Source organism: Quercus lobata, chromosome 2 (genome assembly GCF_001633185.2).
Source record: "Quercus lobata isolate SW786 chromosome 2, ValleyOak3.0 Primary Assembly, whole genome shotgun sequence".
Lineage (NCBI taxonomy): Eukaryota > Viridiplantae > Streptophyta > Magnoliopsida > Fagales > Fagaceae > Quercus > Quercus lobata.
Genome location: NC_044905.1, coordinates 95,291,654 through 95,359,695, shown reverse-complemented (window position 1 = coordinate 95,359,695; position 68,042 = coordinate 95,291,654). Strand labels below are relative to the sequence as shown.

General features: G+C 34.1%; 5 protein-coding genes and 1 long non-coding RNA gene across 6 annotated transcripts; all 6 read left to right on the top strand.

The window, feature by feature from the left end:
• The first annotated feature begins 2,496 nt into the window (after nucleotides 1-2,496).
• On the top strand, nucleotides 2,497-3,285 carry LOC115960148 (glycine-rich protein 5-like). Its single transcript, XM_031078892.1, has one exon. It carries the CDS (start codon nucleotides 2,634-2,636, stop codon nucleotides 3,102-3,104), a length of 471 nt encoding a protein of 156 aa, XP_030934752.1. The 5' UTR covers nucleotides 2,497-2,633; the 3' UTR covers nucleotides 3,105-3,285.
• A 12,521-nt stretch (nucleotides 3,286-15,806) lies between these two features.
• On the top strand, nucleotides 15,807-17,344 carry LOC115960142. Its single transcript, XR_004085098.1, has 2 exons — nucleotides 15,807-16,632; nucleotides 17,058-17,344. It is a non-coding gene; the product is annotated as an uncharacterized LOC115960142 (long non-coding RNA).
• Nucleotides 17,345-29,367: 12,023 nt separating this feature from the next.
• Nucleotides 29,368-31,248, top strand: LOC115977339 (UDP-glucuronate 4-epimerase 1). The gene has a single exon (XM_031099154.1). It carries the CDS (start codon nucleotides 29,650-29,652, stop codon nucleotides 30,943-30,945), a length of 1,296 nt encoding a protein of 431 aa, XP_030955014.1. The 5' UTR covers nucleotides 29,368-29,649; the 3' UTR covers nucleotides 30,946-31,248.
• A 10,171-nt stretch (nucleotides 31,249-41,419) lies between these two features.
• On the top strand, nucleotides 41,420-41,782 carry LOC115973924 (protein DOWN-REGULATED IN DIF1 11-like). The gene has a single exon (XM_031094166.1). The coding sequence runs from the start codon at nucleotides 41,420-41,422 to the stop codon at nucleotides 41,780-41,782; it is 363 nt and encodes a 120-aa protein (XP_030950026.1).
• Nucleotides 41,783-42,869: 1,087 nt separating this feature from the next.
• Nucleotides 42,870-44,323, top strand: LOC115960127. Its single transcript, XM_031078845.1, has 2 exons — nucleotides 42,870-43,388; nucleotides 43,479-44,323. Exons 1-2 carry the CDS (start codon nucleotides 43,304-43,306, stop codon nucleotides 44,297-44,299), a joined length of 906 nt encoding a protein of 301 aa, XP_030934705.1. The 5' UTR covers nucleotides 42,870-43,303; the 3' UTR covers nucleotides 44,300-44,323.
• A 20,192-nt stretch (nucleotides 44,324-64,515) lies between these two features.
• Nucleotides 64,516-65,010, top strand: LOC115973923 (protein DOWN-REGULATED IN DIF1 11-like). Its single transcript, XM_031094165.1, has one exon. It carries the CDS (start codon nucleotides 64,516-64,518, stop codon nucleotides 65,008-65,010), a length of 495 nt encoding a protein of 164 aa, XP_030950025.1.
• The last annotated feature ends 3,032 nt before the right edge of the window (nucleotides 65,011-68,042 follow it).

The following is a 68,042-nucleotide window of genomic DNA, read 5'->3' as shown; positions in this document are numbered from 1 at the left end:
TAATTTGCTCAAAAAAGTCCAAATATATATGTCTTGAAGTTGAAGAATAACCACCCCTAGTTCATAAGGCCACTAGCTAGCTCGTCTATGGCCAACTGGTGACCACCATTCTATAAGGCCTCAACTCAAGTGGTGCTATTGAGTATCATAACTACCGCAAGGACTCTCGGATCTCACTTGTACCAAATTATGTTTGCTATGATCCTCTAAAAATCAATGTTTGGATTTTTTTTTTTTTTTTAAATCATTTTTTAAATTTATTTTCAGAATAAAATAATTTCTTAACTTTTTTTAAGAAGAAATATAATTTTTTAACTTGGAAGTATAATCGGTTTTTTAATTAAAATAATACTGGACATATCATAGAATAATGTTAAGTTTAAGTAGTTTCGAAAATAGAAAATTGGGCATAAAAATTCGTCTTAGTTTTTGTGTCTGTTGTTTTATCTGTGTTTAGGTATTTTGTTAATTTTTTAACTTGACAACACCAATTGGTTTTCTAGTTTTTTTTTTTTTTTTTGGGAGAAAGAATTGGTTTTCTAGTTAGCAGAATATTAAACATAAATCAAAATAATAAATATCACTTTTTATTTGATCCCTAAAAAAAGTGCAAATAATACTGCTAATTACTGCTCTTTATAATTATGGTCCTTACACACTTGTAAGGTGAAAATTGTATAATTATTGACTATTGTTGCGCGCAAATATATATATAAAGAGAGAGAGAGAGAGAGAGAGGGAATTATCCATATGCATATTGCAGTCAAAAGTACTTTTTAGTGGAAAAGCTTGATATCAATGCAGTAGGTAAGTTATAATCATGCCATATGATATGAGATCACGTCGAAGATGTTTGAAGAATGAAACTATGAAGTGAGATTGTGGTATATACAATTTGTTTCATATACTTTGAATGCACATGCTTGCACAAGAGTTGAATCTGTTAATGTAAATGAATGGAATAAAAAACTAATTTTCAAGGATAATTCATCTATTTTCATCTTTGAAATTAGCTTAGTAGGAAAAAGGGAATGATTATGAGGGATTGAGGAACTTCCCATTCTATTTCATTCCCTCGATTGTATTCCTTTATCTTAAACTTAGGAGGATCCACATTCCTTTAATTATAGTAAAATTATATTTTCCCCCTTTTGTTCCTTCTTTTATAAACTTCCAAACACACACATATATAATTATATTATTTTCATTTTATCTCATCCCGTTCAATTCTTTAATGATCTACGCATTCAATTCATTGCATTATTTAATAAACTTCCTATTGGAGCTTGGGGTTAGAGGAGAAGTATTCATTCAAAATTTTAAAATAAAACGACTACACAATACAATAATATTTAATGTGGTATGGACAACAACAACAAAAATCTACTTTAAATATTATAAATTAAAATTTCTCTCAATCAAATCTCATATACCAAACTTACAAACTCTCACCCAAAAAAAAATCTCAATACTTGCAAATACAAACATAAGCAAAAGAGTCAAAGAAGCAGTAATAATTGCAAGAATGATATAGCATGGGATATAGATCACATTATTATGCTCCACTGCACTGATTACAATATACAATGTGCCTTATTTATTTTATTTTTGTACTTTAGTTACTTAATAAGGGGGAAAACAGATATATGGCAGGTTACGGCTAATGGAGTATAGAGTGAACTATATCCAAGTTAGAAAAAAACAACAATAATGTCGCTGACTATCTTGCTAAATGGGCATTTAAATGTAATTTTCTTGGAGGTTTTAACTCTTAAGAACAACTTAGGGCAACACTATAGAATTCCTAAAATCATGTGGCAAACTTTTTAACTGATTAAACCTAAGTCGTCATTAATGCTTTGAAGAGTTGGAGTAAAAATGGAATCAATGGATCATGCAAAGTCCATTTTCATAGGTACAGCTTTCTGAAAGAAAGAAAAGAAAAATGTTGGAAACAAAATCAAAGAGATGCTTTCTAGAGAAGCTAGGTAGAGTTGATGTTAAAATCCTTTTCTTGGTGTATGTCTTGAATTTTCTAGTATCTTCTAGCTATAGGGTTTTCCTAATATTGTAGTACTCTTGCATCTCTAACACGTATTATATTTTGATATAGTTTATAGTAGCCACGCCCAGACTCCACTATGGTTTGTGGGGATAAAAACATATCCATATGGGTCGGCAACTCTCCTAATAATTCTGTGCCCACCCAGGCGCACCAATACAAATTAAACATGCACGATTGTAATCATAATAAGGTTTCCAACCACAGATCCTCGAAAGAAATTCCCACTTGAAAACTCTCAGCCTTTATCATCCACAAACTTAGTTCAACCCACATTCCAAAAGAATGTCCCACATCACAATCCCAAATGATAAGGCAAAGACACATGTACTTCCACTTCTTCTTGCCTCGTCTACGTGATTTCCCACTTCACAATCACATGGTCCACCTCCAGTCTCACTATCTCCGACTACAACTACAAATAGCTGCGTTTCTCAGCGTCCCTCTCCCACACAATCACATAAGCACTAGAAGCTATAATTAGTATACACACACACGCTGTTTATTGCTTTGTGTTCCAAAACCTCGTTTGATATTCTTGGTTCTTTGGGCAAGCTAGTTGGGTTCTATAATGGGTAGTTTGAAGTGCTTTGGTCTTGCTGCTTTGCTTATTTCAACCTTTGTTATGGTTTCAGAAAGCCGAGTGGCAAGAAAGGACCTAGGGTTGGACCTTGGTGGCATTGGAGTTGGTATTGGCGCAGGAATAGGGATTGGTCTAGGAGGTGGAAGTGGTGCAGGCTCTGGTGCTGGTTCAGGATCAGGTTCTGGGTCTGGGTCTGGTTCAGGGTCAGGTTCAGCTTCTGCCTCAGGATCAGGTTCTGGGTCAGGCTCATCTGGTGCAGGGTCAGAAGCAGGTTCATATGCTGGGTCTAGAGCCGGGTCAGGATCAGGAGGCAACCGAGGAGGTGGATCAGGCTCTGGTGAGGGTTACGGTGAGGGTCGTGGTGAGGGTTCTGGTAGAGGAAGTGGCTCTGGTCAAGGTTCTGGTTATGGTGAAGGCCATGGCTATGGCTCTGGGTCTGGAAGTGGTCATGGAAAATGAAGTCACGTAGTTTTCTTTAAGACTGAAAAGAAAGAGGAATATTTAAATTATAAAGCTTTTGACCTTTTTGAATATTAATAAATAAGTATGGTGATTGTGAGTCCTATGTAATCTAAATTCCCTTGGATTAATGCTGTTTTACCTCCTTCAGTTCAATAAATTTATATATCTTTGTTGTCTCTGGCATGGAGTTTCAGCACACTTGGTATCATTACATGTCGAAAGAAATGCTACTGTAATTTAGAGTTGTAAACAAGATGAGTTGGTTATAAAAAATGAGTGATTATTCATCTAATTTTATTTATTTATTTATTTATTTTTTGATAAATCATCTAATTTTATTTTAAATATGAACCGAACTCAAATTTATTATCAAATTAGATTGTGTTCAAGTTAATTTGGTTCATTTTCTTATTCACGAATTTTTTGATTAATTTATTCTTCTCCTATATAAAATAAATATCACAACTGAAAAAATTTATCCCTTCATACAATTCTATTCCAATACTAGTAACTAAATTGGCATTGAAATTACGTACAGCTTGGTTTATTGATAGCCGAAACTATACTAATGTTAAGGTCACGCGTTCATTTTATTTTATTTATTAGGAACCCGTAAGAAGAGTTCATTTTATTGGGAGCTTCTTTTGGTATGTGAGGTGAAATTATAAGTGAACAGTGCTTCATTATTGTTTAAAAAGTCTATGTAAACATCTAAAAAATATTATTAAAATCTGAATAGAAATCCTATCTTATATTTAGTGTCTCACTTAGGGATGGCAATTTTTCCCCGCTCCGCTTAACCTGCCCCTCCCCGCTTCGCCCCGCGCGGGTTTTTCCCGCCCCGCAAAGGCAGTGGGGCAGGAATGGAGCAAGATTTTAGCCCCGCACCATGGGGGCGGGGCAGTGATGGGTTTAGGATTTTTAGACCCTCCCCGTCCCCGCCCCGCCCCGCGTTACTAAAGGTTATAATTGTAAATTTTTCATACCCTAAAACCCTACTATTTAAACAAACATATTAATATTAGCATATTTTATTCTACCAAATGTAATTCTCTGCCTTTATTTTGTTATGTATTATATTATGAGATTTTTATTTATTTATTTATTTTTAATGATTGTCTTGTTAAAAACTTGGATATATTATTCAATTTTTTCTAAAAATTGATTTGATTTGATGGGATAAATTTAGTTGTAATTTCAAGTATATTTTTATTAATGAAATAAGTTTCATTAAAAAAAATTGTACTAGTTGTAGGGCAAATTAACAAAAAGTAGAGTTATACAGGGTGTGACGGGACTTTTAAGAAAAGAAAATTGAATGTGTGACAAGTTATGTCATTGATGGAGTATAAAATGAAATACTCAAAATGTGATGGATGATTTTTAATTTCAAGTGACATGGGAAGACTTTGAGTGTAGTCCCACATCGATAAGAGAAGCGCCTCACCCATGCCTTATAAGTAGTAGTGGTGCACTCATGCCTTGGGCTCAAGCTTATAAGGCATTGGTGGGGCGCTTCTCTTGTCGATGTGGGACTGCACTCAAAGTCTTTCCATGTCACTTGAGAACAAAATCGTGCGGGCTTGTCCCAAAGCGGACAAACTGCTTGTGCGAGCCGGGAACAAAAATCCTCCCCACACCGTTTATTAAAAAAAAAAAAATCAAACATGCCAAAATTTATATTTTTCCCCAAAATAATCATAGTCCAACCAATGAATATTTTTTAAAAGGTACAAAATTATGATCTCACCATTAGTTTCTTGCATAGCATTTCGCTCAACTGGCATATTTTGCACCAAGTTATGGATATGTGTAAGGCAACAACTTGGTGTAGCCTCGCGATTAGGTGGTATTAGTGATACACATGATGATGTTGAATTAGAATGCACAACGTCTTCATTTAAATTTGCTGGACTTCCCACTAAAGTAATATCACCACCCAAAGTTTGTTGTCTTCATCTTGTATTATTGGCACGACGTCTTGCCAATTGAATTTGTCTACTTTCATTGTCTTCTATTTGTCTACTACGTCAATCATAATATCTCTGTAGTTCTCGACGACGTTCTAAGTCATCCGTATGAGTTATAGGTGTATTTTCCAAACTCATTTCTACATTAAAATAGACAAAAAAATAATTGTGTTAGTTGCACATATATACATATTTAGCACAATAATTATTCTCTAGTCCAAATAGGGTGTATTTAAACCTGTAAACATTGGAATAAATTATAAATGCAAGACACTTGCCGCAAGTTAGATAGGTATTTTTATCAGACTATCCTTTAGTTTTGTCACTACTTATACTTAAGTGTGTGGGGGGTATTTTGAAATAAAAAAAATTTAGTCTAAATAAAGAAAACCCCACAAATAATAGTATAAATATAGATGGTAGTTATTCAGCTCCCACAACCTTTGCGCATGCAGTCATAAGCCTGACTTCACAGCAAATAGTGACAACTACAAGTTACGAAAAGTTATAGCTCGCCTACAATATATGAGTCACTTCATTAATCATAACCCATGCACTGTGGTACTTTTTGGATTAGTTGAGCATTGTCGTGGTCGTCCTATTTTTACTTTGAGTGCAATACAAGATTCCATCATCCATGGTGGGCCGGGGTGGCACTGCCTTCACCACAATTTTTTTCGGTGCCAACATCCCAAACTACCTCGTTTCGCTTTAGATGATCTATTGTAATTTGAACAGTCCACAACAAAAATGTCAAAGATTTTAATCCTCCACCTCTAATTCGGGATGGTAATTTTGTTTCACTCCGCTTAACTCGCCCTTCCCCACTTTGCTCCACATGGGTTTTTTCCACTCCACAAAGGTGGTGGGGCGGGGATGAGGTAAGATTTTAGTCCCGCACCATAGGGCGGGACGGGGATGAGTTTAGACTTTTTAGACCCGTCCCGTCTCGCCCCGCACCGCCCCGCCCTGCGTTGCTAAAGATTATAATTGTAAATTTTTCATACTTTAAAACCCTACTATTTAAACAAATATATCAATATTAACTTATTTTATTCTACCCAATGTAGTTCTCTGCCTTTATTTTGTTACGTGTTATACTATGAGATTTTTTTTGTGATTATCTTGTTAAACGCTTGGATATATTATTCAATTTTTTTCTAAAAATTGATTTGATTTAATGGGATAAATTTAGTTGTAATTTCAAGTATATTTTTATTAATGAAATAGGTTTCATTAAAAAAATGTACTAGTTGTAAAGCAAATTAACAAAAAGTAGAGTTTTACAAGATGGGGAGAGACTTCATGGGGCCCTAATGGGAGGGGATGAGGTTAGAAATTTTTTCTCGTCATGTGAGGCAAGCAAGAATGGGATAAGACAAAACCATGCGGGGCGGGGACAAAGACCCCATCTTTCGACCCCGCCCCATTGCCATCCCTACCTCTAATTATTAGAAACCATTCCTTATTTTCTTATGAGTAGTTTAAGCGAATGGTTTTTATATTTGGAGCATGCTATAAATGAGTAATTTTTAAGTACTCTTTGAGTATCAAGAATGATATTTCTTCCTCTCACATTTATAATAGGGTTCATTCATTAAATTCATGGCGGAGTCTATCGTGAATGTAAAAGAATAGAGCAATATTTCTCCGTACTCTGAAAATATCTAAGAATTTTTCCCCCTATAAATAACTTAATGTACCTTATGTCCTATATCTAGGATTCTCCTTTTAAAATTTGGCTAAGTTAAATACATAATTATTTAACTAAATCAGTAAACCACGTTATTAAAACACCTTCTATTTTCCTCTTTAGAAAGCCCATTTCCTTTCACTTTCACTTGTGTTGAACTCGAGAGTTCAAAGTACTCGTGAATATCCTATTGAATTAGACAAACCACAACATATACCAGAAATCCAAATGTATGTCCTTTATGAATATAATAGCGTAAAAATACAACCTTAACTTCAATTCATTTTTTTAACTTAAATTTATCTTTCAAGTTAACTAAATTTTATCCTTAAATTACGAAAATATATGTCAATTTCATCCTTCTGTCTAGTACCATTAAATATAATTGTCGTTAACCTCCCTATATGTCAATGTGATCCTCATGAGGTTATTTTGTTTCAAAACAATTTTCAATGCTAAGAGAAGTTACCAAAATTTTCTTTTAAATAAAATATTAAATTTGTTATTTTTAAATAATTTCTTCTCTCTCTATTTTTATCTCTTCTCACAGCTCTTTTCTCTCACGCTTCTTCCCTCTCTCTCATCTTGGGTGTGGATTGGTCTTAAAGTCTTAAGTCTTAAATGCTTTCATGCCCTGAAACGTGGGCTTACAAGTTTGTTTCTAGCATGATTGGGCTCAGATTGTGGGTAGCCAGTGGTTTGCTATGTACTCAATGAGGATGATTGGGCTAGGCTCTATTTTGGGCTGGGACGGCAATACCTCGACCTGGTTGGCTCTACAACCATGTTTTTTAGGTATTTTATGTATAATTTTTATCAAAATCTTGTCTACAAAATTCTGAAATTAGTCCAATCTAGCCAAGCCTATATATAGTGCCAAAGAACTGTCTATCTAAAAGATGCCAACAGGCAATTAGAGTTTCATTGATAAGCAACAAAATGAAATTATTGCAACATTAGTTAGTTCATCAAGATTCAAAGAATTTATTTGAACCGAAGAACTCAAAAGCAATTAAAAAAAATGAGGGTCTCAAGTTTCTAAAAGAGATATCTGTTAGAGTAAAAGTTCAAGAGCCAAAAAATCACTTGTATTGTCTAGGGTTAATGTTCTAGCACCACAGTACTAAATACTGCATGTTATACTATAGTACACCAAGTTCTTAGGCTTATATAGTAATGCTAGGATACATCCACATCGATACTCTATTTGCATGTCAACTCTTAATTGAATTTCAACATCTTTAAATACATGTGGTGGACTCATGTGAAAGTGTTAAAATCTAATCAAAAGTTAACACATAAATAAAATGAATTTTGGTGTGAGAAAAAGTGTCTCTAGCATTACTCAAAAGGCCTCCTACATACATTTTAGATATATAAAAGGATTACGACCATTCAATCTTTTTATGATATCAAAGCCTTAGTTTTGAGAACCATCCTCCACCTTTTAGGTGTCCCCTTCTAGCGATCGATGCTGCCCAGTTCAAGTCAGCAGCCACACCATTTGAAATATGAGTACATGAAACAAATGCCATCAGAACTACCCAAAAAAAACTCCATAGCACACGCCGCACTGGCGAGAAGTTATGTTCGCTTCGCCACCCACCACTCATGCCATTGGCAAAGTTCAAGCACTTTCACATGCCTGGCACTGCCCACACACCAATCATCGTTTTTCCATACACACAAGCTACATTTGCCCTAGCCATGTCATATGATGCGTTAGAAGATAACAACAGCACACCACAATATCACCTCATGCCACATCGCATGTTGTCTGGTAGTAGTTAACTTTTGACTAGTAGGCCTTCCCTATTGTAGTTTTTCATACTGATTTAAAAAATTTCATCTAATTTTGACGTTTCTAAAGGCGCAAAATGATGTCACTCACTCCATTCAAGTGGAGGAATTTATATATATATAGACTTAGAAAATTTCATTGTCGAATATTATGACACAATTTAACAAAATGAAAAAACTATACTGTCAAGAAAAGTATTAAAATTAAGTCAAGTTGAAGTATATTTATACAAACATAAAAAAAGAAACATTTAATAGATTTAATTATATAAAAAAATGCATATTTTTCAAAGTATTTTTGTTTCGTACGGTAAACGAGAGTTTTTTTTTTTTTTTTGGGTAAATTATGAATATACATATAATATGCATATTTTGTTATGGATTTAAGATAAGAAATAAATTAAATTGTCCGAAGCTTTAAAAATCACTTCTAAAATTGGGCCAATTAAAGTAAATGTTTGGCGTAAATTAATAGCGAAGTTTGATTCCAGTAAATTGGTAACATTGTCAAGGCACTAGCTTTCTACACATGAATATTAAGAAATTTGCAATTGATAATCACTACAAGAAAAACAAGCAGTTGCGGCGCACCTATTGCGGCGGGTGCGAAAACCGCCGCTATATGTCTCCTATTGCGGCGCATTTTTGGCCCGCCGCTATATATGAGATTTATTGCGGCGCTTTTTGTGACCGCCGCTATAGGTAGGGTTTTTTGCGGCGCCCAACAGCGGCGGGACATAAAAACGCCGCAATAGACTTGTTTTAGCGGCGCTAACAGAGCTATAGCGGCGCTCCAAAACCCCGCCGCAATAGGGGTCCTTTTTGCAGCGGGTTGGACCGCCGCAACAGACCTTTAAATTTCCAACCCCAAAATTTGTCTCCTTTTTTTCGCCTTCCTACTTAAAGATCAAATGGTAAATTACATCCGATTGACATGAAAATTGGCATGCATGTTAAAAACATATAGAAAATGTGATCCAACGGTTGGATTTTCAAAATATGAATTCAAAAATAAGTTATTGGTTGGTGTAACATTTTTTAGAATTAAATCAAGTGTAACTTGAACCTAACCCTATATTTCTTAATTCAATGTGAATTTTGACAAATCTACCATTAGATTACATTATCTTCATATATTTTTCATACTTACAAAATTTTAAGGTGATCAAAGATTAATAGTCTTTAAATTCAAGTTCTTGCAGTTTAAAATAACGCATAAAAGATGAGTTTAAAGATCAAATGGTAAATTACATCCGATTGGCATGAAAATTGGCATGCATGTTAAGAACATATAGAAAATGTGATCCAACGGTTGGATTTTCAAAATATGAATTCAACAATAAGTTATTGGTTAGTGTAACATTTTTTAGAGTTACATCAAGTGTAACTTAAACCCAACCCCACATTTCTTAATTCGATTTGAATTTTGACAAATCTACCGTTAGATTACATTATGTTCATATATTTTTCATACTTAAAAAATTTCAAGGTGATCAAAGATTAATAGTCATGACATTAATCAATTGTTTAAATTCAAGTTTTTGTAGTTTAAAAAAACGCATAAAAGATGAGTTTAAAGATCAAATGGTAAATTACATTTGATTGGCATGAAAATTGGCATTCTCTCAACAACATATAGAAAATGTGATCCAAGGTTGGATTTTCAAAATACGAATTCAACAATAAGTTATTGGTTGGTGTAACATTTTTTAGAGTTAAATCACATGTAACTTGAACCCAACACTATATTTCTTAATTCGATGTGAATTTTGACAAATCTACCGTTAGATTACATTATCTTCATATATTTTTTATGTTTACAAAATTTCAAGGTGATCAAAGATTAAAAGTCATGTTATCAATCAATTGTTTAAATTCAAGTTCTTGTAATTTAAAATAACGCATAAAAGATGAATTTAAAGATCAAATGGTAAATTACATCCGATTGGCATGAAAATTGGCATGCATGTTAAAAAAATATAGAAAATGTAATCCAACGGTTGGCTTTCAAAATATGAATTCAACAATAAGTTATTGATTAGTGTAACATTTTTTAGAGTTACATCAAGTGTAACTTGAACTCAACTACACATTTTTTAATTCGATGTGAATTTTGACAAATCTACCGTTAGATTACATTATCTTCATATATTTTTCATTCTTAAAAAATTTCAAGGTGATCAAAAATTAATAACCATGTCATCAATCAATTGTTTAAATTCAAGTTTTTGTAGTTTAAAATAACGCATAAAATATGAGTTTAAAGATCCAATGGTAAATTACATACGATTGGCATGAAAATTGGCATGCATGTTAAGAATATATAGAAAATGTGATCCAACGGTTGGATTTTTAAAATATGAATTCAACAATAAGTTATTGGTTGGTGTAACATTTTTTAGAGTTATATCACGTGTAACTTGAACCCAACTCTATATTTCTTAATTCGATGTGAATTTTGAAAAATCTACCATTAGATTACATTATATTCATATATTTTTCATGTTTACAAAATTTCAAGGTGATCAAAGATTAATAGTCATGTCATCAATCAATTGTTTAAATTCAAGTTCTTGTAGTTTAAAATAATGCATAAAAGATGAATTTAAAGATCAAATGACAAATTATATCCAATTGGCATGAAAATTGGCATGCGCGTTAAGAACATATAGGAAATGTGATCTAACGGTTGGATTTTTAAAATATGAATTCAACAATAAGTTATTGGTTGATGTAACAGTTTTTAGAATTACATCACGTGTAACTTGAACCCAGCCCTATATTTCTTAGTTCGTTGTGAATTTTGACAAATCTACCATTAGATTACATTATCTTCATATATTTTTCATGCTTAAAAAATTTCAAGATGATCAAAGATTAATAGCCATGTTATCAATCAATTGTTTAAATTCAAATTTTTGTAGTTTAAAATAACGCATAAAAGTTGAGTTTAAAGATTATATGGTAAATTACATCCGATTGGCATGAAAATTGGCATGCATGTTAAGAACATATAAAAAATGTGATCCAATGGTTGGATTTTCAAAATATGAATTCAACAATAAGTTATTGGTTAGTGTAACATTTTTTAGACTTACATTAAATGTAACTTGAACCCAACCCCACATTTCTTAATTCGATGTGAATTTTGACAAATTTACCGTTAGATTACATTATCTTCATATATTTTTCATGCTTAAAAAATTTCAAGGTGATCAAAAATTAATAGTCATGTCATCAATCAATTGTTTAAATTCAAGTTTTTGTAGTTTAAAATAACGCATAAAATATGAGTTTAAAGAGAAAATGGCAAATTACATCCGATTGGCATGCATGTTAAGAATATATAGAAAATGTGATCCAACGGTTGGATTTTTAATATATGAATTCAACAATAAGTTATTGGTTGGTGTAACATTTTTTAGAGTTATATCACGTATAACTTGAACCCAACCCTATATTTCTTAATTCAATGTGAATTTTGATAATTCTACCGTTAGATTACATTATCTTCATATATTTTTCATACATACAAAATTTCAAGGTGATAAAAGATTAATAATCATGTCATCAATCAATTGTTTAAATTCATGTTTTTGTAGTTTAAAATAGCACATAAAAGATGAGTTAAAGATCAAGTGGTAAATCACATCTGATTGGCATGAAAATTGGTATGCATGTTAAGAACATACAAACATGTAATCCAACGGTTAGATATTTAAAATATGAATTCAATTATAAGTTATTGTTTAGTGTAACATTTTTTAGAGTTACATTTAGTGTAACTTGAACCCAACCCTATACTTCTTAATTCGATGTGAATTTTGACAAATCTACTGTTAGATTACATTATCTTCATATATTTTTCATGCTTAAAAATTTTTAAGGTGATCAAAGATTAATAGGCATGTCATCAATCAATTGTTTAAATTCAAGTTTTTGTAGTTTAAAATAACGCATAAAAGATGAGTTTAAAGATTAAGTGGTAAATTACATCTGATTGGCATGAAAATTGGTATGCATGTTAAGAACATATAGAACATGTAATCCAACGGTTGGATATTTAAAATATGAATTCAATTATAAGTTATTGTTTAGTGTAACATTTTTTAGAGTTACTTCTAGTATAACTTGAACCCAACCCTAGACTTCTTAATTCGATGTGAATTTTGATAAATCTACCGTTAGATTACATTATTTTCATATATTTTTTATGCTTAAAAAATTTTAAGGTGATCAAAGATTAATAGGCATGTCATCAATCAATTGTTTAAATTCAAGTTTTTGTAATTTAAAATAACGCATAAAAGATAAGTTTAAAGATCAAGTGGTAAATTACATCTAATTGGTATGAAAATTGGTATGCATGTTAAGAACATATAGAACATATAATCCAATGATTGGATTTTCAAAATATGAATAATATAATAAATTATTAGTTCGTGAAACATTTTTTAGAGTTAGATCAAGTGTAACTTGAACCCAACTCTATATTTCTTAATTCAATGTGAATTTTGACAATTCTACCGTTAGATTACATTATCTTCATATATTTTTTTCATGCTTACAAAATTTCAAGGTGATCAAAGATTAATAGCTATGTCATAAATCAATTGTTTAAATTTAAGTTTTTGTAGTTTAAAATAACGCATAAAAGATAAGTTTAAAGATCAAGTGGTAAATTACATCTAATTGGCATGAAAATTGGTATGCATGTTAAGAACATATAGAACATGTAATCCAATGATTGGATTTTCAAAATATGAATAATATAATAAGTTATTGGTTCGTGAAACATTTTTTAGAGTTAGATCAAGTGTAACTTGAACCCAACTCTCTATTTCTTAATTCAATGTGAATTTTGACAATTCTACCGTTAGATTACATTATCTTCATATATTTTTTTCATGCTTACAAAATTTCAAGGTGATCAAAGATTAATAGCTATGTCATAAATCAATTGTTTAAATTTAAGTTTTTGTAGTTTAAAATAACGCATAAAAGATAAGTTTAAAGATCAAGTGGTAAATTACATCTAATTGGCATGAAAATTGGTATGCATGTTAAGAACATATAGAACATGTAATCCAATGATTGGATTTTCAAAATATGAATAATATAATAAGTTATTGGTTCGTGAAACATTTTTTAGAGTTAGATCAAGTGTAACTTGAACCCAACTCTATATTTCTTAATTCAATGTGAATTTTGACAATTCTACCGTTAGATTACATTATCTTCATATATTTTTTTCATGCTTACAAAATTTCAAGGTGATCAAAGATTAATAGCTATGTCATAAATCAATTGTTTAAATTTAAGTTTTTGTAGTTTAAAATAACGCATAAAAGATAAGTTTAAAGATCAAGTGGTAAATTACATCTAATTGGCATGAAAATTGGTATGCATGTTAAGAACATATAGAACATGTAATCCAATGATTGGATTTTCAAAATATGAATAATATAATAAGTTATTGGTTCGTGAAACATTTTTTAGAGTTAGATCAAGTGTAACTTGAACCCAACTCTATATTTCTTAATTCAATGTGAATTTTGACAATTCTACCGTTAGATTACATTATCTTCATATATTTTTTTCATGCTTACAAAATTTCAAGATGATCAAAGATTAATAGCTATGTCATAAATCAATTGTTTAAATTTAAGTTTTTGTAGTTTAAAATAACTCATAAAAGATGAGTTTGATGATCAAATGGTAAATTACATCCGATTGACATGAAAATTTGCATGCATGTTAAGAACTTATAGAAAATGTGATCCAACGGTTGGATTTTAAAAATATGAACTCAACAATAAGTTATTGGTTGGTGTAACATTTTTTAAAGTTATATCAATTGTAACTTGAACCCAACCCTATATTTCTTAATTCAATGTGAATTTTGACAAATATGCCGTTATATTACATTATCTTCATATATTTTTCATGCTTACAAGAATGAACCTTTCATTATACTCTTCAAATCCATCGGCTAGATTTCAAATCTAAGAATGGCACGTGATGGGCATGTGTTGTGTACTTATATGGCTATATATATTCACTCAGTCTGACCATCCAATTAGTCATATTATTTTTTGTTTAAAAGTAATCGTAGTTTTTTTTTTTGGAAAAGTAAACGTAGTTAGTCACATATTAAAATTCTTATATAAATTTAATATATAATATCTATGATCATTTTTTTTTTAATTTTTAATAAGATAAAACGTTTGATAATTTTTGTTGTGTGGTTTTTTTTTTTTTTTTTTTTTTGAGAACATTGTGTGGTGATTTTTATTGAGTATATGTGATTGTTTTTTGTTTTTAAATTTTATTTCATATCTCATTAATATTAGATTTTTAATATTTTCCGCTCATTAACTCAGTTAGATATATAGATGTGTTTGATTATTGTACAATTACAAAATGCATGACAAAATGGTAATTGCTAGTCAAAAATGGTAATTGATTTACTATAATAATTTATATATTTATTATTAAATTTTATATAAAATAAAAAATATATAATTTATATAAATTATTATAATATATATCATTTATATAATAATTATTATATATATTTAAAATTTTAAAAAATATATATATATATATATTTTTTTTTTTATGTAACATTTGCGTATACTCGCATCACTAGCTTAGTGGTGTGCAGCACGTGTTTTGCCCAAATGGTCTCTAGTTCGAGACTTGACTTTGCTTATAATTTTTTTTAAAATTTTAAAACTCTTATTTCAGATTTTAAAACCCTAGCAATAGCATCATATAAATACGTCTTTTCTTTTCTCCCAGCCGCCCCCTTCCCCAAATTCTTCTCTTCCTCCAGACCCGTCGCCCTCCCCAAATTTTTTTTCTCTCTTCAAGAGACGCCAATAAGTTTGGCCCCCTTTTGCAATCTAATCCTTTTGTTTTTCTTTTCTTTGTCTTTATCTTGCAATCTAATTTTTTTTTAAAAGAAAAAAGAAAAAAAAAGAGAGAAAGATTTAAAGATGGTGGAATAATCGACCTCGATTCGATTTCGCTGCTCGGCGGCTTGTTGATGTCTCTTCCTGTCGATTGAGAGAGAGGCTGAATAAGATTATGGCTTCGAACTATTTCACTACCTCGCCGGAAATGAAGGCTCCGGGGGAAGTTGCAGCTGGAAATTACGCCTCTTTCCAGGTACCGATCACAGGGCCAACACAAGTGGAAGGTTCAGTTGCTCAGATCCAGCATCAGGTATAACTTTTTAATGATTTCGGTTTTGTTTTCTGCTTTTTGGATTTTGATATCGATAAATTTGCCTTTTTGTTATGGCTGCATTGTGTTTGGTCTTGTATTACTCGTTATGATATAGATTTGCGCATTGCTTTATTCGATGACTTGCATTGTAGTCTTAATATGAGAAACTTTGTTGAGGAATTGGTGGAATAATGTATTTTAGTGGTTGGCGTTTTACTCTGTAAATGTGAACAATATTTGATTTTTCTAGAAGCTTAAGATGATTTGATTGGGTTACACTAAAGTGATAATAGTAATGTGACTGCGCGTATCTTTTTATGTGCTTAAGATGTGTTGGGAGTTGATAATTAGCACTCACATTGCTAGAATCTACTGACAGTGAAAAAAGAAATTTTGGTAGCTAGTTCCCATTTGTGCAGTAACCTATGGATTGTAGAAACAGTGAATGGGTTTTTTTTTTTTTACTTATTATATATGAATGTGTAATGGAGTGTATTAATTTTTGGTAATATATGAAACACAAAGGCCTTGAAATAACTATAAGCTGGTCAATATAAACCTTTCTCATTTCTGTATTATATAAATAGGTTTCTAGTTCCTACATTGAATACTGGGAGATGGGCATTAAAGTTTACCATTACATTACATGCATAGACATGTGATTTTGTGAAGCTGTTATGTTAAAGCCCATAGATTTTCAATCTTAAAAAAAGATCTAATTTCTTTGTCTTTGTCTCTATCTCCGCTTACGGCGACACCAACCGCATCAACTCCACCGTCCAACAAGCTCTCTCCTCCACCGGCATCTCCCTCAACCACGTCCCCACCGGTAACCCTTTTCAACTCACTGAATTTTTTTTTTTAATTTTTTAAATTTATTACTTCTAGATCTTAGATTAGATCTAGTGTTAATTGTAAATATATATATATATATATATATATATATATTTATATATATTTATATATTTATTTAGGGGTGAAAGATGCAAGTGATAAGAAGGTGTAGTGGTACTAGTAGTAGACTTGTTCTACGGTTTTTATTAATGTCAAACCTGGAAAGATCATATAGAGAGTAATGGAAGTTATAGAAGGTGATAAAAATCTACTAATGTGAGCATCGACTTTTGAATAAGGCATGGGGATAATACAATAGAAGGTGATTATTAACTTGGTTTATTTAAGGGACTAGTAAGAGGTCTTTTGAAGTTGTTTATGTTTTCTTGGTTTATTTATTTTGGTTGTGTTGTGTTGCAGTTATCAACTTGAAGCTCTAGAGATGGCAATCAAGAAGAACACTATAGTGTTCTTGGAGACTGGCTCTGGCAAGACTCTGATTGCCATTATGCTTCTGCGCAGCTTTGCCTATCTTCTCCGCAAACCTTCGCCTTTCATTGCAGTCTTCTTAGTTCCCCAAGTTGTGTTGGTCCCTCAAGTATGCCAACTGTTAACTTCCTCTCTTTCTCATTGTATACATAATCACATGTATGTAATAGGCATATGTAATTGTTTATGCATTTAAGGTATTAGGTTTTTTATTTAAATGGGATTCATCACATGTAGGGATCAATAAATGCCTTGAAAGTATTGGGTTTTAATGGAATGAATCACATTTTTCTTTTAAAGTTGTTAGAGATAGGTGTTAACAGATAAAAGATGCACTTGCAATTTAACAAAAGAAGACAAAATATTATGCACTGCCAGTACCATTCTTGTTTCATTTCTAATGTTGGGTAGCATTGAAAACAAAAAATTGCAGTTTGTTTTGGTTCTTGAAAATTTTGAACTTGATGCGTCCCATGCATATCTATGGCATTGATATGGAAGTTTGAATTTTTAGATTTGGGATTCAGGTTTAAATTGAAAAGTAAACTTTTGTTTCCTATTCATTTTTTAGCAGTGAAGTTAGATATGGATACTGACGCTGAAATTAAGAAGTTTACCATTCTCATTCACATTATAACATGGACTTGAAATTATGGAATTGTGAGACAGCATCTGTTGAAGAAAAAAATATATTGAATCTTTTTAAAACCTTCTCCATCTCTTTATTATTAGCAAGCTAATTCAATTGTTACAATAGAAGGTGATTATTTTCTTGTAATAATTGGTGGTGGAATGGTTTTGTGGTTTATTGTTGTCTCTTTGCTTGTCCATTTTTCTAGAAGTAAAGAACACTTTGAAATTTCAAGGTAAATTGAATGACTGAACAAGAAGTTATATTTTATTTTTTTATTATTATATATATATATTTTTCTTTTGTTAGTTTTATGATGATGGTTATAGATAATGTTATGTATTTAATAATATATTTCTATGTTAATATAATGTTAGTTTTGAGACAATTGTGGTGTTATCTGCTTTAAATTTGTGGTTTTTCTTAGTGCAGCTAAAATTATTATTACAGGATTTATTTGTAATAGAAATGTGGTTTTGAAACCCATTAGAAAAGGAAAAAAAAAAAAAAAAAGACCTATAGCGGCGGGCAAAAACCGTTGCTAAAGGTGCACATTTTATGTTTTAAATGATTCCCTATTGCGGCGGCGTATGCTCGCCGCTAAAGGTAGACACCAATAGCGGCGGGCATGACCCCGCCGCTAAAAGCCAATGCCACGAATTCTGAACACGTATGGCGGCGGTTTTATGCCCGCCACAATAAACCTTCACCCGCCGCTAAAAGGTACATCTATAGCGGCGCTTTTTTGGGCTTTAGCGGCGGTTTTGGCCCGCCGCAATAGCCTGTTTTTCTTGTAGTGAATGAGAGATAATTAAGTTTAGTTTTTCTTTATCAAACTTAACAAGTTTATCTCCTACTCATAAAGCGTCACTTTTCAATAAGTCAGTTATATATTAATTCTCAAAAAAAAAAAATATTGATATTCGATAGCTTAAAAATAAATGAGTTTAGCCAAGAGTCTTATGAAGGGAAAATTATTGTGTACTCCTCAAATACTATAAATGCGTACTCTCTCTTCTCATATGAATTGTGGGTCCCACTAATTAAATTCATGATGAGACCTACCATTCATGTGAAAGGGAGGAGTACGCATTTATGATACTCTAGGTGTACCTAATAATTTTCCCTTATGAAGTTATAATTTAATTAATGGCATTGACTAGTTTCTTTTAGGCAGAAATCACATTTTCGTCCCTACATTTTCAGGCGATTCCCACTTTGATTCCTAAATTTTATTTTTACAGCTTTTAGTCCATTTCCTGAAAAACGCTTCCCGTTTTGGTCCCTATTGTTACATCAGAGACGAAAAATGCACACATGACAAACCACAGAATTAAAAAAATATTAAAAATATTTTATTTTATTTTATTTTAAAATAAAATAAAATAAAATTTTAGTTATCAATAATTTTAAAATAAAAATATTAAAAATTTTAGTTAAAAATAATTGTCCTTCATGTTCTTCCCCCAAAAACACGGTTGCCTAGAAAATAAGAAATTCAAGATTTTCTTCTCTTTTATTTCATTTTCTTAGCATCCAAACAAGCAAAAACATATATAAAACCATGATCAAACTCAGATACTCTAACACAATCAACTAACAAAACCCAAACCACTTAAGTAGTCCCACATATTATTATCAACCCAGAGTTAGTGAAATGAGGACATTGAGCCAGACATCGGTGAGGACTAGACATTGGGTGTTTGTTTTTGCATCTTTCATTACAAGAAGGTGAATCTTAATGATGAATCATAGAGTTACGCTACCAAAATCCAAAGAGATTTTTTATAAGTCGGTTCTCCCTTCATCAGCTCCGCTCATCACCGCCAGAGGTCGGTTCTCTGGCCTCCAGCGGTGCAGTTCCTGGACTCGGTTCTATGTGGTGCATTGGTAGATCAGCGTCCACACTACAAAGTGACACCCACAACCACAGATTGACACCCTCAAATCCAAAAAAAGGCAGATCAACACCCACAATCATACACCTAAATATCTACACCCACAAATTGAGACCCAGTAACCCACAAAGATCAAAACCCACAAAACAGAGAAAACTTAGCTGAGATTGAAGCTTATGAGTGTTGGGTATCGAAGATCCAAGTTTGAGGGGAGAGAAGAGATTGATGGCGGCGGCGGTTAGGGTTTGGTGAGAGAAGGGATCAATTCAGTTTTGCTTTGGTTTGGTTTTTGTATTTCGTCTTTGACGACTTCTAGAGGCCATTTTCTTTGAAACTTAAAGACAAATTTCGTTTGAGTTTTGTTAGTTGATTGTGTTAGAGTATTTGAGTTTGATCATGGTTTTGTATATGTTTTTGCTTGTTTGGATGCTAAAAAAATGAAATAAAAGAGAAGAAAATCTTGAATTTCTTATTTTCTGGGCAACCATGTTCTTGGGGGAAGAACATGAAGAATAATTATTTTTAACTAAAATTTTTAATTATTTTATTTTAAAATTATTGATAACTAAAATTTTATTTTATTTTAAAATAAAATAAAATATTTTTAATATTTTTTAATTCTGCCGTTTGTCACGTGTGCATTTTCCGCCTCTAATGTAACGATAAAGACCAAAACGGGAAGCGTTTTTTAAGATAGGGACTAAAAGCAGTAAAAATAAAATCTAGAGACTAAAGTGAGAATTGCCTAAAAATGTAGGAACGAAAATATGATTTCCGCCTTTCTTTTACGAAGAGAATCAGAACTCAAATCTTTCATCCCACTACTAAAATAATTGAATTAAATATATATATATATATATATATATATATATATATATATATGATGTAACTTGCTTACAAGTTACAACATTTTCTATTCTAATTTAATTGATTACATGCAGTTGGTCGGAAAGTCATGGCAGCTGAGAAGTCTAAGTTAGGCACCCGAAGCACATATGAATGCAAACGTGCTTACTAACTGAAAAGGGTAACTGTCAAACAATGGAAAATTCTTTTTATACATGTCTCCTCTCATTGTTTGATTGTTTATATTGGGAGATGTAGGATTTTGAACGAACTTAATATAATCTTATTCGAACTGTTGTACAACTGTTTAGTTTTATATTACATGTCCGTCTTTTGAACCTTAAAAAAAAAAAAAAAAAAAAAAAAAAAAAAAAAAAAAAAAAAAACTAAAAATTTTCTTACATTACATCACAAGTGCAATACCTGATGCAATTATAATCAATGGTTGAGATTGAAAATTGAAAAAACAACTTTCAATTTCAACCATTAAATAAAATAAATTAAAGGGGAGTTAAAAAATTAAAGTTAAAAAGTAAAAAATGTATAAAAAAAAAAAAAAATTGTGAGAGAAAGTGGGTGAATTGCATCAGGTGCAATATATTGCACCTGATCTTAATCCCACAGGTAATATATATATATATATATATATATATATATATATGACACAAGACTTTTTGTGCCACTCAAAATGGTTCTCAAAATATTCAAAAAAATGGGTATATGCTGATATCTTTTTCATGAACTCTTGCCATTTTGTATACACTTCTATCTTTTGTTCCTTGGTATGGTTTGCCTTATGGGCTTCTCTTTTGACTTTGTTAGCTATATATATATTCCTCTTAACATAGGACATTAAAATCTTAAACCCACCTACTTGCATTAGAAAATTATGCAAATTTAAATCTTGCCTTATATTTTAGTGATGCAAATTTACCTTATATTTGGAAATCAGATTCTCATGTATCAACATCTTCCAAGTTTGAACCTTTAATACAATCATTTTTAGTAAGTCACTTGTTAGAGATTCAAAATAACTGGTTTATGAGAGATTTACATCATTTACTTCTCTCGCAAACTAGTGGCAATTGGCAGAATCCTAATCATTGACCATAAAATCAATCAATACTGAATTAACCAAATATCTCTTTTAGTCTTGTTTAAAGGACCTAAAATTACCTTTGAACTCTTTAGTTCAAGTGGTCTAAGTATTGTGGGTTCCATTAGTTCAACTAATAAAACATTTGATGGTTGAATAAGAGATCTAGGGTTCAATCCTCACTTACACCAAAAATCGATTGGTGTCTTAGTCTGATAATAAAGAGTTATTATTAAGAGCGGATGTCAAAAGTTAAAACTCTCTAAAAAAAGAAAAAAGAAAAAAAAGTGGTCTAAGTATTAAAGAGTTTGGGGGTTGAAGGGGGAGTAGGGAGTTCGGGTAATAGTAGAATATATATATATATAAAGACCTAGAATTAACCTATCTTTAACATTTTTGGGTGGATGTTGTTATTTGTTAATTTTATGCGGTTTTGTAACACAAAATAAATATATAATAGCCTAAAAAACAAAACAAAAAAAAAAAAAAACTTGAAATAAGGTTTAAGTAGTTGTACATAATTGAGGAATCCAGGAAGTGGAAGCTACGAGGAGATATCCTAAGTGGACGACTATGTACAGAGTGAGAAAAAGAGACCATTGAACCCATGATCTGCAAGTGCCAGCCAATCTAACCAAAAATATCACCTAGTGTCAGTATAGTACCACTCCTTTACTCTTCAACGCTCTCACTTTGGTGGACCCCTGCACCGCATTTCTAAAGCTGGCAAGATCAACAAAATTCACTATAATAATATATATAAATTCCAATATTGCTGCTCTTGTACCGTACTACTCCTTCTATTATTGAAAGTTTAGAGCATTAGAATTGAAGAATGCTAATGCCATATTTAAGGCATTTTTAGCATTTCATAGCTAAAAAATATTTGCATCAAAAAATGGTATACCTCACTATTGCAAATTTTTTTGCAATAGTGCTACAGTACAATTCTAAACTTAGAATTGTACTATAGCACTATGCTAAAAATATATATATATATTTTATTCCACCCCTTAGCTGAAAAAAAGTGATGATGTGAAAGAAATAATAAAGAAAGATTAAAAAAATAACATTTTAATGAAAAAGTAAAATAATAGAGTTTTTGGATATAGGGTGTATTGTAAAATGGTATGGTATAATTGATAAAGTAGTTTTTTGGATGGTAAAATAGGATAGAGTAACATTCTTCAATGCTGATGCTCTTAGCATTGCTAATGCCATATTTAAGGACTTTTTGGCATTTTATGCCTCAAAACCGTTTGCATCAGATAATTGTAAACCCCATTATTGCAAAAAAATTTGTAATAGTGCTACAATACAATTCTAAAGTTAGAATTGTACTGTAGCAGTATTCTAAAAAAAAATATATATTTTATTCACATTTCCCCCGGAATTTCTTTCTCCTTTATCTCATTATTTCAGTTATCTTCTCTCTCTTCTTTCTCTGTTTCTCCATCTGCTCTCTCCTTTCTTCAGACCCAAACACCATTCTTCCTTATCTGTGGTTGCTCTTTTTTCTTTTTTGGGCGTGGGTGACGGCGTGAGTCAGTGGTGGTTGTGGTTTTTGGCGTGGGTCACTGTGGTGGTTGTGGGTTTTTTTTTTTTTTTTTTTTGGCTGTGACCAGTGCTTAAAGGGGTTGTGGGTCGTGGTTAGGTCAGGTGTTTGGGTCGTGGTTGGGTTGTGGCTGAAGTGGGTTGTTGGTCGTGGATCGGCGAAGCTTCACATGGCCTCTCTCTCATCTCTCATCGTGGATCGACGAGCTGGGTTTGGATCGGTGGGCTGGGATCGGTTAATGGTGGGTTTGAAACGGTGAATCTGTTGATCGGTGGGTGAATCGGTTGGGTTGATCATCGGTAGCTCCGATGACGACTCCGATGATGATTTTTTTTGAATGGGTTTACTCCAGTGGGTTTCAAATCGACTGGGTTTCAAATCGGCAGCGTGGGTTTCTAATTGGTGGCTTGGGTTTGCTAATCGGTGGCATGGGTGGTGGGTGTGGTGGCCGTTGTTTGCTCCAACTGGTTTGATGGTTTGTGTGTGTGGCTTTGTTAATGGTTTGTGTTTGTGTGTGGTTTTGTTGATGTTTTGATGGTTTGTGTTTGTGTGTGTGTGGCTCTGTGTGTGTGGTGATGGGTTTGGATAGGTTGATCAATGTATCATGGCTATGTGTGTGTGGCTCTGTGTGTTGAACCGATGCTAGAGGTTGAGGGAGAAAGAGAGGAAAAAAAATACTGTTGGAAAGCCCAGGAAAAAAAGTGACGGTTGGAAATTGGAAAGAAATAATAAAGAAAGATTAAAAAAATAATATTTTTAATAAAAATAGAGTTTTGGGATGCTGGAGGTATTGTAAAATGGGATGGTATAATGATAAAGTGACTTTTTGGAATGGTAAAATAGAGCAGAATTAGAATTTTCCAATGCTAATGCTCTTAAGTCTTTTTCTTCTCTAAAAGAAAAGGAAAATTGAATGCTAACATTTTTTTAAAATTTTTTAAATTTAATTATATGATAAATTGTAAATTACACTCTTAAAGTTTAGAGGTATTTAAATTTTACACCATAAAGTTTCAGAATTTGAATTTTACCAAAGTTTTGGGGTATTTGAATTTTATTCCCTAAAATTTAGGAGTGTTTAGATTTTACATTTCAAAATTTTGAAACATTAAGGTGTAAAATTCAAACACCTCCACATTTTAGAAGTAAAATCTAAATTTTGAAACGTCATGGTGTAAAATTCAAACACCCCTAAACTTTAGGAGTAAAATCAAAATTATGAAACTTCATTGTGGGGTCCGAAATCTGAGGTCCCAGCCCACTTTGTGTTAAGGGCCCAAAGCCCAGGCCGAGGAGCCCTACTGCCGAGGATGCGCAATGAAAGCTCCTTGAAGGCCCAAGGGTGTGGTCGAGGACGATCTCACGCTCAACACCTCACAAAACGCCTAAAGAAAAGGACAAACTCAGTACAAGAGCAGTACAAGGAAGAAAGCTGCCAACACCGTAATGTGGGGCCCTACGTCTGACAAGCCCATACTGCAGACCTTGCTATTTAACTTTTCCCAACCACCCCCAACCACTCTGATGCATGGATTGATAGGATGAGTCATTACCCCCAAAAAAAGGAAAAACTGACACGTAGACGAGAGACGAGAAGTAAACACTGGTATAAAAGGGGAAGAGAGCCAGGGGAGAAGGGGGGGGAGAACAAAAAGAAACTACAAAAAGAAGAATGGGAAGAATGTGATGCTCCTCGGACTAAGTCCGAGGAGTCAAACCCTTCAGGCTACATCGATGGAAAGCTTAGCTATTCAGGCCAAACCTACCTTTGTATGAGCTCCCATAAAATCAGGACCAGACCGCTGCCCGGCGACTAAGGGCAAGCCTTCCAAGCCCACTCTCTACAAATTATATTGTTTGGGCCTATTACACACGAACTCAATATCATTCTTGGGTCGTTAAAAATCGTGTCCCTACATTCATGATGTAAAATCTAAACACTTCCATAATTTAAGGATGTAAATTGCAATTTACACTAATTTTTTTTCTTTTTTTGGATAAAATTTACCCTTAATTTTAATAACAAGTCAAGGAGATTTGAGCCTAATTCTTCTTACAAAGAGATCAAGCTATGTCACTTTATAATTTTCAATTCTAAACTAAACTTTTATGAATGCTACAACTTGGTTGGTTGCTTGCTTGCTTCACTTATTTAATGGTCAGTATCATTGAAATTCGAGACTTGATCAGAATTTATTTTGGACTTGCCAATTGTGTTAAGTAAGATCTTTAAATCAATAATTAATCCAAATTGAGATTGAGACTAACCAACAATTACTTAAAAATTAAAAATTCTATAATAAAAAAACAAGCTTTTAATAGTTCAAGATTTGTGAGATTCACATCTTATGATTAGGGGTGTTTGTAATGCGATGCGATTTTGGACTATTTTTAGTATCGTACTTTGCGATACGGTTTAACCAAAACCATAATTGCACCGCACCTCATTTTTGCGGTCACATGTGCGGTGCGGTGTAATGTATAGTTTAGCCAAAACCATAACCACACCATGCCTCATTTTTGCAATTACATGTGCGGTGCAGTCGGTGTATAAAAATTTACCTACTATTATTCATGGAATTCTAAGCGATCTAACAACAAGAAGACATTATAAAACTCTCAAAAGTGAATGAAAGCAATTCAAAGTATCCATAAGGCACTGCAAGTAACATAAATTAACTTTGAAATCCAATAACACATAGTAAATATCTAAACCCAGATTCAGTACCAAACAAAAACAAAGAAAACCCACAAAAATTAAACTTAAGGGGCCGTTTGGTAACGTTGTTCTAGTAACGTTGTTTGTATTTTTTGGAAATACGTGTAGGTGAAAAAGTGTGTTTGAAAATACGTGTAATATTGTTTAAAAACTGAAAACAAGTGTTTAAACTCCAATAGATTAACTTTAAATATCTAACATAGCTACTACGTATTGAGTCCTGACCCATTACTACCAAGTGCCAATATACCAACAGCAACAATCAATAAAAAAAAAAAATATAATTAACAAGTTTGTCAATAGATTAACTTTAACAAAGAAAAACTTGAATTGAACACATAGAAAGATAAATACCGCAATAGTAGAAGCAACTAGTGCAAGTGAGTAGTCTAGTGGCAATTCAAGTGGAAGCGTGGTGGCTAGGGTCTGACTTCTGAGTGCTAAGAGAGTGATACAATTTTTTTTTTACTAATAAAACAGTTAGATATGGCTAGGGTATTAAATTATTAATATTTTGATATTTTGTTCTTATTATATATATAATATAATATAAAGTAAATAAATTAATTAATATATATAGAGGATGCGGTACGATTTGTGCGGTTTTTATATTATAAAACCACGTACTTACTATCCGGTGCAATTATGTTATCTTGCAAGTGATTTTGGTGCAATTTTTACTGTTGGTAAGGTTTGATGAACACCCCTACTGATGATAATGAGTGATAAACCTACCAAATACCAATGTCATGGTGTTGTGGTTTTCATTAGCAAGCAAGACTTAAAAGAGAAAAAGGAAGTTGGTCAAAGTAAAGAGCAACAAACAAAATTAGGGAAGTGGGCCAGTCAGCACCGCCCAATTTCAATTCCCGAATGGCTTAGGAAAAAAAAAAAAAAAAAACGACCAACCACCTATTCCACTGGTTACGCGAACTATCTCCGGTTTTTCACATTTAGTTTTTTCTGTCAACTTCTGCAACTTCTCTCCCAGTTATGACCGGCTTTTCCGGTGGGAAATAGTAATTCTAAACTCCGTTTATTTTTTTTCAAGTAAATCGTCTCTCCCAGTTTTTTTTTTTTTTTTTTTTTTTAAACTAGGGTCCGTTTGGATTGAGTTTATTGTTATTGAAACTGAAAACATTATAGCAAAATAAATTTTAAATGTGTAAATAGTATCGCGGGACCCATTTTTAATGAAAAATTTGTTAAAAAGTGAAATTTATGGGTACATGAATAGTGCACGAATGCACTGTTCACAGAAGACTGAGTCAAATGTTACGGCTGAATAAAAAAAAAAAAAAAAAGGCAAAACGTGAAAGGTAAAACGCACCGTAACTTTCAGTGCTCTCGAAACAGGCACTAATAATATATATCTATATATTTTTTAAGTTGTAATAATCTAATCAATCTAGATTTTTTTTTCTTTTTTCTTACAACCAGTGGTATGGCGCCCATGTTCTACCACTAAAACAATGTCACCATTCCCACGACTAAAACTAAATGCATACTCGCTCCAAATGCACAAAATTATTATTTAAAAAAAAATCAAACTATTGTTTTTAAAAAATCCTACTTTTCATGAAGCTTTTTTTTTCATTCTTAGACTTGATTGATTTTGTGGGTGCCCAATGGCCGATGATGAAGTTAAAGGGTCACAGTATTCGCCCGAGTAGGAAGTTGAAAGGTCGTAGCATTGACGTGGAAATACTACAAGCCACGGGCCCAACGGAAGAAGTCACTCGAGAAAGAGAAGAAATGAATCATGGTACTCTGTGGTATTCTAAGTGGAAGTTAGGATCTGAACAGAGTGGAAGTTAGTGGGCAGTAGGGAAGATTTTGGCCTGGTGTAGCCCATTGCATTCGCATTAAATAGTAGACAATAATTTTATCAGCTACATTGATGAGGAAGTGACCTTAATAGTGTAAACCATAACTAAGCAAATTCCTTCCACCATCTTCTTCAGATGTGAAAGGTAACAAGTGTCGAAAAATGAGGGAGGTTAGGTAGAAATGGATGGTGAAGATGTGATGGAAGTAGAGGTATTCAATGAAAGGAAAGAGCATTGGAAAGGGTATCGAAAAAGAGAGAAAAGAAATAGAAGAAGGAATATTGGGAGAAGAAAGTGAACAATACCACTCTTTATACAAACCCAGTCTCCTCGAGAGCAATTGTGTAGAGTTTGATACTCATTTGCTTCTTAATACAAAACCTAATTCTTCCTTGTAATTGTCTTCGGGCAAAGCCTATTGTTGTTGTTCTTTCCCTCCTTTTACAAATTTTATTGATTTGGGCTAGGTTTGAAAGGCACAACCCATTACTCTAAGTGGGCTTGGGCTACAAACTTTTTGGTCCCTACAGTTTTAATCTTGAAATTATTGTAAACATTTAAATTTTTTTTTTTAAATTTTAGAAAATATTTTTTTCTCATTTCTAAATTTTAAAAAATCTTTAATATTGTGTGCGTGATCAATATTTTCGTGTCACACATAATTGTCAATGTTAAAGCTATAAATTCCTTTAAGGGGTGTTTGGTACATGTTTTCAAACAATAATTTTTAGTTTTTAAATAACATTACACGCATTTCTACACACTTTTTCGCCTACATGTATTTCTAAAAAAACTGAAAATTGTTGTTTAAGTGCATGTGCGTGACATTTTATTTTATTTTTTTTATTGGACAATGGACTTTTTTAGAGTTTTCCATAGTGTCGTGCATGATTCAAACCTCTCTCAAACAACTATCAAATTATCAAAATAATAATAATAATAATAAAATAATGCCACCTAATAATAAAAATTAATGAAAGAGTAATGCTGCAAACATTGATTTTTACTATTTCACATTTCCTCAAATGTGCATTTATGTATAAAAAAATATTTGTAATTCAATTAGTTGATACTTCCTAATATTCCCAACTCAAAAATAAAGGTTCAAATCCATTCTTACCAAACTATCGAACTACCAAAAACCAAATTACACCTAAATGGTCTCACCATAAAACACTTGGTGTCAACGGTCTTACATTAAATATAGGGAGTATAATGTTTTCAAATAATTTAGGGGTTGTTTGGCAATGTTGTTTAAATAACCATAACACTTTTGACACATATTTTTATAACACTTAAATATGTATTTCCACAATACTAAAAACTGAACAACAATTCTTAAATACAACTACCAAATGGGCCCTTAACAACATAAAAAGATGTTTCAAAGTTTCATACCAATTTTAGAGAAGAAAATTTTTACCTTATTTCAATTAGCAACATCATTAAATGCTTTTTATTTTTATTTTTAAGAAGAACATCATAATTAAAAGTTGATGATGCATTCTCACAGTGCACACAGCTTCACTAAAAAGCGCGTACAATTGGGTACATAGTTTACCAGTGACTTTCTTCGATAAATAAATAAATAAGCCATCATATATTCCACTGGATACACTCTGTCTTTCTCTTTTCCTTTTAACCAAAAAAGTCCAAAACTCTCAAAATCCTTGTCTCCAAAGTTTTCTCTCTCTTCTCTCAATCTGGCCGACGCCTTAACGCGTTCACGCGTATTGCTTGTCGCTTCATTTGTGGGTTATCCCCTATATATAAACCCATCTGAACTTCTCTTTTCTTTAGGTGCAGAAATAAAAGTTGGAAGCTTATCTCATTTTTCTTTCTCTGCATCTTTTTTTAAAAAAACCCAATCCCAAACCCAAATTTCACTTTCTTTTTCTTTTTTATTCTTTAAAAAAATAAACAAGAAAACGTATTGTTCGAAACCCAAAATGCCTTCTTTACAGGAAGAACTGTTCCCATCAACGCCTGGGAAGTTCAAGATCGACCGGGCTCACAGCATGAACCGTCAATTCCACCGCTGTTTCGCTTCTACGAGCACCATGTTCTTGTGGGCACTCTTCTTGATTGCATTAACGGCGTCGTATTTGAGTTTCCAGAGTTTCGTCGATTCCGGTAGCAAGTATTTCACTGCCTCGTGGGGCGGTCTCCAGTGGGAGAAACAAGTGCGGGTCTCCTCCCAGATCCGAAGATCCGGCGGCATGTCCGTTTTAGTCACCGGCGCCGCCGGTTTCGTCGGCACGCACGTGTCGCTCGCTTTGAAGAGGCGCGGAGACGGCGTCGTTGGGCTCGACAACTTCAACAACTACTACGACCCGTCGTTGAAGAAAGCCCGCAGGGCCCTCCTCGACAGCCACGGGATTTTTGTCGTGGAGGGAGACATAAACGACGGTCGCATGTTGGAGAAGCTTTTCGACATCGTGGCTTTTACGCACGTGATGCATTTGGCGGCACAGGCTGGAGTTCGATACGCTATGGAAAATCCAAATTCCTATGTGCACAGCAATATCGCCGGGCTCGTTTCGCTTCTCGAGGCTTGCAAATCGGCGAATCCTCAGCCGTCGGTTGTTTGGGCCTCGTCGAGTTCGGTTTACGGGTTAAACGAAAAGGTACCGTTTTCCGAATCGGATCGGACCGACCAACCCGCAAGTCTTTACGCCGCTACTAAAAAGGCTGGTGAGGAAATTACCCACACTTATAACCACATTTACGGCCTCTCCATTACCGGGTTGAGATTTTTCACCGTGTACGGCCCGTGGGGACGACCCGATATGGCTTACTTCTCTTTTACCCGGAATATTCTCCAAGGTAAACCGATTAAGATCTATCGGGGCAAGAACCGGGTGGACTTGGCCCGGGACTTCACTTACATTGATGACATTGTGAAGGGTTGTCTGGGATCTTTGGACACGTCCGGGAAAAGTACCGGGTCGGGTGGGAAGAAACGGGGACCCGCTCCGTACCGGATCTTTAATCTGGGTAACACGTCACCAGTGACCGTACCGACACTTGTGAGTATATTAGAGAGGTATTTGAAGACGAAAGCGAAGAGGAATCTTGTGGATATGCCTGGAAACGGTGACGTTCCGTTCACTCATGCGAATATTAGTTTGGCCCGAAGTGAACTCGGGTATAAACCCACAACCGATTTGCAAACCGGGTTGAAGAAGTTTGTTCGGTGGTACCTTTCTTATTACGGCTATAATCACGGAAAACCCGTAAATTAATTTTCTTTTCTTCTCTTATCTTTCTTTTGTTTTTACTCTTTTACCCTTTTTGTTATTTTCTTGAATTTTTCTTTCCCGTTAAAGTCAGGAAAAGAAAAAACCTGTTAAAGCAAAGGCACCCAAAAAAAAAAAAAAAAAAAAAAAAAAAAACAAGACACATTCTTTACTTGGGGAGAGTTAGAAAGGGGCTCATCCTCTGTAGTTTTGTTGTATCTCATATCTTGTGTATAAAGTAAAAGTTTTTCGCTTTGTTTCACTCAATTATTCTGGTAATCTATTGTTTTTTGGGTGGGGTTAATTTCTTATTATACTCTTTTTGTGGTTTTTGCTTTATTTTATTTTTTTCAAGTACATCTTATGTCTTAATAAGTCTTGGATTGTTCTCAGTTGGATTTTTTAGGTTTCAAAAACTTTCCACTTTGTTTCTTCTCGTTTTTGTATTGATGTTGTGATTCATTTTTCAGTAATCTGACATTCAGCTGGAGACTATTAATAGAAATGTACGATAGATCAAAATGAAGACAATTCCGAATACGTAGGGTGAACATAGTTTAGTTTAGAGAAAAGTTACGAACATTTTTTACTTTCAAATTCGAAGTAGCTTGGTGTTACGAGACAGAACAGTAATTTCAATGCTAAATTTAAAAATAACAATTTACTACTTGAGGTCACTGTGAGTGGCTGAGAGCCGACTTGACTAGTGATACGGTCATACGGTATATAACACCGTATAAAAGACATTTAGAAGATTATTGATAGGTGACAGGTAAGAGACATAGGGACAGCCGGTTGGAGCCGTGATATACGGTTGTGGTGGGGTCCACTCGTGCGTCAAACAAAAGTGTCGTACATCAGCCGTTGGATTTGGCTAATAACTTAGAGGCCAGAATCAGATCTGTGGGCTTTAAATCCAGCTGTAAAGTCTGCATACGTCAGTGTATCACAAAGCTAAGATTGCTTACCGACAGTGAGGTTTTAACATTTTGCTTGGTGAGGTGGGCACAATTAGCTTTTGTTTTTTTTTTTTTTTTTTTGTAAATGTCATCATTTATCAGAAAATAAATTAAGTGGCTAATTTAAAATTTCCACTAACAATGATTAAAGAGTAGCTTTCTTCTTATCCAATCAAAAAAAAAAAAAAAAAAAGTGTAGCTTTCTGTAGAAGTCAAGTTGGAAGGAGAATCCAATAAAAAGTGTGGTGTTATACAACATTGTGTACGATATATTCCTGTCTATTGAGTTAGGCCATTAACATCCCACCGACAGAATGAAAATGTGGTGGCCCTTATTGATTGGCTAACATGTGGATCAACATTTATTTCTAGGTTGACTCTATTCATTGAACAATGTGCCGTGTTAGGACAACGTTTCCCACAATTTGATATGGTGTCTCAATTGAATTTAATTGTGAGCGCTATAATTTCATTTTCACATTATCCTTATTCCTTTAATTGTTATTGTTTGTGAAACATAATTTAGTTACAAAATTGATTATAGGATTAAATTACAATTTTATTTAATATTTTTTTATTAGAAATGAATTTTAATAAATATATTATTAAATTATATCTTCTTCTTATATATTTCATTCCTACAAAATTTATAGAAAATTAGAGATCAATAGCTATATCATCATTAAATTGTTTAAATTGTAAGTTTTTATAATTTAAAATTATGAATAAAATATAAGTTTATAGATTATATAGTAAATAATATCCGATTTACACAAAATTTGACACGCATATTAAAAACTTAAAGAACATGTAATTTAATGGTTGAATTTTCAAAATATAGAGTAATTTTTATTTTATTGAGTAATATTGTAACTTTATGGTACAATCAGTTTTGTAATTAAATTTTGTCATTATTTTTATTATATATAAGAAAACACATTCAATCGATTCTAAAAAAAGAAAAGAAAAAACATTCAATTTATTATTGTTAATTAGAATTTTGGATATCATGTATAGACATTGTAAAGTCAAATAATAGTGATAGCTCTTTCTCAAAAAAAATAATAGTGATTGGTTGATCTGGATGATGAATGTGTAGTTATGGCCGACTTCATTCAATGTCTTGGACATAACTTTCATGATACATGTGAATTTGGCCCACTTCATATCATGAGTTTTTTTTTTTATTTTTTTTTTTAGTAAACAATAATATTTATTAGAATACCAGAGTACACTACAAAAGTACATAACATTTATAGTTGTAGACTAAGGTTATAAATAGCGGACACTAAACACACAATCAATATGGGATAAACATCCCTATTTTTTTTTAGTAAACAGTAATATTTATTAGAACACATACACGAAAATAGTAATATTAGTATTTTAAACCGGGTTTATAATACATTACATAATTAGAGTACAACTACAAAAGGGCCTAACATTTGTAGTTGTAGACTGATGTTATAAACAGCAGACACTAGATACACACAACCAATGTGGGATAAACATTTTTTTTTTTTTTTAGTAAATAGTAATATTTATTAGAACACACATGAAAATAGTAATATTAGTGTTTTAAACCGGGTTTATAATACATTACATAACTAGAGTACAACTACAAAAGGGCCTAACATTTGTACTTGTAGACTGGGGTTATAAACAGCGGACACACAACCAATGTGGTATAAACATCCCTATTTTTTTTTTTTTTTGAGAAAATAGTAATATTTATAACCCCAGTTTACAACAACAAATGTTAGGTCATTTTGTAGTTGTACTCTGATTATGTAATGTATTATAAATCCGATTCATATCGTGAGATTGGGATAACAACAATGACTTTTTATTTTTTTATTAGCTCAGACCTAATGAATAGGATGTTACCATGATAATGTTTATGTAGGAAAGTCACTCTAATTGCCTCATACTACCATTTTTTTAACTTTAAAAAAAGAAAAAACAAAAAAACAAAAGTTGCATGCATAGTCTGATTGTGATTGTTAGGTTCTATACTTGTATAGTTTTATTAGCAAATACATGAACATAAACTTATCTAGATATAACTCATAGGGTCTATAAGATTGATTAGACAACGTTCAAGATACTACTTCAAGTGTGCAAGAAAAGGAAAACATCTGATTCAAGGATTTGAATTTTTAACAGTTTCGACCAATCGAAAGTCATATGTCAAAATCAAATTTACAACCCATTAGCCCATCAATTGTTTTGGTTTCTAGACCTACTTCACTAAGTAGTTAAACGAAATCATAGGGCACATTTTTCAAAACTTTGAAGCAACTCAGTTTGAGATCTAAAAGTTTGTGCCTATTGTTTTTTCAAAGTCTCTACTAGTGATCACTCACATACTCGTTGAATTATTGGATTCAAGTTACTACCTTTCGGCTATCAAGTGTATTGGATTCAAATCTTTAATGGGGCATTGAAGTACATGGATTGGAGGTTCATGTTGCAGTAGATCACTATCAGAGTCATCTGTGAACTATGGGATTTAGAGCTTAGTTTGATAACTATAATTAGATTTACAACGAATAAGGCATTTTAACTATAAATATTTATCTTATAGTGAAATTGTTCACCTCGAGATTAATAAGGTTAAGTTCCCCCAGGTTTTTCCTTTGGAACTATTTGTTTCATTAGGTTTCTTGGGTCTTCACATCGTGTCTCATTTATATTTTCACACTTGCATGATATTGATGATTAAGTGTTTAATCTAAATCTTCCATAATAGATCTAATAATCAATTTGGATTTAAAATTAGTTAAATACAGTGTTTTGACAGGTGTCTAAAACTAACAATGATCATAATGGTGCATTTGATTTTTTTTCTTTCCTAGTTCGGTTATTGATTTATTTGTATATTTATTCAAGTTTTGCTAACATCTTCTTTTCAATTGATAAGATGACAAATTCTCTTAATATTTATTCTTACATAATTGATTTTAGACATGATTTTTAAGTTTGAAAAACTAATTTTTCGTAAGCAAATTTAAGAGGTATTGTAAATAAAATTTTGAGTGATACATGCGTTTGACAAAAAAAGTGTAGTCTTTTATATAATTTAGTGTGTCCATTAGATTTTATTTTCTATTTGTAAGACTCTTTTTTTTGGCTGAATTGTAAGACTTCATTTATAACTTTAGTTCTTAAAAATAAATATGAACTATTAATATTATAAAAAAATAAATTTAAAGCAAATGACCATAGAATTTGATTTATGAAATACACTATTATAGTTATATTCATCTATAAAATTACTTCTTCTTTTTTGAGGGGAATCTATAAAATTACTGAATAATCTAAACCTTCACAAGTAATGATGATTCACTTAAAATAAAATTTATAATATAATTATACAAATCAATCTTGTATATAAAGCATAATATATAAAAATAAAATTAACTTTGTTTATCTTAAATATGAGCTAGTGGAACAAGTTTAGGAGTACGAGAGAAAAGGAGTTGCTTAATGATGATTGGTTATCAATAAAGACTTTTAGAAAGTATATGTGGTTTACTATTTAGATAGAAGAGAAGGAGAATGGATTTTTGATGAGTAGATGGAAAGGGTTTTTTTAATAAATTTATTTTATAAATGATAAAAGATTTTTTTAAAGCGAGACAAAGGAAAAACTGTATATGGATTTATTCAATTTTTACTAGACATAAACACATTTTCAAAAAATAAATAAATAAATGGGTACGAAATATATTATATTTTAGGTTGTTATACACAAGCATAGCATTACGCTTTAGGACCAAGGTTATGGTTTTTTTTTTTTTTTTTTTAAATTATTTGAGGGTCTTAAGCAATTGTCTAAATTGCATAGGAATTGAGTTAGCACTAATCATCTATATATCTATATAAAACCGAAGTTTTTGCTGGCACCACAATTTTCCACGTCAGCATAAAAAATAAAAAATAAATAAAAATTATAACTCCTCAAAACCCTAGCAACCTTACCCCTCTCTCAAGTTAAGAAATATAAAGCCACGGTTTCTGCAAACTCTTTCTTTTTCCAAACGTAGGAAGCCCTAAAGCATTCAAGATCTACAAAATCCTAGCAACCTTACCCCTTTCTCAAGTTAAGAAATATAAAATCACGGTTTCTGCAAACTCTCTCTCTCCAGACGTAGAAAGCCCTAAAGCATTCAAGATCTACAATACACGGTATAGATTTTAGCTTATAAAGTTCAGCTTTTGTAAGGTTAGTTTGTTTATATATTTAGTCCTTATGTTTAGGTTTAGGTTTTAAGAGATTTATATATTACTATTATGTGGCTGAATTTCCCGTGACATCAGTTTTATGGTTTTTTTTTTTTTTTTTTTTTTTTATAATTTGTTTTATGTCGGTTTCTGCAAACTCTTTCTTTCTCCAGACGTAGGAAGCCCTAAAGCATTCAAGATCTACAAAACCCCAGCAACCTTACCCCTCCCTCAAGTTAAGAAATATAAAGTCACGGTTTCTACAAACTCTCTCTCTCCAGACGTAGGAAGCCCTAAAACATTCAAGATCTACAATGCACGGTATAGATTTTAGCTTATAAAGTTCAGTTTTTGTAAGGTTAGTTTGTTTATATATTTAGTCCTTATGTTTAGGTTTAGGTTTTAAGAGATTTATATATTACTACTATGTGGCTGAATTTCCCGTGACATTAGTTTTATAGTTTTTTTTTTTTTTTTTTTTTAATTTGTTTTATGTCGATTTCTGCAAACTCTCTCTTTCTCCAGACGTAGGAAGTCCTAAAGCATTCAAGATCTACAAAACCCTAACAACCTTACCCCTTTCTCAAGTTAAGAAATATAAAACCACAGTTTTTGCAAACTCTCTCTCTCCAGACGTAGGAAGCCTTAAAGCATTCAAGATCTACAATGCACGGTATAGATTTTAGCTTATAAAGTTCAGCTTTTGTAAGGTTAGTTTGTTTATATATTTAGTCCTTATGTTTAGGTTTAGGTTTTAAGAGATTTATATATTACTATTATGTGGTTGAATTTCCCGTGACATCAGTTTTATGTTTTTTTTTTTTTCTTAATTTGTTTTATGTAAGGTTAGTTTGTTTACATCAGTTATTTATCTCAAAGGTAAGGCTTTTATTTCTACCGCAAGAACTATTTAGGTATGTATCCCTTACAAGCACACATGAACTTAAATTGTCTTTTAATATATGCATGCTTTATTATTTTCTAATAGTTTTCCCGTGCATTGCACGGGTTAGCGACTAGTTATTCTTGTATAAGGAAAGAATATATTGCTTTAAGAGTATTGAATAATTTATATTAAATAATTTAACGCCTCATGTGTGCGATGAAGTGTCATTTTTAGTGTGTCCAAATAGTTGTCAGAGTACATGGCCTTTAAATTTAGTGGCACATTCATCTTTATTGGTGAGTTTGGTGACAAATGTTAAGACTAGAAGCGAAGAGTTTTATAAAAATAAAAAAGTTATAAAGAAAAGTCCAGATTCAAGGATTCACACTTTTTATCTATAAAATAAGTAGATAAACACTCAAAGATTAGTAAAAAATTGACTAAAATAAAAGAGAGAAATTATTTTGATGTTACATTTTATAAGAATAAAAAAATAAACCCTTTCTACCAAAAAAAAATAAAAAATAAAAAAAACCCTTTTTGACACCGACAGTATTGGCCGGTCAGGATCTCATCTACTGACAGATGAGTTGTTCTTCCAAAGTGGATCGTTCTGATTGCTGATGAGATGGTAATTAGGCCATTGCCACTAATCGAGGGAACTTCGTGTCAATGCCGTTTTCAGTGTCAATTTTGTGGCCCACAACGTGGCCGAAGCTTCTTCTAACTGAGAAAACGCATGGATTCTTTGCTCAAGTGATTGGTGATAGGGGTTTAAAATGTCAACTGCGTAACGGTTAATAATGGAGTTTGAAGATTAAAAAAAAAAGACAATGATTTGAACTGTAGAATTATTGGACTCAACCATTGAATGAGTGAATGAAATTGTTGTTGTATCCTAGTAAACATGTTAACATTGTCAAGGATGAAAATTTAAACTTCTCTTTTCATTTGCTGCCATACTATGGGTGCCTTTTTTTTTTTTTTTTTTTTTTTTTTGAGGAGCACTATGGGTGCCTTTTGTATAAGTTATTGAAAAATGGTGTTTAATTTGAACTTAAATTAAGCGTTTGTAATAAAAGTTACAAGGAGTTGTGGTTGCAAAATAGAGTTTTAGATTTTAGATACGCTTTGAAAGCTCTCAAAACATCTAACCAAACTGACCCTATCTAGATTGAGATTCCTTAAACTCCAATTTCTAGAGTAAAAACAAAACTGGTCACCACCTTAATTAGTGCACTAAAATTAAATTTTGACGCAGCAATTAGAGAAAATTGTGAGAAAATGAGGTTTCTCTAGCTGCTTTTCGTTGACTATACAGAATATTGGTCATATATGGACAACTTAATAGTGTTGCTGGAGATCCATTACTGGTTGAAGCTAAGTTGGAACAACTGGCTGTTATATATTGAAGATGCAAGGAACTTGATTATTGCATTCAAAGTAAACCCTTCTGCCATGAATTGGGCAGTACATGATACACTGTCAATGATATTAAAGACCGTATTATCTTCCTACGGTATTGACTATTGAGCTGTTAATTTTGTTTCTATATTAATTGGCTCGGTTTAGTTTTGTATGTTTTCTCTTGTAAGCTTTGGCTTAACTCCAATGATATTGATTATTGAAAGAGACACAGACACGACATATATCTTAAAGTGATCACTTATTAGTTTAATATTCAGTCCAGTGCATAGGATAGGAGCACCAAATAAAAGTTTTTCTCTCCTGCTTGTAATACTTGAGGAACTAATAAAAGTTATTACTTTTAGGCCAAAATATTGCTATCATGACAGTTTGGATTTGGTCTCTAAATTGTCAAAAGTTATCATTATTTTTTTTGAAAAATCAAAAGGTTTTTTTTTTTTTCCTATCATATATTATTAAAAATTTTACATTTTATATCTTTTTATCCACTCCCACTAACTTTCTATTATATGTGTCTGTTAACAAAATGCCTAAGCGATAATATAGTTTATTTTATATCATTTTATCCACTCCCACTAACATTCTATTATATGTGTCTAACAAAATACAAATACCTATATGACAATAGTTTAAATAATATGATTTTTGGGGGGGATTTTTTAGGGAATAGAAAGGTTGTAAAAATAATTCTTTTAAATATTATTAAAATGAATTTTATAATAAAATAATCAAGTTATAACTTCTCTTCACTCAAAATAGACGGAAGTGTAACATAAGGTTCAATTTTATCATTTCTTTAAATTTAAAGGTCAGTGATATTAAATTGAGAGGTTTGGCAATAATTTAGTAGTAATGGCAATTTTTGTGGTATTTTATGTCTGTAATTCAAACCCCATGTAGTCCTTTAATATCTCTTTTTTTGTTTTGTTTTGTTTGTTGATGGCCTTCTTCTTTACTATCAACCTAGCTTAACAAAATAATAATAATAATAATAATAATTGAGAGAGAGTGATATATTTTTTTGGTCATTTTTATTGAGTAAGGGTAAAAAGAAAGATAATTCGAATTATTGGCCTCCATTTTAGCTTACCTGTTGCATATGATGTGAATTAAAGTTCACTCACACTGTCACAAACACACGCATGATGATTCGACAAATTTGTCCTAGGATGAAAACCCCAATTCAACCGCCTAATAATTTTGGGAGACAAGAACAATCAAGAACAGAGAAACCTGTTTCATTTAAACTAATTGGATAGCGTTATGAAAAAAAGAATCATCTCAACTTCTCTCACCCTACAAATTAAACAAGCCTCTGCACACCAATTCAAGCCACAATGGGTTGGTAGAGACAATGGTTGAAGTACCTGAGTTTAAAGGGAAGGCATCCCCAGCTTTGTCAAAGAGAAAGCAGATATGGAATCTTTGTTTTTATTGGGTGCCATGTTAAAACTGCTTTCTGTCCTTTCTTCAACTTTGCTTTTTTTTTTTTTTTTAATAACAGTTTTTTTTATTTCTTTTAATTACGAAAATTTAAAATAATAAAAAGAGTCAAAATAGCGTCATTTTGCTCATTTAACAGAGACACTTGACAGATGGTTAACAAAATACCAAACTGACAACAATTGAAAGTTAGAGGGCTGAAATGACAAAATTGAAAGTTAGAGGACTGAAATAAAAAATGCTGAAAATTAGAGGGTCGGTTTTGGATTTTTGTCTAGATTGTATAAGTTCAAACATGCTGCATTATTTAGTAAAACACAATATATGCAGATTCGATAATGGAATCAAACTATCAATAGGAATAGAAGCTACCCTATCATGAACCACATTAGAGTTTGCAAAGATTCACTTAGCCAATCAAAGAATCTCCAATGGTGAAAAATGAGCAACTTAGCATGGACATTTGAGGACAAAAAATCAGTTAGTAAATAAAATTTGAAGCAAATAATCATAGAGACTCAAACACTAGCAATATATACACAAATTTGTTCGTGTTTGATTAGCTAGAAAATTTAATTAAGAAAAAAAGCTGTTTTGTTGTTCTCTCTTTCTTTGTCAATTTCTTCGAATTTATATTTTGAAAAAGAGTTTAGTTATTTTTTATGTGTCTTTTGGAATGTTGTGATGATTAAGTTTGTGTTAATCATTTGAACGCAAGTTAGTGAGAGGCAAGCATGGAGGAAACTGTTTCAAACTGTTCGGTTTGAATTTGAATTCGTGTAGTAGGAGAGAATTTTATCTATAACCAAAGATTTTGAAGTTTATCACTTTATTTAAATTTTTTTTTTTTTTTAGATTTAAAAAGAAAAAAAAAAGTGCTTGATGTTGATAGAACAGTTTTTCTTCTTTATTTTTTTGGTTTTTTTTTCCCCAAAAAAAAAAAAAAAAAGCAAAGCATTTTGAAGTTTACCACCTTGTTTTAAATTCAATTATTTTTTTAAGATTTAAAAAGGCCAAAAAAATAAAAAACCATGCTTGATGTTGATATAATAGTTTTTATTCTTATTTTTCCCCGGTTTTTATTTTTCATTTTCGTTAAAGAAACTGAACATAATTGAGATTTAAAAAAAAGAAAAAGAAAAAAAAAAAAGAGCAACTCAGAGTATTTGAAGTCAAATAGATAACAAATAAACTTTCTAATATATAAGTAATTGTTATTTTAGAATTTGTAAAAAAACACATGAAAATAAATTATTATTAGCTTTTTTATAACTCTAGAACAAATTAAATGAAAGAAATGTTTTTATTTATTTATTGCAACATAGAAACTCCCATCAAATTTTGGACAGGTTTAATGAAAGAAACTCATGCAAAATTATAGTTTAAAGACCGTTTTCTTAATCCAAGATCATCTCACCACCTCACCTCACTCGTATAAAAATACCCATCACTCACTCTTGAAAACCATCCAATAAATCTCAATCTAATCAAAAAGGAAATTAAGGAATCTCGAGCTAGCTAGTAGTAGTTTTGCACCATGGCAAAGTTCAACATCTTCATCATGGTGGCTTTGATCTTAGCAAGTGGAGTCATGGCCTCACTTGCACAAAAAAAGATAAGCCCACCAAAGCATGTACCAGGATACCCCTTGCACTTGTTGCATTGTGCTAGGAGAGTAGAAGATGAGTGTGGGAAAGAAATATTCCTTGGAATGTTTGAGAAATTACCTGTGTCTAAGAAATGCTGTCTGCAGCTTATTAAGAAAATGGGAAAAACTTGTCACGATGATTTGGATAAGGCAATTGTTCACTTACCAGATTACTCATCAAGGGCTTCCAAGGCGATTCCCAAGGGTAATCGGATATGGCATAAGTGTGCTTTGGTTGCCCGGCATATTTGACTGGCTCCTTCTCTATTCAGCTAAATAGTAAATTGAATTCTATGTAGCAATTTTGCACCACATGAATCTTAACATTGAATAAATCTTCATCTTTTATCTTTAGAAAGAACTCAATTCTGCACCAATGATTTATACCCCCATGTTGCTATTGAATTAAGAAAGTATACTTGATCAATATATAGAAATAATTTGTCTCACCAATCTAAGGTATCTTATTTCGTTGGATAAGGCTTTTGTCCGATATTTTTGTGTGTTGGATAGGGTATGAGGTCAACATGTGTCTATTTTAAAACACACGCACACACACACACATATATATATATAGATTAAGGACAAAATTTACTTACAATCTCTAGTATAAATAAAATTTAGAGGATTAAGTGGGTGAGAATTTACTTGGGATCTGAAATTGAAAGTGAAAAAGAAGACTACATTTTTTTTTTTCAATAGAAAAAAGTGCTACTCAATGAGAGAGAGAGAGAGAGAGAGAGAATAAACGGACTATAATGCTATATTTAGGTGAAAAAAAAGGTAGTCATTGACTAGTAAATTTTAGGAAAAATAAAAGGAAAAGAGGCAATTGGAGATCGTCAAATAAATGACAAAACTAGGCAGTTAGGTTGTGTTAATGCAAGCATGCTGCATTATTTGATAAAACTCAGCATCTGCAGACTCAAAAATTGAATCAAACCACCAACAAGAATAGAAGCTACTCTGTCATGAACCACATTAGAGTTTGCAATGATTCAGTTAGCCAATCAAAGAATCTCCAATGGTGAAAAATTAGCAACTTAACATGAACATTTGAGGCCAAAAAATCGGTTAGTAAATAAAGTTTGAAGCAAATAATCATAGATGCTCAAACACTAGCAATATATAAACAAATTTTTTCGTGTTTGATTAGTAGAAAATTTAAGTAAGAAAAAAACGTATTTTGTTGTTTTCTCTTTCTTTGTCAATTTCTTGGAATTAATATTTTTGAAGAAAGGTTTAGTTATTTTTTATGTGTCTTTTGGAATGTTGTGATTAAGGTTGTGTTAAATAACTTCTCTCTCCCTGGCTCTCTGCAGTCTTGGAAAGTGAAAGCTCCTAACTTGCATTTTATCACGTAAGATTCAAACCTCTCCGGTCTATTCTTCCGATCGTAGTAGGGGATTTTTCTTTTTCTTAATTCCTCTTTCACCTTTCATCTTTGTGCTTCCTATTTTCTTTTTTCTTTTTGAACGTGTTTCTTTGAAATATCTAGTTTTGTTTCATTATGGATGCGACTATGTAGGACTTGTGGAAGAAGTTTAAGCTTTCTGAAGAGGAGAATGGAGTTTTAGCGGTTAGTTATCAAGATTTAGCTGGTTCTAAACAACATGCCCAGTTTAGCCTTTTATGCAGATTGCAGACCAATAAAAATCTTAATAAGGAGGCTCTCAAGTCTACTTTTCAACAGCTATGGCGAGGCTCGCATGGTGTAACTATTAAAGACGTGGGGTCAATTCATTCTTGGCTATCTTTGTAACAGAGGAGAGCATGAATGATGTTTGGGATAGAAGTCCGTGGTCTTTTGATAAGAGACTTACTTTGTTGAAGCGTTTTAATGGGGATCTTTGTCCAGGTAATGTGACTTTCCAACATTTTCCTTTTTGGATTAGAGTCTTCAATATTCCTATTAAAAGCATGAATAGTGTCATTGGTACTCGTATAGCTAAGGAGATTGGCATTCCCTTGGTGGTTGATGCTTTGAAGAGTGGCCTTGCTTGGGGCCCTTTTCTTCGTATTCGGGTAGACATTGACATCACAAAACCTTTGATGAGGGGAAAGATGATTCATATTGAAGATGTGGAAGAAGGATGGGTCTATTTTAAATATGAAAGATTGCCTACTTTCTGTTATTGTTGTGGTATCCTTGGGCATCAAGATCGTGAATGTCGGACAATTCAAAAAGGTTGCCTTTCCTCGGAGGAGGATGATCTTCAATATGGCCCATGGCTTCGCGCTATGGCCCCAAAAACTCGTCAAAGGAAAAAGAATTTCAATCAGCCCAAATCCTCTGATAATGACAATGAAGACACGCAGGTCTCTGAAGGAGAAGATGGGGATGGTGAGCCATCTCCAAGCCGCCACCAACAGATCATTCAACCATTGACCGGAAAGTCTACTACAAGAACAACCTGTCAACAAATGGGTGACTCTGCTAAATGGTTGGAGGGTCCGGATAATTTGAAGTTTTTGAATCCAATTCAAACTTCCAAATTAGAGCGGGATAAAATTTTACCTATTCCCAAAAATCCCAAAGATCTTGTCTTTTATTCAAAATCAATTTCCAAGTCTCCACAGGGTCCACAAGAAAGTGCTCCGGAAATTCCCTACTCTACTGTGTTCCCTCCTCTGGATAAATCCAAGCATATCTTTGAGGATAGACTTTCAAAAACAAATCATCCAGCAAATACCAAGAAGGCCACGTTACCTGGGAAACAAGTAGTTGAGGATAAGGAAAAATTGTTGGTTTTTGAAGGAAACAAGTAGTTGTGGTGAACAATCCTCACATTTATCCTAAATATTTAGAATCTATCCTAAATATTTAGAATCTAAACATTTATCCTAAAAACTTGATGTTGATAGAATAGTTTTTCTTCTTTATTTCTTTTGGTTTATTTTTTTTTTTTATCCAAAATAAATAAATAAATAAGATTTTGAAGTTTACCAATTTGTTTTAAATTCAATTCTTTTTTTAAAATAAAAAAAAAAAAAAAAACCATGCTTGATGTTGATAGAATTATTTTTATTCTTTTTTTTCCCCCTTTTTTTTCATTGTCGTTGAAGAAACTGAACGTAATTGAGATATAAAAAACAAAAAAGAGAAACCAAGAGAATTTGAAGTCAAATAGAAAACAAATTAACTTATCAATATAAAAGTAATTACTATTTCAAAATTTGTGTAAAAACACTTGAATACAATATTATTAGCTTTTTTATAACTCTAGAACAAGATAAATGAAAGAAACGTTTTTATTTATTTATTGCAATATAGAAACTCCCCATAAAAATACTCATCACTCATTCTTGAAAACCATCCCAGAAATCCCAATCTAATCAAATAGGAAATTAAGGAATCTCTAGCTAGCTAGTACTGGTTTTGCACCATGGCAAAGTTCAACAACATTTTTATCATGGTGGCTTTGATCTTAGCAATAGTCGAGTCATGGCCTCACTTACTGAAAAAAAGATAAGCATACCAAGGCTTGTTCCAGGGTACCCCTTGAACTTGTTGCATTGCGCTAGGAGAGTAGAGGATGAGTGTGCAAAAGAAATATTCGTTGGAATGTTTGAAAAATTACTTGTATCTAAGAAATACTGCCTACAGTTTATTAAAAAAATGGGAAAAACTTGTCACGATGGTTTATATAAGGCAATTGTTCTCTTACTAGATTACACATCAAGGGCTTCCATGACGATTCCCAAGGGTAATCGGATATGGTGTAAGTGTGCTTTGGTTGCTCGGCAGATTTGACCTGCTCCTTCTGCATCCAGTTAAATAGTAAATTGAATTTTATTTAGCAATTTTGTACCACATGAGTCTTAACATTGAATAAATCTTCATCTTTTATCTTTAGAAAGAACTCAATTCCGCACTAATGATCTATATCCCCATGTTGCTGTTGAATTAAGAAAGTATACTCAATCAACGTATTGAAGTAATTTGTCTCACCAATCTAAGATATCTTTTTTCGTTGGATAAGGCTTCTGTTTCAAAATTTTTGGGCGTTGGATAGTGCATGAGATCAACATGTGACTATTTCAAAACACATATAGTGCACGTGTCTTCTCCAATACACAATAACATAGGTGGTCTCTTCTTCTTTCATTTAATTATGAAGATTAATATATCACTCACAATAGGATTCAAGTCATTAATTTTAATTGTTTCCTATTCACCTTTTCCCTCTAGTATCCACATTGCATCCCCTCTAATGGTAAATTGTTGGGAACTAACTCTTTGCTGGACTGACTGGTACTTGGTGGTGGTCTTCAAAGGAAACTAAATTTTTATATATATATATATATATATACACACACACACATATATATATATATATATATATATATTTTATACAAGTTAGAATTTCTATTCTATCATAATCTAAGTGTATATGTGTGTGAAACTCCTTTCTGGGGACTTGAACTTTGGTCCTTACCCCCCATACCCCACAAGCATTTATATTTGTAAAGTGACCACCGCACCACAAGTATAATGGATAGCATTACATGTATGAAAGGATGGGATATATATTTGAACTTGTTTGTTTGTTACTCATCAAGCTAGTTGTGTTATTTAAAGTGATGGAGTGAGGCTGCGGGTTCCATTCCATCTCATTTGGTTGTGTGAGTTACTCTGAAGTCTAAATAAGTAGAAAATAGTTAAATACATAAAAATTGAACCTTTTTTTTCCTCCATGCGTAAAGCTAAGTTGTCTTGTTCCAAAAAAAAAAAAAAAAAATCTAAATTGAATCTCTCATTATTAGAATTTCCAAGATTTAAGAATTAATTCCCTAGTGCTTTGAATTTTCACTAAATAAATTCAATGTTATTTCAGTTGTATTAGTAGTTCTAAATGAGAAATATTAGTGAGAAAACGTGTGAACTTGAAATTAAAATGAAAAAGAAATTATGAAACTAAACTGTAAGGACGCGATTTGCAACGAACCGTAACAGTGTTGGGTTCGCACGTAAAAAGGCCCAGACAATATGATTTGTAGAGCGTGGGTGTAAAGAACTAGGTTAACTGTGGTCTCTTCAAAAGATTCACTCTCACGTATATTAAAGGTCTAAAGTTGGTACAACGATCGTTTTCTTTGATGATCAATACAACTCTCTTTCTCTCCTTTAGCTCTCCTCCTTTTTGTCTGTGCTTTTCTCTCTTTTCTTTTCTTTTTTGTTCCGATCTCCCCTTGCATGTTCTTCTTTCAGTTTATATACCACCATTTGCCTTCCATCCTCACCGCACACGTGTAGGTTGAGTTCGGAGGATTTCTTTCTGTCCCATCCAGCATCTCCTAGAACTTCCTATGGGTAGTTGTAAGGCTGCCTCTTTACTGTTCAGGTATCACCTCCACATTAATGCGGCCAGAGAGTTAGTTGAGAAGTCATTAATGCGGAGGCAACTGTGGTTATAGATATTTTGTTTATCTTTTCCCTTTTACCCTTGGTCTGTGATCCTATTTGTATTGGTGACATGATTCTGAGGCCCGGCTGCCACAAGGCCGCGCCCTGTTCGACCTCGGACTCACAATGCCGAGGAGTATGGCGTCCTCGGTCGAATATAGCACCTCACTCTCGTAATATTGATTACCCCCCTTCAGTAATTACCTTATGACTGGATTTGGCCTCCTCGGACGGATACGCATCCTCGGATGGGCCATAGGCCTAATAATCCTGACCTTAATGGGCCTATTGATCGAATTGCCCCCCACAATAGCCCCTTAAAATCCTACTTTTCGACTCCTCGGGAGAGAAGGTGGATTTTGACGTCACAAGCCCGTATCGATGCGTGTTTTGGGGCATGCCCCTGACGTTTCAGCATCCTGATTTTGGCAGCATTAAATTTTGACAACGCCCCTGTCCCCCACGTTCGACGGTGAGATCTAAATCAAACGGCAGAAGGCTTCCCTTGTTTTGTGAGCGGGAATTTCACCGCTCACAAACCTCACATGACTATAAAGGTGTTCCCTAATTAAACCTGTACTTTACTTTCGATGATGGTTCCAGAGCTCATACATTGAACCTGCCATTCTCCAGTCTTCGTTATTCTCCTGGTGACTACAAATAATCGTACGTTGTCCGAGGTCCTTCATTTGAACATGTAAGTCCTTTTGAAGTTTTTACCACTTTCATTTCAAACCCAATAGTCCTTTCTACTAAGTTTTTCAGAAAAATGGGAAAACAAAAGAATCCATTTCGATGTCTCGTTGAGTCCGAGGAAGGTATTAGAAACTTTCGCTCTAAGTATAAAATCCCCCCAACGGTAGGGATGAGGATGCCACCCAAGGGGAGTGGGTTGATGCCAGGCAAACTAGGGAAGTAGTTATCCCCATGATCGCCTTTATAGAGGGCGGGATGACTATCCCCATGGGTAGTATTACTAGGAGTTACCTCAACTTCTTTAGGCTATCCCCCACCCAGTGTGCTCCAAATATGTTTAGGGTCTTGGGAAGTATAGACGCTCTGAATAAGAGAATGGACCTAAAGCTAACCCATCATGACGTGAATTGGGTATACAACCTCCATCGCTTAGTTGACCAGGGATACTATCTCAAATCGAGATACCCTGAAGTAAGGCTAATTCAGTGCCTCCCTACCTCAAATAAGAACCTAAAGGAGGATTTCCTTATTCTCTCCGGGGAATGGCGTAATGGTTTGCCCTGCCCAACAGTGGAGGGAACACCAGGTGGGCGCGTAGTCATAGATCTATACTATTTAGTTTGTGAACACATTTCATTCGCTTTTTCCTTTTTTATTATTTTTGACTCCTACAATTTTAACTCTAGAATCAACGGTTTTGCAGATAGACGCTATGCGAAGCCCAATCTCAGGTTGGTCAATAAGGCGAGCCTAGATAGGTTATTGAAGGCTGAAATATACGTGAATGAGGTTGACGGTCAGCTCCGGGCAGCACACTTAATTCTCGGCTATACCCCTATTTCTTTTGCTTTTCAGGCGCCGAAGTGCGTAATTAGGGCACGCGATCCTCGGCTTCACCGTATCAGTTTTGCCTACGAAGGGTTCATTGTTCCAGAGGGTATTCCGCTTCCCTAGCACACACCTCGCACAGAGCCTCTTTTCGTAGCCAGCGTCTCGGCGGGAATTTCTTCACCCTCACCTTCCCTCAGGAAAAAGGGAATAAAAAGGGGAAGGAAAAAGGAAAGAGGCGAGGAAACCGTTGTAACAGTATCTGAGTCCTCGGACGATTACGGGGTTTTTGATCGTCCCACAAGCCCCGAGGAAGACCCCGACGAGATGGGGATACAAAGAAAACCCCAGAAAAGTTTGCTGGAGCTGATGGAAGGTCAGCCGGGAAAGAATGTACCTGTAAAGACAATACCATCCTAGGCTTCATCTCTTCCAGCTAGGTCTCCTCCTCCTGCTCCTCGCCACCCTCCTCGGTCGTCCCCACAACCAGCGCTTCCCAACGCTGCTGAGCAGAAAAAGCACAGAGAACAGAAGGGCAAAGAGGTGGCGGATACGAGTAAGTCTCGTCCCACTCGAGAGGAGGATGTCTAACGAGCTGCAAAGTAGCAGAAAACTAAGCACCAAGCCCCGTGGGGCTACGAGAAATCTGATTCCCCACATCCTGAGCCACAAGCATGGTTGCCAGTACCTATGCACGGTGGGGAGCCCCTGCGAGATGATGCCTCTATAAGGGACTTTAACGGCGGCATTGGGTGTCATGTTGTCTCGGCCATAGAGGAAGCCTTATTGCTCCCGAAAGACATGGCCGAGATAAAGAATATGAGGAAAAATGAACTCATCCTCGACAACAAACGATATTTGGGAATGGTAAGAAGCTATCTTTTATCCTTTTCATTCTATGACCGTTACTCACTAATAGGCACTTTTCATTGACTATAGTGTTGACCCCCCTTTTTTTTTTTTACAGATCATCCAAAATACTTTCAAGCTAGATGAGATACTCAATGCTTGCTCCGATCAGCTAGATGGCGAAAGGAAAAGACGGGCAATGGCTATACAGACTTTGTCCAAATCTGAACAGGACTTGGCCGACGCAAGGAAAAAACTACAGGTCGAAGAAGAAGCTCGCAAGAGCGCTAAGTCGGCATCAGAAGGCTACCAGAAGCAGGCCGAGGAACAAGCAAGGCTTCTGCGCGAGGCGAATGCCGAGCTGAAGAAAACTCAGAAGCAAGCTCTTGCTCTTAAGAAGCACCTAGAGGAAACTCAGAAGCTAAGGGAGCGAGTTGAAAAGTTCAAAGAGCAAGCCGAGAAAGCGAGAATCAACGTCGAACAGGCAACGAATGAAGCCGAGCAGAGAGGCTACGGAATTGGTATAGCTGAAACTGAGAAGGCTTTGAGAGCCGAGGTTCCGGAGGTATGCCGCATCTACTGTGCAAGAACTTGGAGCGAGGCTCTTAACCGTGCTGGGGTTGAAGCCTCATCTGAGCTACGTAGGCCAGAGAGCGTATTCTATCCCGAGGCGATACGCCCCTTAGTTCTTCAACCCCGTCGGGCTGATGCTCCTACTCCAATTATTAACCTCAACGAGGAAGTTTTGCCTCGCAATTCTCCTCCTCGCGGCCAACCGGGACCAACTAAAGATGGACTGGCCCCTCCAGGAGCTTCCCCAGACAAGATCACCACCGCTTCGGAGGCAGAGACGGCTTCCCTGGGTTTTCAATAGGAATTGGACTCCACAGTTCTACCAATTGGGGGCATTACCAAAGCCAAAGATGGAATCGCAACTTCGGAGGCAGACCTACCCGCCAGCTAGATTCCACAGATCCAGTTGAAATTAAAAAAGTAGAACCTGTTTTGTAACTTTAAATGGATACTTAGTAGAGGACTTCCTTGCTCATTTTCTTATCGCTCTTGCGACTCCATGTTATCTTTGCACTCAATCACTTTGTTGTTGTAATTTTTGTATGGGTTCGTTTTAACCTCCTTCTTCATTGTACGCCAACTTGCGTCCAAAGCTCTTTCTCTGACTCCTCAATTAATTTCATAGGGCATTATTTCCCATCAAGTTTATGATTAGAAGATTTATCACAACTTTGTTACCATTCAATAATTCAATACACAACATAGAAGGTTAATTTTTACCAAGTTTGCGGTCCGCGGACCTGGCATAACTTAGTTTCTGTTTAACAATTCAATATAAATCATAGGACGTTAATTTCCACTAAGTTTTCGATCCGAGGACCTGGCATAACTTAGTTTCTGTTTAACATTTCAATATAAATTATAGGATGTTAATTTCCACTAAGTTTGCGATTCGAGGACCTAGCATAACTTAGTTTCTGTTTAACAATTCAATATAAATCATAGGATGTTAATTTCCACTAAGTTTGCGATCCAAGGATCTGGCATAACTTAGTTTCTGTTTAACATTTCGATATAAATCATAGGATGTTAATTTCCACTAAGTTTGCGATCTGAGGACCTGGCATAACTTAGTTTCTGTTTAACATTTCGATATAAATCATAGGATGTTAATTTCCACTAAGTTTGCGATCCGAGGACCTGGCATAACTTAGTTTCTGTTCAACAATTCAATATAAATCATAGAATGTTAATTTCCACTAAGTTTGCGATCCGAGGACCTAGCATAACTTAGTTTCTGTTTAACATTTCGATATAAATTATAGGATGTTAATTTCCACTAAGTTTGCGATCCGAGGACCTAGCATAACTTAGTTTCTGTTTAACATTTCGATATAAATTATAAGATGTTAATTTCCACTAAGTTTGCGATCCAAGGACCTGGCATAACTTAGTTTCTGTTTAACATTTCAATATAAATTATAGGATGTTAATTTCCATTAAGTTTGCGATTCGAGGACCTGGCATAACTTAGTTTCTGTTTAACATTTCAATATAAATTATAGGATGTTAATTTCCACTAAGTTTGCGATCCGAGGACCTGGCATAACTTAGTTTCTGTTCAACATTTCAATATAAATTATAGGATGTTAATTTCTACTAAATTTGCGATCCGAGGACCTGGCATAACTTAGTTTCTGTTTAACAATTCAATATGAATTATAGGATGCAGGAGTACAGGATGTATGATTTGACGTAAGTTAAAAGAAAATATTTGAATTGAAACACTTTTATTAATAATAATACCTCTTGAGATTATTTACATTCCAAGGATGGAGTACAAGTTTTTCATCTAGGTTCTCTAGATAGTAGGCTCCTATTCCTGCTATAGAAGTGATCCGATATGGCCCCTCCCAATTAGGTCCCAGTTTTCCCCAATTTGGATTCTTAGTGGCCCCCAGGACTTTCCTCAGCACCAGATCTCCTATGGCTAACGGCCTCATCCTCACATTGCTATCATAACCCTGCTTGGGTTTATGCTGGTAGTAAGCTAGTCGAACCATCGCACTCTCCCTTCGTTCTTCAATCAGGTCTAAACTTTTCTCCAACATCGCATCATTATCACCCGAAGAGAATGTACTGGTCCTTAACGTTGGGAACCTAGTTTCCAGGGGGATGACGGTCTCGGCCCCATAGGTCATGGAGAAGGAAGTTTCCCCCTTCGAACGTCGGGGTGTTGTTCGGTACGTCCAAAGCACATGTGGCAACTCTTCCACCCATTTTCCTTTCGCGTCATCCAGTCTCTTCTTAAGCCCATTAACTATCACTTTGTTAACAGCTTTAGCCTGCCCATTGCCTTGCGGATAAGTGGGAGTGGAATATCTGTTTTTTATTCCCAGCTCTGAACAATATTCCCTAAAGGCATTGCTATCGAATTGGAGTCCGTTATCTGAGACAAGAGTTCGGGGAATTCCAAATCATGTAACAATGTTCCTCCAGACAAACTTCTTCACATCTACGTTCCTGATATTCGCCAAGGGCTCAGCTTCAACCCATTTAGTAAAGTAATCTGTGCCGACCAGCAGGTACTTCTTGTTTCCTATGGTTTTAGGAAAAGGGCCGACAATGTCCAGCCCCCATTGCGCAAAAGGCCAAAGGTTAGAGAGAGGGTTAAGAACTTCCCCCCGGTTGGTGGATATTCGGAGCATATCTCTGACACTGATCGCATTTCTTAACGTACTCCTGCGCTTCCCTCCGCATGTTTGGCCACCAATAACCTTGTGTGAGGGCTCGGCATGATAGAAACCTTCCTCCTGTATGGCTTCCAAAAATGCCCTCATGCAATTCTTCCAGGATTGACTCTGCTGTCTCAGGAGGCACACAGAGCAAGTATGGCCCAGAGAAGGACCGTCTGTACAACTTTTTATCCTCAGATAACCAGTACCGAGGAGCTCTCCTTCGTATTTTCTCAGCTTCCACCTTATCTTCGGGCAATATGTCACTTTCATGAAATTTTAATATGGGTTCCATCCAGCTTGGCGACAGACTAGCTTGATGGATTTGACAAACCTCCTTTTCTGGTGAGGTGGGAGTACACAAGTCTTCGATGATAATCACCCGAGGGAAATTTCGTACTGAGGAGGTGGCAAGGGTTGCCAAGGAATCAGCGTGGGTATTTTCACCTCGAGGAATATGTAATACGTTGAAAGACTCGAAATTCGTTCGCATACGCCTAACGCGGTCCAGATACCTTTGTATCCTCGGGTCTCGGGCCTCCAACTCTCCGGTCACCTGGCCGATTACCAACCTCGAGTTCGAGAATAATTTCACTGCCTTTCCACCCATTTTATGGACCATGCTCATCCCCATTATCAAAGCCTCGTATTCCGATTCATTGTTAGTAGCCGAGAACCCTAGTCTTAACGACTTCTCAATGATGATCTCTTCGGGGGATATCAACACCAATCCCAATCCTGCTCCCCGTTGGTTTGCGGCCCCATCCACGTACACTTTCCATAAAGACTCTCCTTGTGCGGATATTAGGCCAACCGATTTTTCATCCATGTGATCTTGATTCCTACTAACTTCCTCGGGGCACTCAGCGAATTCAGCCACCAGGTCGGTAAGGACTTGGCCTTTTACAGAGGTACGGGGCATGTATTTGATGTCAAAAGCACCCAGAATCGTGCCCCACTTGGCAATTCTTCCGGTGTAGTCAGCACTTCTAAGTATGGACTTAAGAGGCAGTTGGGTTAAAATAACCACAGTGTGAGCTTGAAAATAGTGCGAAAGTTTACGTGTTGCATGGACCACCGCCAGTATGGCCTTTTCTAATGACAGATATCTCACCTCGGCTTCATGGAGGGATTTACTTACATAATAAACTGGCCTTTGGACGCCATTGTCTTCTCGTATCAAGACGAAACTAACTGCATGAGGGGCTATCGCCAAATAGGCATACAACACCTCATCCACCTCAAGGCTAGACATGATAGGCGGTTTGGACAAGTAATCTTTCAACTGCTGGAATGCTTCAGCACACTCCACGGTCCATTCGAATCCTTGCCACTTGTGTAACAGGTGGAAAAAAGGACGACACCTCTCAGCCAACCTGGAGATGAACCGATTCAACGCAGTAGTCATCCCAGTCAGTTTCTGCATTTCTTTTGGATTCCGAGGTGCTTGCAAATTGTTAATGGCCCTAATCTGGTCTGGATTCACCTCAATTCCTCTATGGGTCACCATGTACCCCAAGAACTTCCCGGAACCTACACCAAAGGAGCACTTCGAAGCATTCAAGCGCAAGTTATGTTTTCTTAGTATCCCGAAGATACTAGTGAGGTCCTCCACATGTTCAGACACTACTTTACTTTTTACAACCATATCATCTATATAAACTTTAATATTTCTGCCCAGTTGTGGCTCAAACATTTTCGTCATCATGCGTTGGTAGGTAGATCCAGCGTTTTTCAAACCGAAGGGCATCACCTTGTAATGGTAATTCCCAATTGGGGTTATGAAAGCAGTCTTTTCCTGATCGTCGGCGGCCAGCAGTATTTGGTGATACCCTTGGAAGGCATCCAAGAAACTCATCCTAGGGTGACCCACGGTCGCATCCACCAACTGGTCGATCTTCGACCTAGGAAATGGATCCTTGGGGCAGGCCTTATTATGATCCGTGAAGTCCACGCACACCCGCCATTTTCCAGTCTTCTTTTTTACTACCACCGTATTGGCCAACCATTGAGGGTAAAAAATTTCCTTGATAGCCCCAACCTGTTTGAGCTTGGCAACTTTGCTTCTAACTGCCTCGGCATGCTCCTTCGATGGTCGCCGAGGAGGTTGCCTCCTAGGGACAACGGCAGGGTTCACGTTGAGTCGGTGACAAATGAAATTCGGGTCCACCCCTGGGGCTTCGTATGGGTCCCATGCAAAAACGTCCACATTGGCTCGGAGGAATTCCAGCAAATTCGCTTTCTCTTGCAAAGGCAACTTGGCCCCAACCCGGAAGAATTTTTCTGGATCATCAGAAACAACTACCTTTTCCAGATCTTCACACTCTACCCCATTGGCTGGCACGTCTAAACCTAATATTGGGGATTTTAATTGCTATAACTCATTGTCGGCCGTAGCCGAGGTTTTTGCTTCTGGCCGATGCTGTATAGCCGCTACTAAGCATTGCCGAGCAGCCGCCTGACTCCCTACTATCTCCAGCACTTGGTCTCCGGATGGGTACTTCACCTTCTGATGTAGAGTGGAGGAAATCGCTTTAAAGGTGTGAAGCCAAGGTCTGCCCACAATAGCCGTGTACAGAGAAAAAACATTTACGACAATAAAGTCCACCTCCACCACATCCGTGCCTGACTGTACGAGCAGCCTGATTAGCCCCATGGGAGTGACCAACCTTCCCTCAAAGCTTACTAGAGGGGAATTATAGGTTGTTAAGTCCTCTGGTTTCAAACCCAGCCCTTTGTACAAATCTGGATACATCACATCCACAGCGCTTCCCTGATTAACCATCACTCTTCGGACATCGTACCCGCTAATCCTCAATGTCACCACCAAAGCATCCTCATGGGGCTGTATGGTCCCAACCAGATCCTCATCTGAAAAATCCAAAATCAAGGGGACACGCCTCTTGGCTCTCTTCACTGCTTGAGAATGGTCATCGGCCGGGGATCAGGACACCGACAACACTCTGGAGGGGCAAGATCCAGTCTTTCCCGGGGCCGTAAAGATAACGTTAATCGTACCTAGAGGGAGCCTTGATGAAGCGTCCCCACGCACCTCGGAACTTGCTTGGCTCGCCCTTCCGCTGGAGTGATGCAAGAGATGCTTTAACCTTCCTTCACGGACCAACTGTTCCAAGTGGTCCCATAAATTCCTGCAGTTGTCTGTCGTGTGCCCATGATCCTGATGGTAATGGCAATACAAACTCGGGTTGCGTTTTCTAGGCTCCCCCGCCATCTTTTTCGGCCATTTGAAAAATGGCTCGTTCTTTATCTTCTCCAAAACCTGCTGAACAGGCTCCCGAAATACTGCATTAACAACCTGGGCTTCCGCCGAGCCCGACTGCCCAACAAAGTCCCTCCTTGGTCGGTTGTTATTATAACGATCCGACCTGAAATCCCTCCTCTCTTGAGGGATCATCTTGGCCTTTCCTTTCCCCTGAAGTTGATCTTCCTCCACCCTTCTGTACTTATCTATTCTGTCCATCAGCTGGCGCACACTAGTGACAGGTTTACCCGTCAAGGATTTCCTCAAATCGTGATCAGCTGGGAGACCAGCTTTGAAAGTGGTTATAGCCACGGGATCATTCTTTCCCTCTATTTTGTTAAACATTTCCCAGTACCTATCCGAGTAACTCTTGAGAGTCTCGCCCTCTCGCATAGACAAAGTCAACAAGGATCCCAAAGGCCGAGGAGTCCGGCTGCATGTAATAAAGCGAGCACCAAAAGCCCGAGTCAGTGTTTTGAAAGATCCAACAGAATTGGCCCTTAAGCCATTGAACCACCTCATCGCCGTTGGAACCAAACTCGATGAAAAAATCTTGCACATCAAAGCATCATCCCTAGAGTGAATAGCCATCTTCTGGCTGTAATAGCTTACATGTTCCACCAGATTTGAATGGCCATCATACAGAGAGAAAGTAGGTTGATGGAACCACCGAGGATGTGTAGCATCGTCTATGCTTCTCGTAAAGGGTGACTTGGAAATTTGACTCAGGACTTTGTTCATGGCATCGTTTCCCAAGCCCTTGCTAGTTGGACTTCTACGCCTACGTCGATGGCGATGCTCTTCTTCATAGGAGAAAGTCTCGCTTTGCGGAGCTCTCGACCTCCGCCTGTAACTAGTTCCATCCAACTCCCCAGACGATGGTTCGGAGCAAGGTGGGGAATGTTCCCGCCGTGCATGGCGCAACTCTTTCTTCAAGTCTACAATCTCGCGTTGCAGATTCCCATCATGCTTCGCGTGGGAGACGTGACTCTTCCCTCGTGAGTGGCTCCTGGTGGTATGAGTTGTACGTACACTCCCCTCCCGGACTTCTCTCCGTTCGGGACTCCTTCGAGGACCACCATGCTGAGAGCCCCTTGACTCCGCCTGATGCAGGTTAACATCATCCTGATGCGGTCCCGCTGCGGGGTGATGTGGTTCCACTCCTTTCATCGGAAACGTTGTACCGGAAGTTCTATAAGTTAACACAAGTTCTTCCCACAGACGGCACCAATTGTAAGGATGCGATTTGCAACGAACCGTAATAGTGTTGGGTTCGAACGTAAAAAGGCCCAGACAATATGATTTTTAAAGCGTGGGTGTAAAGAACTAGGTTAACTGTGGTCTCTTCAAAAGATTCACTCTCACGTATATTAAAGGTCTAAAGTTGGTACACCGATCGTTTTCTTTGATGATCAATACAACTCTTTTTCTCTCCTTTAGCTCTCCTCCTTTTTGTCTGTGCTTTTCTCTCTTTTTTTTTTTTTTTTGTTCCGATCTCCCCTTGCATGTTCTTCTTTCAGTTTATATACCACCCTTTGCCTTCCATCCTCACCGCACACGTGTAGGTTGAGTTCGGATGATTTCTTTCTGTCCCATCCAGCACCTCCTAGAACTTCCTATGGGCAGTTGTAAGGCTGCCTCTTTACTGTTCAGGTATCACCTCCACATTAATGCGGTCAGAGAGTTGGTTGAGAAGTCATTAATGCGGAGACAGTTGTGGTTACAGATATTTTGTTTATCTTTTCCCTTTTACCCTTGGTCTGTGATCCTATCTGTATTGGTGACATGATTCTGAGGCCCGGCTGCCACAAGGCCGCGCCCTGTTCGTCCTTGGACTCACAATGCTGAGGAGTATGGCGTCCTCGGTCGAATACAGCACCTCACTCTCGTGATATTGATTACCCCCCTTCAGTAATTACCTTATGACTGGATTTGGCCTCCTCGGACGGATACGCATCCTCGGATGGGCCACAGGCCCAACAATCCTGACCTTAATGGGCCTATTGATCAAATTGCCCCCCACATAAACAAAACAAAAATAGCCAAATTGCACATGTAAAGCTTGTGTGATAGGGTTAGTATTCATTTAACAAAATATCACAGCACCAGATAAAACAAATAAATAAACATAAATTTTATAATTTATAAAAAATAAATTTAGTTAGAATTAAGGCTAACTAAAACTATATAATATCCAACCACTGCATTTGAAAACTGCTAAAGACAACCATGACGAAAGTAAAATACAAATTCTACCAATTTAGTGGAAAAATACTATGTCCAATAAAAAGTAAAGCATCCATGTGTTAGCACTTAATCTTAATCTAACCGTTAATAACCACCGGCCTCGATGTTAATTACAAAACCATAAGCACAATTTAAAAAACAAATAACAAAATACAAAATAGATTAATGAAATATAAGTCTTCTACCCTTAAAATTCTAAAGAATCAATGAATATTAATATAAGAGAACAAAAATTTAAGTCAAATTTCAAAAAACGAACCAAAAGCAAAATGATAGTTACTACTAGCCTCTGAGCACGCGCGCAAAGGCTTTTCTATTTTTTGAGTAAAGATTAATCATTTTCATTTATTATAATTTGAGATTTCTACTTTTTTCAATATAAAAAAAAAAAAAAAAAAACAAAAACAAAAACAAAACGTGGAGTAAGTTTTGTAGATTGGAGGAGTTTTAAAACTAACAAAAGAGTGATCCTATTTTGTAGGGAGAAAGTGAGTAGAAGTAGAAATTTAAATCAATGTAAAAGTAGGAGTTTATTAGAAACATGAAGATATTTCAAAGTAGAAGTATGAATTTATTATTTTTGTTAATTTACTATTTTAATCCCATTTTTAAGTTTTAGGTAGGGGTATTTTTGACAGTAAAAAAAAAAAAAACAATAACTAACTTTCTTTTGCCAATTTACTATTTTAACCCAATTTTTAAGTTGTTGGTTAATTAATTTATGAGTATTTTTGACATGGAAAAAACAATAACTAACTTTTTGAATCCTCTTAATATATACAGATAAAACCATAAACTCACACACATAGCTTCTCCAATATAAATAAAATTTATAGGATTACGTGGGTGAGAATTTACTAGGGATTTGAAAGTGAAAAAGAAGACTGCAATTTCTTTTTCAATAGAAAAATTGCTACATCGAGAGAAGGAGAGAGGCAAAGAAATAAAACTGACTACAATGCTATATTTGGATGGAAAAAAAAGTAGTCACTGACCATTAAATTTTAGGGAAAAAAGGGGGAAAAAGTAACTGGAGATTGTCAAATAAATGACAAAATCGGACAGTTTGGTTGTATTAATGCAAACATGCTATACATTATTTGATAAAACTCAGCATCTGCAAACTCGAAAATGGAATCATACCACCAACAGGAATAGAAGCTACTCTGTCAGGAACCACATTCGAGTTTGCTATGACTTGGTTTGCCAATCAAAGAATCTCCAATAGTGAAAAATTAGCAATTTATCATAGACTAATTGATGCCAAAAAATCAGTAAGTAAATAAAATTTGAAGCAGATAATCATTGAAACACAAACACTATAAACAAATTTGTTCGTGTTTGGTTAGCTAGAAAATTCAAGTTAGAAAAAAAAAAAAAAGTCTTTTGTTGCTTTTCTCTTTCTTTGTCAATTTCTTGGAATGGATATTTTATAGAAGACTTTAGCTATTTTTTAGGAGTTTTTTCGAATGTTGTGGTTTAGGTTGTGTTAATCATTTGAATGTGAGATAGCGAGAGGCAGGCAAGGCATGAAGGAAAATGTTTGAAACTGTTCGGTTTGAATTTGAATTCGATCGTGTAGTAGGAGCTAGGTTAGTTTATCTATAACCAAGGATTTTGAAGTTTATCATTTTGTTTTAAATTTAATTATTTTTGTTTGAGATTTAAAAAACAAAAAAAAAAAAACAAAAAACAAAAACAAAAACAAAACGTATGACCAAGGATTTTGAAGTTATCACTTTGTTTTAATTTTTTTTTTTGGAGATTAGGGGGAAAAAAATGCTTCATGTTAATAGAATAATTTTTCTTCTTTATTTTCTCCATTTTTTAAAAAAGGATTTTTGAATTTTATAACTTTTTTTTTTCAAAATTCAATTTTTTTTTAATTTAAAAAAGAATAGAAAAAACCATGCTCGATGTTAATTGAATAATTTTTTTCCCTGTTTTTTTTTTTTTTCCTTAAAAGAAACCAAACATAATTGAGATATTTTATAGCGAGTAATGGAGAGTATTTGAAATCAAATAGAAAACAAATTAAATTTTCAATATAAAAAAAAAAATTCGTTACTTCAAAATTTGTATAAAAACTTGAAAATACAATATTATTAGCTTTTTTATAACTCTAGAACAAATTAATTGAAAAAACGTTTTTATTTATTTATTTATTGCAATATAGAAACCCCCCATCAAATTTGGGACAAGTTGAATGAAAGTAACTCATGCAAAATTAAAGTTCAAAAACTGTTTTCTAAAGCCAAGATCATCTCACCACCTCTCCTCACCCATATAAAAATACCAATCACTCACTCTTGAAAACCATCCCAAAAATCTTAATCTAATCAAATTGAAAATTAAGGAATCTGTACACTAGTTTTGCACCATGGAAAAGTTCAACATCTTCATCATGGTAACTTTGATCTTAGCAAGCGGAGTTATGGCCTCACTTGCTCAAAAAAAGATAAGCCCACCAAGGCATGTACCTGGATACCCCTTGCACTTGTTGCATTGCGCTAGAAGAGTGGAAGATGAGTGTGGAAAAGAAATATTCCTTGGAATGTTTGAGAAATTACCTGTCTAAAAAATGCTGCCAACAGCTTATTAAAAAAATGGGAAAAATTTGTCACGATGATTTGGACAAGGCAATTGTTCACTTAAAAAAGTACTCATCAAGGACTTCCACGGCAATTTCCAAGGGTAATCGAATATGGCATAAGTGTGCTTTGGTTGCTCGGCATACTTGACTTGCTCCTTCTCCATCCAATTAAATAGTAAATGAATTCTATTTAGCAATTTTGTACCACATGAATGTTAACATTGAATAAATCTTCATCTTTTATCTTTAGAAAGTACTTAATTCCACACCAATGATCTATACCCCCATGTTGCTATTGAATTAAGAAAGTATACTCAATCAATATACAGAAATAATTTGTTTCACAAATCTGAAATTGAGGTTTCTTATTCAGTGGGATAAGGCTTCCGTCCAATATTATTGTGCATTGGACAGGGTATAAGGTTGAAACATGACTATTTTAAAACAGATGTAGAGCATGTGTCATTTCCAATACACAAAAACATTGGAGGTAAGACAAATCTTTTTTTCTTTTTTTAAATTCTGAAGATTAATATATTACTCACAATAGGATTCAAGTGATCATTAATGGTGTCCTATTCACATTTTCCCTCTAGTATCCACATTGCGTTGTCTCTAATATAGTAAGTTGTTGGGAACTAACTCTTTGCTGGACTGACTGGTATTTGGTGGTCTTCTAATGAAACTAAATTTACATAAGATTGTATAACCATTATTCACCCTTGATTTTGTGCACTTGATATATATAGCATTGCATGCATGCAAGGATTGGGTATATATGTATACAATTAAACTTGTTGGTTTGTAACTCAACTAGCTAGTTGTGTTATTTAAAGTGATGGAGTGAGCTAGTCTGCGGGTTCCATTCTATCTCAATTGGTTATGTGAGTTACTCTACATGAGTAGAAAATAAGTAAATAAATAAAAATTGAACCTTTTGTTTTCTCCATGCATAAAGTTGCTGTCTTGTTCCCAAAAAAGAAAGGAAAAAAAAAAGAATATATATACTTCAAGGTTAATACCCTAATTATTTCATAACTACGCAACATAGATTGTTTTTCCACTTTCATTGTTAAATTTTCTAACAGCTGACGATTATACCACTTGAATCTTGCATTAAAAAAGTAAGAAAAAAAATTGGCATATATTTTACCATCATGGTACCACATCATAAATTCATCAGTCAAGTACTGTTAAGTCTTTAATAATATTGCTCTAAAAAAAAAGTCATTAATAATAAAGTTACTTTTTATGTAACTTTTTTTTTAGAAGACTTTTTATGTAACTTGTATTATGTATTTTGATTTAAAAAAAAAAAATGTACTACGTATTTAAATCTCAGTAATCATATGTTGATTATATTTAACGGTTGAGATCAATTGAAGTATGCTACATTCTCCAAAAAAAAAAAAAAAAAAAATGAAGTGTACTATCAATCTATGTTATGAAATATATTGGAGGGGGTTGGGCCCATTCTCTTGAGTATATGGATCGAATAAATTTGAGGGCCCTCGTCCAAAGTACACACTAGCCCAACTGTATGGGAAAGCCCCAAGTCATTCTATGAAAGTATTAAAGCCGATCGAGTTTTGAGGTCAAGTACTGATGCATGCAACAATTACCCACCAACTTGTACTGCCTATACTTAGGGTTTTTAAGTGTTTTGACTATTATTAATATTTTGGCCCATACAAGAAAAATTATGAAAAATATTTTTTAAAAATAAACAAGGGTTATAAAATATGCTATTGAGCTAATAAAGTATGTTAATATACCAATATTTGGGCTTATAAATATATGGGTTTTAAATTCTATGTTTACAAACATATAAATTTATAAATAATTGAATGCATACATAAATATATACAAACATATATATATATATATATATATATTTAAATAGTGATAATCCTGAAATGGTACATCGGTATTAATTGATATCAAAATATTTCATTAACTCTCTCCTGTATAATATTGACTACTTTAATTTTAGTCTTGTCACACATCCCGCTCATTTGATATAAGGTTACAACTGGCTGAAAATTAACTCACCGCTCTATAAATACCCATTCATTCCATTGAATATTCAAGCCCGATTATTGTTACTATACCTCAATACTAACTCAACCCCTTATTCTTGACTAAAGGTTTATAAAACCCTTTTTTTTTTCATTATTCAGGTCCTTACCTCCTCTTAGATGAAAACCTTGATAATTCTTTCTTCAAACTCGATTTCGTTTCCAAAAAGTCTACTATTAACTATCATTGGTTTCGTTTGGGAGTTCATAAGGGAAGAAAATGGAATGGAATGGAATGATTATAAGAGAAAGGAAAGGAATGAAATGTATTTAAGGGAAATGAATGGAAAATAATAGAATAAAATGAAATTAAGTAATCTTAATTGGATGTTTTAAAATAAATGAATGGAATGTAAGTAATCTTGTTTGGGAGTAACATGGAGAGAATGGAATGAAATCATTTTATGAGAATATTACTATTAGACCCATATTTTAAAATAAAGGGTTGAATATATAGAGGTATTTTTGAAGTTTTAGTAAAAAAATCATTAAATCTAATTTCATTCTTTTTCATTTCTCTCAATTTCAAGGGAAATGAAAATTTGAGATTTTAAGGGAACATAGAGGAATGAATGTTCCCTCCTACCCATTTCATTCTCTTTTACTTAAACTCCCAAATAAGAAAATTGACTTTTCATTCCCTCCATTAAAACTCCCAAACAAAGGAAAGGAAGGATATTTTAAAATTATTATTTTCATTAATTTCCATTCCATTCCATTCCCTCCTCCCCAACTAGGGCTAGTTAACACCTAATATGGTAGATCACATGCTCCAAGAGCTAGCTTTAATTACAGGACACTACGTTCAATCTTTTCCCTTTTCGCTCTTCTATGCCCCCATTCAAACACAGGATTGCGAATGAGACTTATTCTCTTTTATTATCTACAAATTCTTTTAGAGAACCCACATTCCTAGCAAAGTTGGTCTCTACTTTCAATGTCCTTCAACTATCTTTGATTGGAACAAGTGAGATGAATTTAGTCTGAATGGGAATTTAATCCATTGGATTATAAATTAAGATTGAATTAGGGCATTTGTAATGTGGAATCGGTTCCATAATCCATGGATTCATCCATCCCCCGTGTTGAAACTACCTTTTTCAACGACTAATTAATAATAACAAAAATCCTTGAATGAGAATCATAATTATTAAGTATTTTCATTTTGGCTTACTTATTGTCACTTTGACATCTCTTTCATAGAGTGGAATTTTTCCTTTTTTATAAAATGTTACTTCAAATCAAAATTTTATCAGTAAGAATAAGTGAAATAGATTATGAACAAAAAAAGGTTATGTATTACCGTGGAAGATTTTTGTTTTACGTTTTTTTTTCTTCTTAATATTTTTTTTATGTGTTTCTTTTCTTGATTCATGTGACTAGCACTAGTAATAAAAAGCAATATAACTCCATTTATTTTTTAACATTATCAAGATTTTTGTACTTAAATTAGTTGACATCTTTTAAAGTTTTTACTCAAAACATCTCTAGTTTAAATTTTCTTATTCCCGACTATCAATATATCCCCCCAACCCTCTCCAAAAAAGAAAAAAATCATTTAACATTAATAACTTACTAAATAAGAGAGAAGTTTATAAACGTTGAAAGATGAAACCCCCGCATTTTTTAAATATAAGTTATAACCTTACGTTTCTTCAAAATGAGTATAACCATACATACCTCCATGTATAAATACACCTTTACTCTCCATCTCATATTATCCGAACAACAATATTTCTTCAACCTACACAGGAAATATAACTTAGCCATAAATTCCATGGCAATGGAAAGGCTTAACAGCTTCTCTGTCGTGGTGACCATGTTATTAGCTTGTTGGGTGACCTTTCTTTCACCGGGACTCGCATCCAGAGTCCTCTCAACCTCAGAAAGCGAAGCACCTGGTTATTATGATGAGACTGATTTAGCTCCTATAGAAGCTTTTCAAGACTTTCCACCAGAGCCATTGGCTACTGATCCAAACTCTGAATTTTTGGAAGTTTGCTCAAAAAGACTAACCCCAGACTGTGGGGAATCAATCTTTAAGAATGTCTTTGCGGATGATTCTATGCCTGTCGAGGATAATTGTTGTCTCTTGCTTGTGTCAATGGGAAGAACTTGCCACAACAAGTTGGTGGATAATACCATCAATAAAATACCCGACTACAAATCCAACGAAACCATAACACGACTAAGAAGTGTGCAAATCTGGAATAAGTGTGCTTTACTTGCAGACAATGCTGTTCCACAGACTGCATCCCCCATAGAAGATTAAGCAATCTTCCTTTGTTTTTTTGTTTTTTTTCCTGCTAACCATCAATTTTTAAGATGGAAAGTATTATTGGCTTCATCTTTGTATGATCTTAATTTGGATGAAAATTAACAGTTTCATTTGTTAGGGACTTAAACAGTTTCAATTTTAATCAAAATTTAACGATCAAATGTAGCAATTGAAAATTTTTATTTAAATTGTGATAAGATCAAACAAGAAGGAATTTGTAATTTACCCTTCATAATTTAAGAAACAAATATATGAGCAAGAACCAATGGTAAAGTTTAGATTTGACTTCAAGAGGCAATTTATATATTCATGTGCCCTTTAAGAATATATTGCTTGAGACCAGTATAAAATATAAGAAACCATTCATGTGTATGCTGAGTAATTTTGTAACGTAAGAAATTCATAAAATGATAGTATGAGGGAGTTTGGATTCGAATTATAAGTGGCTGCATTTGCGTTTTCTAACCTTTTTTTTTTTTGGTTCCAGCCGTACTAATTGACCAAGTCAATCGTGAACAATGCACAGATGCACTGTTCACAGACCCACAAATTCCTCTTTTCAATCCCTTTTTCATTAAAAATGGGTCTCAAAATACTATTTACACATTTAAAAATTATTTTGCTACAGTGTTTTCAGTTTTCAGTTTTCATTTCAACAAAATAAGTTCTATCCAAACAGACCCTATATTCATTATATTTTGTCTTTTTCATTCATGAATAAGACATTTTCTGATTTTTTTTCTTCTTCCAAGTCAACAATTTCCACTTATTAATGAAAATAATTTAGTAGTTAGATAGACACAAAATACAACTTAAAGTTATTTTAACTGTTATCATGTGATTATTCCAAAATTTTATTGCCTATTACACAATATTTTACAGAAAAGAATGAATTATTACCTAAAAAATTCAAGGTCCAATTAATCCCTTTTTATATATTACTTTTAAAAGATAACAATAAAGTTTTTAAAAATTAAAATTTTAGCTATTTTTATTATTTTCCTTTTTTTTTTCTCCAACCGTTGTTCCTTTTCATAAGTTTTGAACCTTTTTCTGAACCAAAAAAAAAAAAAGTTTTGAACCTTAAAAACAATTGATAATTGAAATAGGAAATTTTTTTTTTAATGAAACTTTACATATAAAAGAGATAACAATAAATTGATTAGTATGATAAATAAAAACCCTTAATATATCATCACTATTAGCTTACAATCTTTTGGCGGGACTAGGGGCTAATGCCCTCTTTCGCCCTTGGCAGGACCGCAGGAGCTTACATAAGAAGCAGTGACTGTGCTTTCAGAACTGTTAGGGACAAGCTTAAGATGCATATCAATTTTTCTAAATACGTATATGCTTGACTCATTTCCTCTTGTATTACTCTTCAGCTCAATCAATATTCAACCTCTCACCAACAATGGTACCATATAAAAGGGGGAGATCTGCTAAACCGTACTAATGGACTAAAATGGAGTTTGCTCAAGAATTATTCCTTGGGTTGTAATTGGCCTTATTGCGAGACTTGAAGAAATGCAAATAGAAGAAAGCTACAAGTAGCTTATGGTCTGTAGCTTAGCTAAACGACTTGCAGTAAAGAATAGTGCTATTAATGTTTAGTGCTTACACGTGACACACACGTGAGGCTGTTAGTGGAATAAGTTGGTTATTAGTGCAGTTAGTTATGTTAGTTATTCTGTTAGTCAGTTTTCTTCTCCTCTCTTAATTCCAGTCATGTATAAATACAATTATTAGCTATCAATAATACATATGAAGCATTTCAGTCTTGGATTTTCTTTTCTTTTCTCAATAGGCCTTGAATTATAGAATGTCATTCAACTATCTTTGATTAAAGTGAGTGAGATGAATCCAATCAGAATGTCAATTTTATCCATGAATTATAATTAAGCTTGAATATACATTTTAAGATGAAATTCATAGTTGTCAAATTCTTATCAAATGGGTGATTGAACAAAGTTTAGTTACAAAATTTGTTGTAGTTTAAAGCTATAGCTTTGCTCAATAAAATAAATATTACTATATATTTTAAAAATCTAACTGTTGAATTGCATATTCTACATGTCCTTATTACATATGCCAAATTTTGTATCAAACAGATATTATTTATTATATGATCTATAAGCTTATTTATTATGCATAATTTTAAATTAGAAAAACTTGCAATTTAAACAATTTATTGATAACATAGTTATTAATCTTTAAATTTTTAGAAATTTTGCAAGCATGGAGGATATAAAAAGAAAATGTAATCTAATGGTGGATTTCTCAAAATTCACTTCCAATAAAAAGATATTGAATAAGTTTGTAACCTTAGGCTACAACCAATTTTATAGCTAAACTTTGTCCATATATTTTTAATTTATTTAATTTATATTTTTAAAAATAAATTAACAATTAATTCAATGATTAACCAATATACCACTCCATTAGAGTGTTCCGTATTTGGTTGATCATGACAACGATGGTGAGATTAGTTCCAAACTACCGCCCTCGATCTATTCACTCACCTACTCTTTGTGTTTAAATATATTATGTATTTTTCTTTGTGGTTGATCATCACTTTGACATATCTTTCATAGAGTGGAATTTTTCTTCTTAAAAAAATGTTACTGCAATCACAATTTTATCAGTAAGTATTATAATAAAAATATTAGGAAAAAGTTGTGTGTGTTACCTTTTTTTTTTCCCCCACTTTAAATAAATGTTTTCTTGATTCATGTAACGGACACTAGTAATAAAAAGAAGTATAGAAGGAAACTACAAAGCTCCATTCAACATTGATAGCTGACTGAATAAATTTTAATGCAAATAAATAGAGAGCAGTTTGTAAACATTGAAAGTTTTTGTTTTTGAGTTATAAACATTAAAAGTTGAAACCTCCGAATGCATAAGTATGTATAACCTTACGTACCTACCTTCGTATATAAATACACCTTTACACTCCATGAATCTCATATCATCCCAACAATTAACAATATTATCTCATGAAGCTAACTTGATCCTTGGGATTC

Excerpts from the sequence above, each read along its gene's own strand:
- LOC115960148 (XM_031078892.1), top strand. The coding sequence starts at position 2,634 with ATGGGTAGTTTGAAGTGCTTTGGTCTTGCTGCTTTGCTTATTTCAACC.
- LOC115977339 (XM_031099154.1), top strand. The coding sequence starts at position 29,650 with ATGCCTTCTTTACAGGAAGAACTGTTCCCATCAACGCCTGGGAAGTTC.
- LOC115973923 (XM_031094165.1), top strand. The coding sequence starts at position 64,516 with ATGGCAATGGAAAGGCTTAACAGCTTCTCTGTCGTGGTGACCATGTTA.
- LOC115960127 (XM_031078845.1), top strand. The coding sequence starts at position 43,304 with ATGAATGATGTTTGGGATAGAAGTCCGTGGTCTTTTGATAAGAGACTT. Across the intron at positions 43,389-43,478 it reads TAATGGGGATCTTTGTCCAG|CTAAGGAGATTGGCATTCCC; the intron begins GTAATGTGACTT and ends GTACTCGTATAG.
- LOC115973924 (XM_031094166.1), top strand. The coding sequence starts at position 41,420 with ATGGCAAAGTTCAACATCTTCATCATGGTGGCTTTGATCTTAGCAAGT.